At 41.4% G+C, this 61,176-nt stretch overlaps 3 protein-coding genes and 3 non-coding genes across 9 annotated transcripts; 4 read left to right on the top strand and 2 right to left on the bottom strand.

Annotated features, from left to right (window-relative positions):
- Positions 1-3,746: 3,746 nt before the first annotated feature.
- LOC116993686 (pantetheinase) lies at positions 3,747-17,978 on the bottom strand. 2 transcript variants are annotated; one of them, XR_004417339.2, is made up of 9 exons: positions 16,516-17,978; positions 14,573-14,814; positions 14,347-14,477; positions 12,433-12,625; positions 10,731-11,025; positions 8,778-9,151; positions 7,718-7,888; positions 7,161-7,346; positions 3,747-4,214 (listed from the first exon to the last, which is right to left on the bottom strand). XR_004417339.2 is itself a non-coding variant. In XM_033054547.2 (8 exons), exons 2-8 carry the CDS (start codon positions 14,783-14,785, stop codon positions 7,227-7,229), a joined length of 1,497 nt encoding a protein of 498 aa, XP_032910438.1. In that variant the 5' UTR covers positions 14,786-14,814; positions 16,516-17,978; the 3' UTR covers positions 7,119-7,226. The 2 variants fall into 2 exon arrangements, 1 of the variants encoding a protein (XP_032910438.1); XM_033054547.2 differs by lacking the exon at positions 3,747-4,214 and having other exon boundaries at positions 7,119-7,346.
- A 4,941-nt stretch (positions 17,979-22,919) lies between these two features.
- On the bottom strand, positions 22,920-40,228 carry SLC18B1 (solute carrier family 18 member B1). Of its 2 annotated transcripts, XM_033054550.2 has the most exons (14): positions 40,176-40,228; positions 39,658-39,797; positions 38,521-38,616; positions 36,790-36,863; positions 35,243-35,390; positions 32,272-32,428; positions 30,657-30,793; positions 29,110-29,211; positions 28,154-28,245; positions 26,953-27,048; positions 26,316-26,390; positions 24,843-24,936; positions 24,701-24,747; positions 22,924-23,915 (listed from the first exon to the last, which is right to left on the bottom strand). In XM_033054550.2, the coding sequence occupies exons 1-14, from the start codon at positions 40,210-40,212 to the stop codon at positions 23,843-23,845; spliced, it is 1,368 nt and encodes a 455-aa protein (XP_032910441.1). In that variant the 5' UTR covers positions 40,213-40,228; the 3' UTR covers positions 22,924-23,842. The 2 variants fall into 2 exon arrangements, with proteins under 2 accessions (XP_032910442.1, XP_032910441.1); XM_033054551.1 differs by lacking the exon at positions 24,701-24,747 and having other exon boundaries at positions 22,920-23,915.
- Positions 40,229-46,521: 6,293 nt separating this feature from the next.
- RPS12 (ribosomal protein S12) lies at positions 46,522-50,486 on the top strand. Of its 2 annotated transcripts, XM_033054552.2 has the most exons (6): positions 46,522-46,578; positions 46,718-46,769; positions 47,193-47,309; positions 49,006-49,108; positions 49,584-49,685; positions 50,397-50,486. In XM_033054552.2, exons 2-6 carry the CDS (start codon positions 46,756-46,758, stop codon positions 50,457-50,459), a joined length of 399 nt encoding a protein of 132 aa, XP_032910443.1. In that variant the 5' UTR covers positions 46,522-46,578; positions 46,718-46,755; the 3' UTR covers positions 50,460-50,486. The 2 variants fall into 2 exon arrangements, with proteins under 2 accessions (XP_032910443.1, XP_032910444.1); XM_033054553.2 differs by lacking the exon at positions 46,718-46,769 and having other exon boundaries at positions 46,532-46,578.
- On the top strand, positions 48,039-48,113 carry LOC116994842. The gene has a single exon (XR_004417593.1). It is a non-coding gene; the product is annotated as a small nucleolar RNA SNORD101 (small nucleolar RNA).
- LOC116994848 lies at positions 49,430-49,516 on the top strand. Its single transcript, XR_004417600.1, has one exon. It is a non-coding gene; the product is annotated as a small nucleolar RNA SNORD100 (small nucleolar RNA).
- On the top strand, positions 49,959-50,093 carry LOC116994847. Its single transcript, XR_004417599.1, has one exon. It is a non-coding gene; the product is annotated as a small nucleolar RNA SNORA33 (small nucleolar RNA).
- Positions 50,487-61,176: the final 10,690 nt, after the last annotated feature.

Raw genomic sequence — 61,176 nt, 5'->3', positions numbered from 1 at the left:
TCATTGAAAGCAGCATCTTTTTCTGGAAAGAAATTTTTTGCGTAGTGCTTTCTAAACAGAAAAATACTACTGTAGTTTCAGATGATCCCTAGAAAAACCTTAGTTAGGACCTGTGCTATAACAGTGAGGGCAAACAAACGTAACCTGACTTGTCAATTACCACTTAGCAAGAAATCAAAAAACCCTTCTTCCACCTCGCAGAATCTTCCTCTTCACTATGTAGTGTCACCCAAAAGAATGATTCTTCTCCATCAGCACCAAGGCCACCTCAGGAGAAGCCAACACTTCAAGTCTGTGATTCTAAAATGCCATTGTGCTCACAGATGGTCGCAACATCTGTGTCCAGGGCACAGAGCAGATAGCACCAAAAGCACAGGAGGCACAAGTTTTAGGAATACCCATCTCTGGAGCCTGAAATCACCCAAGAGGAAGGTGCAGGCAAGCAAACGCAGGGGACTTTAAAAAGAGGAAGTCTTGCACAAAAGCTGGGAATTCCCCAGGGTGGCTGAAAGCTGACACCCACATAACCACCCTGTCGGGAAAGACTCAGTATCAAAGCCAAGAGAGCCGCCAGCATTGAGCAATTCTGCCTCACAGCAACAGCAGGGAAGTCACTGAGAAGTCACCACTGTGCTGCAGCTGAAGAAACATGTTACTTACCAGATATACAAAAAAATCAGGCATAGTATTGCTGTAATAACACAGTTCAAGGCAAGCCTGGGTCCCAGAGGAAAAACAACTTTGGGAAATCTCAGCAGAGACCAGCATGGGCACATTCCTGCCCGAACTCAAGGGTGTGAGGTACAGGCATGGCTGGGGGAGGCAGGTGGCTGTGTATAATACCTGCGCCAGCCCAGCTCAGCACAGCACAGCTCGGAGTTGCAGTGACTTTGGGGGCTGCTGCACATCCTGAGGGAGAGCTGCCGGGCGGGCTGGTTGTCTGAGCAAAACCGTCAGTAAACCCACCACTCAATAACCAAGCTCCGAAGATCTCTGGTCCCCAAAGGTCTCTGTAGGAAGACTGTTGTGAATAGGAGATACAATTTCTAGATTTTGCCTGCTTTCTTATATCCACAGATCACTCCAGCAGAAATCTTGAAGCTAAAGCTGCACATGCACAAAAATAACTTGTATCTGGAACCCAAGTTTCTTACCTTCCTTGGGTCAGACTGACTCAGCAGTCAGGTAACAAATGGATTTTTTCTGCACTGCCCTCGAAGAAGTGTTTATTGTTATCGGTGGTTACACGCAGCCTTGTCTTTATACAGAGTGAGTTGGTATGTGGGTAATGGGTGGACTGGCATAGGATTACTTTCTGTATGCTTGACTCACTTCTCACAATAACATATTTCACAATGATAAGTGTTATGCAATCTCTGTAGCAAAAAGAACTCAGTGTCATTATGGCTTCCGCCACAATGACAGTTCTTCTGTAAGAAAATACTCAACATACAAATATACTTTAACCACACCACAATAGCCTTGAACCAAATCCTGGATTCAAGATACTCACCTCAGGGTTGGGATCCTACACTACATGCACAGACATTCCATTATCCAGAGGACTGGTATCAGCAGTGAACAAACCTGAAGAAGCCACCTCTCAGCTTTGAGACTGGCCACACACTCCTGCTGAATCCTTTCTGCAAGATGAGACCTTCCCAGGTGCCATAATGTCCCTTAAATCCAGATCCTTTCCTTGGGAGAGAGGTGTGGTATCACCCACGAGGTTCCCTGGGGACAAGTACAGTGTCTGCACTGAGTTTGTACCCATGGGAAGAAGACCACACTGGATAATACCTTGCTGGACTGAGATCAGTCTGTGGTCACACAGTAACTGACTCAAACAGTGAACAGTGTTTTAAGAGAGTATGGCTTTAGCAGCAATAATGTCGAGCTTCCATGAGTCAGAGTACATTGTCTGGGGCTTTTGATAAACATGTCATTATGTGAGACATGTCACTGTTATGTCACATGTGAAAATTTATTTACATTTTGAAACTAAAAAGGTCATATGGCACACAGCAGCGGTAATCAGTGCTGGAGTTTGGAGAGTATTTGCACTCCCAGTGTCTCACCAGCTCCAGGACAGAAGTACATGGGATTGAGGACCTTGAGAGCATTGTGGTGGGGTGCCAGGTCCTGCACTTGTGCCACAGCAATCCCAGGCAGTGCTACAGGCTGGGAGAGGAGTGGCTCGAGAGCTGTTTGGCAGAAATGGACTTGGGAGTGCTGGCTGACAGCTGGCTCAGTATGAGCCAACAGCGTGCCCAGGTGGCCAAGGTAGTGGCATCTGGGCCTGCATCAAGAACAATGTGGCCAGCAGGACCAGGGAAATGATCATCCACTGTACTCAGCACTGGTGAGGCTGCACCTTGAGTGCTGTGTTCTGTTCTGGAACTCTCACTTTAACAACAGCATTGAGGTGCTAGAGCCTGTCCTGAGAAGGGCAACAAGATCCTGAAAGGTCTACAAAACATATGCCATGAGGAATAGCTGAGGGAGCTGGGTTTTTTTAGTCTGGAGAAGAGGAAGCTCATGGAAAACCTCATCACTCTCTACAACTCCCTGAAAGGAGTTTTCAGTGAGGTGAGGGCTGGTCTCTCCTGCTGTGCCTGCAGTGATAGGACTAGAGGTAATGGCTTTACATTGGGACAGAGGAAATTCAGATAAGACATTTGAAAAATTTTTTCACTGTTCAGGTGATCAGGCATTGGAATAGGTTGTGCAGGGAGGTGGTGGAGCCCCAGAAATGTTTAAGAGGAGTTGGGATCTGGCACCGCATGATGGTTTAGGGATTACAGAGGCAATGCCGAGTTTACAGCTGAAGTGAATGATCTGAAAGGTCTTTTCCAGCCCAGAAGATTCTATGATTCTATGGTGAGACCAGGAATGGTAGCAGTGTGGGGAAAAGGAAGGAGAAATTACATGAGCAGAAGTGTCTGACTACTCTTAAGGATACAACCACAGAACATGCACATCTTTATACAATGATGTGCTGAGAGAAGGTCACTAAGGTCCAGCAGCATCAACCAAACACAGGTCACTGGGGAGAAGAGAAAGCAAAAATGTGAAGTGCCATCTCACCAGGACTAGTTGGTCTGAAATAGAATTCTAAATCCCCAAATTCCTGAAGAAAATTGATCTGCAGAGCAGCACCACCTAGCATTAACAAGAAGGAGCAAAGGGCAAGGCTTATTTCACATATATTTGTGTTATATGACTAGAAAAAACCAAAGAAGATGAGAGGGAGGAGCTGCTATGAGATACCAAGTCACTCAGTGACTTGTTTACAGGTTGCAGTAAAAATTCTGTCACTGAATAGCATCCATGGCAGTCAGGAGGTGTCACCAAGCTGTTTTTCAGAACTGACAACCAGAATAATTTGAGGTTTCAATTCCAAGTTTTGTTTCAACAGAGGTTTCATATGAATAATGATTCAAATCATGTTCTGACCAAAAAGTGGTCGCACATTTTGTTTCAGGAGGATCTCTTTGACTGGGGTCCTCCTTCAGCTTCCATGATGCACTGTGTTGCCATTTCCTACATTATATGCACCAATGGCATAAAGGATATAAAACCAAAGCAACAGAAATAGGTTAATAAAAAGTCTAATTGTGGTAAAAGAGCAGACTGGCATAGGTCAGCACTACTCATATTCCAGATGCAAAGAAATATTAAGCATGTGTATAGACCTGCCACAAATCATATCTTCACTGCTTTATTTACTGGTCCCATAATAATCTGCAATGAAAAAATATGCAATGCTGGTTTAATAAGAATGTATACTCTGGACTACAATTCAAGTTTTCTGAGGGTTAGAAAAATAAAAATCCAGCAAACAGAGAAAAACAACTGCTGTTTTGAACTGATAAAATTATAGTAATCTTATGACATAGAAACAGATTCTTCTCAATAAATTGTAGTAATAAGATAATATTGCCACATTATTACTAAACCAAACACATTGATGAGATTTTGCAACTGGAAATGAGAAACATAATTGGGATTGTTGTTGTAGATGATGCTGTGTCACATTTGGACATAAACACAATACCAGAGTGGAGCTTCAGTTAGAGAAATATCACGGGAAGGGATGTTGGTTGTGGGTCTTGTTTCAGATGATCCCTTTCATATCACCATCCAGAAAGTATCACAGTAATGACTGGTTTCATTGGTTCCTTCTTCCTTATCAAGCGTCCATCATTCAGGATCTGATTGAAAAATGTGAAACAAGGAGTTTAACAGAGGAGTACCCATATAAACACACTAAGAGCTTAGAAAAGTGTGACAAAACAGGAAGAAGGTATGTCAGACCATATCTCTCACTGAAACTAGTGATTTCATTAAAATGTATTTAATAGGTCTGACTAATCACCATGAGCAGGTTCACTTTGGCTGCTTTGAGTTTATTCCATTGCTATCCTGCAGAGGACTTAGCAGGACACAGCTCCAGGGTGTCTTAGAAACTTATTTGCTCTAGTATCTTCATATTCCTCAATTCCTATGTGTCAGTATGTGTAGCTTGCTTCTGTGTTTCTCTAGACCAAAGAAATTGCATTAGCATCTCACTATACTTAGATATCATGCCCCCAACATGCCAGCAACAGAAGGGTCCCTTGAGTTTATCCCAGCGTCTCTGCCAGTCACTCTGTTTCATGGGGCATCACTTTCCAACAGCTTTCCACCAGAAAATATGAATCTGGACAGAATTTTTCCTCTGGAATAAGGCATGTACCTCGTTTCCTGGCTGTCACTAGCCTGAAGCAAAAGAGCAGGCTATTCCACCAGGTGCAGTGGCATGGCTGCTCCTCTGCACACCTTTCTGTCCCCACAAACACGCTGAGTATTGAGAGCCTTCACTTTTAATCTTCAACTCATTTCAATTCCATTAGTTGCTATGAAATTCTCAATTTTTTGACTCTCTAGTATTTGCAATATTCTCATTTGAAGCAGGCTGTCTGAGCAGTGGGAAGCAGAACAGGCTGTCTGCTTTCAGCTACAGCAGACTGTCACTGCAGAGTTGGTTCAGAAAAGACAAACCTGTGGATGAATGCAGATACCACAGAGTTCTCTCACACAGTAGTTCTGCTTACTGACCCTTCAATCATTTGGAATACTGAATCTTGTCTGGTAATGTTCATCCCTATGTATTTCTCTACACACATTACTGGATCCAGCACTCTGATTCAGTAGCCCTAAATAGAAGCCTTTTAAAAGCTGCTTCAGTGACAGTTGAACTCATGTAGCTTGGAAGCCTTCCTCCTTTATGGGAGAGCAAATGGGAGACGGAACAAAGAGAACAGTTATTGAGATATTCTGGCCTTGCTTGGACACAGACCATAGAAAAAGCAACCAAAGTTTTGAGGGAAAGGCTGGGAAAGCACAACATATGCAGCTATCGAGTTTTTTGAAACTATGTGGTTTTGTAAGTTTGCCAAGTAATGCAAACAATAGGCTGATTCTGTAAATAGGGGGAAATTCTGGCTTGGGGGTGTGACTGCTTGAGAGCTGTAAATGCTTGTTTAGCAGCAATATATAACGCTGAACAATGAGAACAATAAACAACGTCAAGGACTTCGATAACTTCAGTGACTTCAGTAACATCAACTCTGACTTCACCTCTGACTTCTTTTTGTTTGGGTTTGGCTTCTTGCTCGGATTATTTTGGCACTCCTCCTTTGAAGTCCTGTCTCTCAGTCACATGGCACTCCTTCTCTGCCTCGCTTTTTTTACCAAGTGAAATATAGGCTGAGTCACATTAAGCACAATCAGACATCAGTGTGAAGGAGGAAGTAGCAAATGCTCCCTTGTTTAGCAACAGTGAGGACATCAGCCAGAAAGGTGACTGCCCTGCCAGGGCTGAGCAGAAATATTTACACGTGCAGGGTTAGGGGAATGCCTGGCAGAATTGCAGTCCCACTGCCGGGACAAGATACAGTGGAGTGTTCCCTGTTTGCCTCTGTACCAGCAAGCACCGCTCCCAATTTCCTGTGGAGCTGGGAGCTCGCCCAGGACCAAGGAACTGACACTGTTTGTTAAACAAACTGGAGAAAACTGCAGTGGTCTGGCCTATCCGTGGCTGTGGACAATGTCAGAGGAAACTCATCTCGCAGTCCGCCTACTGTGCACACCTCTCTCCTCCCATCCACTCTTCCCACCCCTGTACTGCGCCCGGCCCCACCTCTGCTGCTGCCCGATGCTGATACTTGCACAGACTACAATCCTATTTTTAAAACATTCCCTTTGTTACAAAAATCCAATGTGTTTTGCCTCCTACGAGTCTGTATTTTTTAATTATGTTGGTCAGATTAAATGTAAACAATGTTTGTGCTTCAAAACAAACCCCAGAACAAACAGCAGATTTAGGCACACATAGAAATCTTAGCTGGGAAGCACAAAGTAATCCAGTGCACTTGCCTAGGAGGTACAGTCTGCAGGGTCCACATGTGCAGACGTGCCAGCGTGTCCCAGCTGCTCCAGCTGTGCACTCCCCTTACCCAACACAGTCCTGACTCTCCTCGCACTGGCAGGAGCAACCACTCCATGGGAGCACAGACATGCTCCTGAGAAACTGCTCGTTTTGAGAATTTGTGATACAAACAGCTATCAACCATTCTGTGCAAGGGAGATTTTCCACATCTTAAAAATGTGGCTAGAAAAATTAAAGTAAATTCCACCCTCAAGAATTACCTACGATGGTATGACAACATTAGAATATGTTGAGCTGAATAACTGTTTTTTGAAGGTACAACGTTTAGAGGCTTGTTTTCCTTTTTAAAGGAAATTAGAATCTTCAAAGGTTCTGCTAATCTTGTGTTCAGAAAAGTGCCTGTTCAGAAATGGGGTGGGAATACTGTTGTGGAAGTGGCTCCTAATACTCCAACAAAAATTTCAAATAATTAAAAACTGGCTTTTATTGGGGCACAACCCACTGAATCCTACACCACTAAAGTCAGAGGAATTTAATTCCTATTGTTCCCAGTGTAAAGGCCCAGCCTATGTCAACCAAAGCAATCATATAAAAACACATACACAAGATTCCAGCAGATTTGTGCTTCAAAACTAAGTCAATAAATCTATGTGCAGTGACTATGCTGTTAGTTAAGGCAACTGGAGAAATAGAATGCCATTTTATTATGAATATTTGTATTAATTACCATTATTTGTAATTAATTAGTGTTACAGAAACAAGCAGATGAAAGCTTGAAGGATCTGCTGTGAAGTCATGGTGAAGCTTGATCTGTGTGTGGAGGGTCCTTTTCATACCACCTCCCAAAGAGTGTTACACTCAAAAGTGGCTTTGACGTTGGATTCTGACTTATCAGACGTCCATCAGGCAGCACCTGGTCATGAAAAAGTGAAATAAGCAGGAGCATCATCAAAGCAGCACTACTGTATGACGAACACAAAATAGTATATTCATTCATTGTGATCTAGTTGAGAGAGGTCCAGTCTGAATTGGAGGTAGCAGGAAGTCTGAGAAAAACTACATTTCTGTCTTGAGGGAGATCTTGTTCTAGAGGATTTGGGAGAACAGGGCAGAAGAGAATTGGCAAGGTGGACTTACTGTATGAAGACAACCAGGAAAATCAGGCAGAAATAAAGCTGCCTTGAACTCAAGGCATAGCACAGAGGATACTGATAACAACTAAGTGTCTCTTGTAGTGGCTTTCTGACCACTGATGTCTGACAAATCACAAGGGTGCCCCATTACCTTGAACTCCCCGGGGGCCAGCTGCACCCCGCTGTACAACACTTCTGGGAAGACGTAGCTGGTGCCAAATGTGCCACTGAGGGAGAACATCTCAAACTTGGTCTGAGCTGTCTCCACGGGCTGCCCACACGTGCTCAAGTTTGTGCTGGGGCACTTGAGCAGAGAGCAGATCTGTGGGGGGGAGGAGACAACACTGTATTTAGCAAGACAGTAACACTGATAGGAAAGTCTTGTGCCATCAAAACTAATGTGTGTCAGAGCAGGTGAGAATCACAGGTTCCTTTTCATAACCCTTGGCCAACTCCTTTTCAGTTGTAGCTTATTTTTTTACTGCTTGATCTGATTGGGAGTATTGCAGATCTGCATTGTCTTACTCTTACAATTTTATAAATAGATTGTTTCTGACATAAGTGCAGCCAAACTACCTTATTTCATGTTTGAAGCCCAATCCTGTTGCTTCCAATTCTTTCAATCACCAGTTGTCTTATTCAAAAGTTTCTTTCTCATATCTTAGTAAGATGAGTTTGTGAATGTAAATTTTAGGCAACTGAAACAAAGTGCTCCACATCGGTACATTGTACAAGTGCATATCCAGGTCCTCTTACTGCTAATTGTACATGTTGCTAACCTACCCGATGCATTTCTGTGTAATCTGCTCCAGGTGACTTTGCCTTGGCAGGGGAGTTTGACTATGTGATCTTCAGATATGCCTTTCAAACCCAATAATTCTGTGATTCTGTAATGTGGAAGAGATTCAGAACACTTACTGCAGATATTCACAGAAGAGAACCTAAATTTAGGCAATACTGCACACCACCAAAAATAGTGAGTGCACTCTGGGCATTTAAAGGAGGTTTAGAGACCTCTCTACTGCATTTGTTGGATTTGAAGGCAAATAGGCTTGCAAGTTTTAGCAACTCCTTTCCTTTGCTAGCAAATAGGGCACTAGAACTGCAGCATAGAAGAATGAATCATTGAATTCTCTTTTTCCGCCACAGAGCTGAAGGTTTCTCCCTGCAAATAAACTTCCTCAAGTAAGTAACTCTCTCCAAAGAATTACCTGAAGATAGTACTGTCCTTCAACAACATGAAGGCCATCAAAAGCACCCAGGACATAAACTTCATCATCTCTTTTTTCTGCCATATTGTATGTCAAGTGACAGCAGAGATCTTTTTGGCAAACAGTGAGAATGCCTCCAGGCTTAGTGAGCTCTGTGAAAGTAAAGGGATCTTCAAAGATGATTCCTGTGAATTCATGGTCATTCTGTGAGAATCTTCCAACACTCAAAGCATATGAGTTCCAGTTGACAGCAGGCGGGGTGGCAGGAGAAAGATGAGGGTGTGCATCTAGTTTAGCAATGAGGAGGTGACCATCTTCAGTTTTCATGTTGTAGGAGTATGCTCTGGCTCCAGCTGGTGCATAAATGCCACTCCCTGAGGAGAGTACAACAGTCAGTCCTTTTTTAAAAATCATGTTGTCCTTCTAAGTGTCTCTACTGATCGCTTCTCCACTATTCTACACAGATTAAAGTAATTTTAATCTCATCAAAGGTGTCCATTAGCAACTCAGTATACAAAGCTCATGCTCTGGCAAAGAATAGCATTTATTCCCTTAGATGAGGTCTACTCAGTGTAGCCAAAGGCAGAGGATGTTTGGTTTATTATGTTATGTTATGATTGTATTTATGGCCTCCTCAGTTGTCTTTTCTCTTGTAGGCAATAGAATTTATAATTATTTTTTTCTCAGCTGACTGATATGAAAGGACCATCTACTGACTGAGACGATCCAAAACACAACACAGGCAGGTATCACAGGCCTGTCCTGGTGAACAGGAGGCAGCAACTCTCCAGCCCTCTTCACACTGGCTGAGAACTCCTCCCCTCATGGGTGATTCACATCTGACCAGCACCAAGCAAAATATAGGGAAATCAAAGGTCTCTCATACCCAACACTGCAGAAGCCCATCAGGCATTTCAAACAAAAAGTCCCAAAACAGTACCGTGGTTGCACAGCTCAGTGAAGATACTGGTCTAAATGAAATATACAGTAATTTCACGAATATAAGGCGCACCCTTTTGACTAAAATTTAGATCAAAACCCAGAAGTGCGCCTTATATATGGACAAAGTTTGGAAATTTACCAACCCGGAAGTGCGAGCCATGGGAGCTGAGCTGCGCCAGCCGGCGCCAGGGGCAGGCAGGAGTGCTGGGTCCCGCGGCACTGGGGCTGCGTTTAAAGGCTACACGAATCTGTGAAAAATGTTTCCAAATTGAGCACCTGCCAGTAAAGCCCGCAATCGTGTGATTCTGTTACTAATTCGTTACTTTGTTGTGCGCAGATCCTCACTGCAAAAAAAAAGTGCGCCTTATAGTCTGGTGCGCCTTATATATAGACAAAGTTTGGAAATTTGCAGACACCCGGAAGTGCGCCTTATAATCCGGAGCGCCTTATAGTCTTGAAATTACTGTACTATTCCATAAGCTGAGCTAAAAAAAAAAAATCAATGCTACATTCTAAAATTAAGATGTGGACTTCTTAGCAGTGTTACTACAACAGGCCTGAACGTGTGTTTTTAATGGTTTTCCGCAACAGTGTTAAATACAGTCATACAAATAAGTCTCTAATTTGGCAGAATAAATGTAGCTACATATATGGTTTACAAGTGTATTTACAGTTCAGCATTCAATCATAGACTTAGAAGTGAAAAGGCAAAGAGCCTTAAAAACCTCAAAAATTTCTATTCAGGTATAAGGGCAGTAACCTACTACTTGTTTAGAGCCATTAACAAAAAAGATAATCCTAAGAAGCTAGGGCAAAGAAAACACTTTTGTTGAGTTTTGTTGTGTCTTGTATGAAACCAATAGGAAGAGGATCCATCAGCTTTAAAATTTGGCAACTGGACTCTTAATCTTACAGATAAATATATTACATTCCTCTGCAAAATCACTTTGTAGAGCAGGGAATAACAGATTTGTGGTTATAGAGATTTTTGCAGAGTGAAAATTAAATTACCTGTCATTTCCATGCTGGTGTTATGAGTGTTGGCTGCTAAGACATTAACACGCATGCCCATAGCCCAAGCAGAGTGAAACTGAACTGCAGTCAGAAAGGGCAGGACATTCATCCAAGCTGTCAGGAAGAGCACGGTGTCCACCTGCATCTTGTTCACCAGGACCACGGCAGGCTCATAGAAAAGGATGTCAAAGCAAGTGAAAATGCCAAACTTCCCAAAAGGAGTCTCAAAGGTGACAGCTTCTGGCTCTTTTGGGAAATTAAACTGACGACTCTCTCCTTCAAAGAGATTATACTGTAGGGGAAGGAAAATAGAGAAACCAGTTAGAGGCACTTACTAAACATATGTCTTAGAGTCATTCCCTAAAGCTGTACAGAATGACTAGAGAGAATTTTTGACCTGTGTTGGAAACCCTTACAGGTGGGAAATCAGGCTGATTTGATCATTGTATGATCACCGTACCCAGAATATATAACACATTTTACATATTGTCCTGGCATCTAGCTAGGAAAGCAGCCAGCTGCCTTCAGGTCTGTTGATGACATCTGCATAACAATAATCTCTTCACTCCCCCCACCTAGTTTATATTTCTAGTGACCCAAATGCAACCAGAAGAGAAACAGTAATGTAAGAGAAGCAGAGGGGATCTGGTGCCAAGAGACAAAATTGGTGACCTTGGTGTGGAGATTCCCAAAAACATTGTAAGTACAGAGCACCGGCCTGAAGCACAACACAGCATTTGGGACACTGCAGAGTAGAAAATAAAGGTTGCGCTGATGGGGGAAAGGCAGATGATCTCAGCCAACAGAAAACCTGAAGTTTGTGAAATTCTCAGCTTTCCAACATTTTCCTTCTTCCTTCACATTTATTTAGAGTCCTTTATTAATGTCCTGGTGGTCTGAAAGTAAATATGGACACCAAACCAGGAAAGAAGTTCAGCTTTATTTAACTTGTAATTCAGTACCTGGGCCATGGCAGGCTGGGGGACTTGCATTATCAGTGTCTCATTCACCCAGTTTGCTCACAAATAGGTATCTTGGCATTGACTCTAAATAATCAGATGAAATACTGAGCCCAAAGTGCATTATATAAACTGACGTCACTCTACCCACATTGGCATGATATCTGGCATGACTCATAAACAGCTTTGATGGAACTTGAAGGTAGGCACATAATACTGAAAGAGGAACTTCCCCTGGGTGCAAATGTTTAAATATCCTTATGTCTTTTTACACCTATCTTAGATCCATCATTTTGTCCAAATAATTCTCATTGTGCAAAAACTGTGCAAAAAAAGTTTCAGGAAAAAAATGGTCCTGCCTTTCTGAAATTAGACTGCTTATCTACAATGAAATAGAGATGAACATTGAAATCCTGGAACATGAAGTGGTAGACTGGTGAAAAGCTGGCACTGAAAACTGAAGCTGCTCAAGCAGCAGAATTTACAGTAGTAGTGAGCTAATGAACTGAGGAAGTCAACCAAAACCATATGCCACTAAATTCCACCAGAGCAATAATTTTTCATTCCAGTCTGTTTTGAGAAAAATTACAGTGAATGCAAATTTGGCATCAAGGCTTCATAGCAAGAGAGATATTATAAAGAAAAGCAAAACTCTGCCAGTGGACAATAACTGGTAGCTAATTCTGTTCCTGAATTGAGACATTTTGGAAGTAGTTCCTGTCTCTCCAAGGCCAACTTACCTTGTGGTAACGAGCCACCAGTTTCCCCTGTGTGTCAAAGACAACATCCGTATTGTACTGGTAGCGACCGTCCCCAGGACAGCTGGGATCACTGGAGTCACACGGCTTCTTGTCCCCAATATTTGCAACCACATAGATGGAGTTATTTCTGGCCATGCAGCTGAGTCGTTCCTGCACTGGTGCTGGACCAAATCTATTGCATTTTAGGGAAGGAGAAAAAAAAATAACAAACCCTTTGCTGTCAGTGGTGTCTACTTCCAGAGTGCCTGAGGTCACACCAGCAGCATCTCCAAACCTGCAGCCATGGCAGGGTAGGCAGATACGGAGTTGCTGCAGTGCTTCCTCAGATTGCTTCCTGCCCTTGGAGGCCCTGGAGATGTCCCACTGGCCTCTGCAGGGACATGACTGCCCATCCCCTTCAGCACCTGCAACATGCCCTGCAGTAAACAGATAATCCTTGGGCTGGGAAAGGGCAGGAGAGCAATCTCTGGGCAGAGGAAGACACTAGCTTGGTGTCACACAAGCACATATTTTAGCATCAGGCATACTGGCACCTGAGGACTGCAGCTCTGGACCCTTAACATGTTAAGCACAGTTGAGCTGTGGGATACTGCAGATGATATGGTCAAGGCAATTCAGCAATTAATTTCCTCCCGTAGACAGGAGCTCACAGACCTGTAACCATGGCATGAAGAGCAGTGGCCTATTAATTTCGACATATGATAGGGTCCATGTGCCAGAAACTGGCAGCACCTCTGAAGCACCCAGACCAGCCCATGAAGAGAGCAGTCATCCTCCTTTGTAGTGTGGCAATGCCTACAGCTTTGCAAGGTGTGCATGGGCCATACAAGGAGGACCTCCATGCAAGATACACATACAGCACTAGGAATAAGGCATGCCAGACACTGATGGCAAGTGTTATATTCCCAAAAGCCACTAGTGAAACCCCTGATTGGAACAGTGAGGAGGCACTCAGATCACCTCTGCTAAACCTGTGTGACACACTAGAATAAAGACCTACTTAGACACAGTGCCACCCCATACTCCACTTCTTCCACTACTTCAATGGAAGTCTGCATATTTTAGCTACTTGTATCTCAGCAAAAAGTTGCACCTCCTGTGCTACTCCCCATTGTGACTCTTCTTGGAAGCATTGACTTATTACATCCTCTCAATAACCTGCTTCTCATCAAGCAGGTGCAGAAAGCTGCAGTAAAAAGGGCAGATCGTGGCTGAACACTTACTGCTTGCTATAGGAGTCAGTGCTCAGCTATAGCTTAGTTTGTTGTTGCTGGAACATGCTGCTTGAATGACAGATCATGTTCTACATCACAGAGACTCTAGCAATTCAGACTTTATCTTACCTTAATTGCGGAAAACCAAGATTAAAAGTTCTTGGGTTATTATCATTTAAAAGTTTGGACTTTAACTACTGACCTCATAACCTCTTATTATTTGCTCAGAGACTACTACTTGGCTGTCCAGAAAAATGGTTTGTGTGCTTTTGTTTCAACATGTCATTTGTAAAAGTCGAACCAAAAAGCCAAAGAAATACCAGTGTTCATAATTTACAGTCAGTTCTATTCAAAATAGTGTGGAAAAACTGAAAGCAGAAGGAGAAGCAAAGTATTCTGGCATCAAAAAAAGACATTTCCTCAACTTTTAGTAACCCAAATTCTGTATGTTGTTTGAATTTCTCCTTAAAGTGTCTAATTAAAATAACACAACTTAATGTTTCCCTCATCAACTAGTCATGGACATGCAATATATTTAACCATTTAACTACCTTCATACTCAAGATTAATTAAAACTTATGTCAGAGACATTAGCAGTTCTTAGTCATTTAATGCGAGTTGCTCAAGACTCCATGAGATAAAAGGTTGAAATCACCTAAACCCCTGCAGAAGGGATCACCTTGAGGGGTCAGTGCAGGGAATCCAATTCACCACCGGGTCAGGGATATCCTCCAGGTATGGGTAGAGGGATTCTCTTGTGAATCGCCAGCCATAGATGCCGTCTTCAGGAGTCACAATGATGTGGGCACCCTGTCACAACAGGCTCTGTTTAAAGCTCACAGACAACCAGGAGGGCCAGCAGGAGCAGAAAACACTGATGGACAACCCTCACAGCACCCTCGTACCTGCCGGGCAGCTTCCTTGACGGCCCCTTCCAAGACATCCATGTTTTTGTTCATCAGGGCCAAAGCATCGCTGGGAGAAACGGGCTGGCCAGTGGGATCTGGCAGGATGACGGCGTGCTCGTAGACGGCTGCCAGGAAGGTGTCGGAGGCAAGAGCCTGAAGGGCTGTGAGTGCAAACACCACAGCAGGTAGGAGAGCCTGGGAAGGGAGCATGGCTGCAGCCTCCCACTGTCTAGAGTGTTCTGGATAAACAGTGCAGAGAAAAGAGAAGGGGGACAAAGTTTACTTTGAAAGTGGAATGAATGAAGTGCAGGTCTGTCAAAGCATTACCTTGGAACCAAGCGTGACGTATAAGAAAGTACTGCAGTACACATTAAGGATGTTGCAACAGAACAAACAAAAAATGCCTGGCAATGCCAAGACTAATGAGGGCATTAAAAAATAAGTAATTGAAAACATATCTAGAAAGAACAGTCCAATTACAGTTGTTACACTTTTCTTTGTCTCTGATTACAGCAAGACTTTTTCTATCTATGTGGGCTCAGCCCTGGTGGATCCACCCAGGTGGATATCGTCACCCATGGAGCAAGTCTTTGGTGAATTTTGAGCTGCAAAACTCAGGGCCTTCACATCTTTGCTCTAGTATCTTCATATTCCTCAATTCCTGTGCTATGTGTCAGTATGAGTAGCCTGTTTCTGTGTTTCTCTAGACCAAAGAAATTGCGTTAGCATCTCACTATACTTAGATATCATGCCAGCAACAGAAGGGTCCCTTGAGTTTATCCGAGTGTCTCTGCCAGTCACTCTGTTTCATGGGGCATCATTTTCCAATAGCCTACCACCAGACAATATGAATCTGGACAGAATTTTTCCTCTGGAATAAGGCATGTAAGTACCTCGTTTCCTGGCTCTCACTAGCCTGAAGCAAAAGAGCAGGCTATTCCACCAGGTGCAGTGGCATGGCTGCTCCTCTGCACACCTTTCTGTCCCCACAAACACGCTGAGCATTGAGAGCCTTCACTTTTAATCTTCAACTCATTTCAATTCCATTTGTTGCTATGACATTCTGCATTTTTTGACTCCCTAGTATTTGCAATATTCTCATTTGAAGTAGGCTGTCTGAGCAGTGGGAAGCAGAACAGGCTGTCTGCTTTCAGCTACAGCAGACTGTCACTGCAGAGTTGGTTCAGAAAAGACAAACCTGTGGATGAATGCAGATACCACAGAGTTCTCTCACACAGTAGTTCTGCTTACTGACCCTTCAATTATTTGGAATATTGAATTTTGTCTGGTAATGTTCATCCTTATGTATTTCTCTACACACATTACTAGATCCAGCACTCTCATTCAGTAGCCTTAAATACAAGACTTTTAAAAGTGGATGTAGAGATTTAAGTGATAGTTGAACTAAAGTAGCTTTAAAGCATTCCTCATTCTCTGCCTCGCTTTTTTTACCAAGTGAAATATAGGCTGAGTCACATTAAGCACAATCAGACATCAGTGTGAAGGAGGAAGTAGAAAATGCTCCCTTGTTTAGCAACAGTGAGGACATCAGCCAGAAAGGTGACTGCCCTGCCAGGGCTGAGCAGAAATATTTACAGGTGCAGGGCTAGGGGAATGCCTGGCAGAATTGCAGTCCCACTGCTGGGACAAGATACAGTGGAGTGTTCCCTGTTTGCCTCTGTACCAGCAAGCACCGCTCCCAATTTCCTGCGGAGCTGGGAGCTCACCCCGGAGCAAGGAACTGACACTGTTTGTTAAACAAACTGGAGAAAACTGCAGTGGTCCGGCCTATCCGTGGCTGTGGACAATGTCAGAGGAAACTCATCTCGCAGTCCGCCTACTGTGCACACCTCTCTCCTCCCATCCACTCTTCCCACCCCTGTACTGCGCCCGGCCCCATCTCTGCTGCTGCCTGATGCTGGGGCTGCCTGGGGACTTACTTTGTAAGCGGGACGCAGTTTGGTGCTAAATCAGCGGAGCTGTAGCGGGAGTCTGTCAGACTGAGGTCCGGCTTCCATTCGTGTGCCTAGCGAGAGCCCAGTGAGGAAGAGCACTGCGCGTTCCAAGGGTTAAGCTTGCCTGGAGAAGGCTGTGTCAGAGGTCACTCCGGCAGCCACGCAATCACTGCCCAGCACTGAGTACATGTGAGCAGCACACAGGAAGTCAGAAGGCGCTCACTGCTGGCAACAGCACACAGCTGTGTTTCTTATGCCATGACAGGACATGTTTACCCAGGGAGCAGATAGAAATTTAAAGACACAGTGCTTTTCCTCCCCCAAAGCAGAATGTTTCCCATTACTTCCACTATATGAGTAGTAGAGGGTTTCAGTTTGATACTTTCACGGACGACAATCCTATTTTTAAAACATTCCCTTTGTTACAAAAACCCAATGTGTTTTGCCTCCTACGAGTCTGTATTTTTTAATTATGTCGGTCAGATTAAATATAAACAATGTTTGTGCTTCAAAACAAACCCCCAGAACAAACAGCAGATTTAGGCACACATAGAAATCTCAGCTGGGAAGCACAAAGTAATCCAGTGCACTTGCCTAAGAGGTACAGTCTGCAGGGTCCACATGTGCAGACATGCCAGCGTGTCCCAGCTGCTCCAGCTGTGCACTCCCCTCACCCAACACCTGCCGGCACAGTCCCGACTCTCCTCGCAACCACTCCATGGGAGCACAGACATGCTCCTGAGAAACTGCTTGTTTTGAGCATTTGTGATACAAACAGCTATCAACCATTCTGTGCAAGGGAGATTTTCCACATCTTAAAAATGTGGCTAGAAAAATTAAAGTAAACTCCACCCTCAAGAAGTACCTATGATGGTATGACAACATTAGAATATGTTGAGCTGAATAACTGTTTTTTGAAGGTACAACGTTTTGAGGCTTGTTTTCTTTTTCAAAGGAACCACATGTACATATTCTTTAAATACCTTCAGGGATGGTAACTTCCCTGGGCAACCTGTTCCAATGCTTGATAATCCTTTCAATGATGATTATTTTTCCTAATAACCAATCTAAACCTCCCCTGGCACAACCTGAGGCCACTTCCTTATGTCCTGTTACTTGACAGAAATGATCCACCCAACCTCCACCTCACCACAACCTCCTTTCAGGTAGTTGCAGGGAGAAATAAAGTCCCCTCAGCAATAAATCCTGACAAACCTACAACCTGCAAAACCCCTAAAGCCACTTCTGCAAGATGTGTTGCAGATGTACAATCAGCACAGAGAAGCACACATACTTACCTTGTCCTGTCCTTGCCAAAGCTGCTGGGTGAGCTCACCTTCAAGGGTGTTACAGCATAGGGTCACCCCAAGGTCTACTCTTCCATCATTTATAAAACAGAAAAGGAGATTAATATGCCTAATGAAGTCAAAATGCATCATGAAGAAAACAAATGTTTTGGGGTGGGCCTAAAAAAAATGCCTTGTCTTAAATGTCCCCAATAAAATTTTAAAAAAGCAAACAGACTGTACAGAGAGTATTGCAGCCTTCCCACTGTTCAAATAAGAGCAGAAAACTCTTACCTGCAAAACTCTTACCTGTGTCCTTCAACAACACATAGCTCATCAAAGGCACCCAGGACATAAACTCCATCTTGCTGCTTCTCTATCATCAGATGACAACAGAGGTTCTGCAGGCAAATGTCTCAATTTCCCTCAGATTCAGTGAGTTCCATGAAGAAGAAGAGGTCACGGTAAACAGCCCCACTGAAAGAGAGTTTGTTTGATGGAAGCTGTTTGATCTGGCTGGCATACAATGTCCAGTTAACAGCAGCAGGATACCCAGGAGAGAGATGTGGGCATGACCATTATCCGTTTCAGTATTGTAGTCATATGCTCTTGGACTATCTGAAGCATAAATACCATTCCCTGCAAACACATAACACCAGAAGTTTTCTAATCTGAAAGCAAATATATGGGACAGGTAAGCAGTAGTTACTAATTACATATTTGCAAAATTTATTTCTAACATTTACCAGACTCTTTTGAAACTAAATTGAGCCTTCACAGAGTACAATCTTAACCTAATGTTTTTTTGCCATCAGTGGAAAATAGATCAAAGTCTGATGTTTCGTGCATTGTAAATTGCAAGATTAGTGTCCTGATTATATATGATTTAAGTGGCTGAAGTTATGCGTTCTTCCTTGAGTTTAACTGCATTAGAAATCAGCAATTCTGATTAAAATGGGTGGTAACATGGTCCAATCAAAAAGTTCTGTAAGGAAAAGATATTACCAAAATTCAAATCTTTATGCAAGTGCTTCACATAAAAGAGAAATCTTTAAAGCCCAGAGTAAAACCTATTAATAAAGAATATGAATTGTATGGCAGAGGGTCATCAACAACTGAGAACTAAAGGAATGGCTCACATCTCCTTTATTTGGATGGCAAAGTTTAGAGTTACATTTTAGCAGTAAGTTTCTCTCAATTCTGCAAATACATGCACATAAAATTTGTGCTTGACTTCTAGCATCTTCTCAGGAAGAACATAGAGTAGAAACAAAGCCTACAAAGAAAATGTGACACACGAGTTCTCCAGCCCAGAAAGCCTATTTGCAGAAATTCACAAGAACATTCTCAGAGTTAGGGTTCCATCTAGTGGAGAAAATGAAGTTTGGGTCTTTATATGGCCAAAACACCAATAAAACACCAGGATCAGAAGATGAAGAATAATACTCATTAACTCCCAGGACTGATTAACAACGACTAGAAGTTTTGTAGTCAGCTTAAGAATTTCCAAGTTCTTGCATAGCACATTTTTATTTCCTTTATATCAAGAACTTTACAAGTTCTCATGTCCTAGTCCTTATGACTTGAGTATGCATTCTTAAAGATGATGGGAATTTCTGCTCAGGTCAGCTGCACTATAGAGATACAAATGTTGCCCATGATTAGAGCATTCTCACATTACCTGTCATATCTAAAGTGGAGCTGTGTGTATTTGCTGAAAGGAAGTTGACCCCCATTCCCATGGCCCACACTGAGTGAAACCGGATGGCTGACAACCAGTGGAAGGTTGTTCACCCAAGCAGTTGGGAACAGAATGGTGTCAGCCCGAAATCTGCTTGCCAAGACCACAGCTGGGTCATGGTAGAGTATGTCTATGCAAGTGAAAATGCCAAAGCAGCCAAAGGATGTATTGGAAGTCACAAATCCTGGATCCTTAGGGTAGTTAAACTGTTTCTGTGTCACAAAAAGGTTGTACTGGTCATGGAAAAGAAAAAAAAAAGGAGAAAATAAAATATTAGAAAATAAACCATTAAATGAACATTGAATCATTCACATAAATACAAGTAATGGATAATATGTTTTGTGAATGTGCTATATGTTAATTTCAAATAGAACTCATACCACTGCAAGATAAGTCAGCCACAAATATCTGTTGCTTCTGATTTATACCAGTAAAAGGGATTTAGTCAAGAAGCTTATTTAGAATGTTAATGTTTAAATACCTTATGTGTCACTTCCTATAGAGATGCAGTAAAAATAGAGAGTTTATTGAGCTTTACTTTTTATTTAATTACTTGTTTTTAAATTCAGAGTAGTGGCAATAGTTTCCACCCACCCTCTGACAATTGGTTTATTATGACTCTATGTAGAAATACATTTAAGCCCAGGAAGCAGATTCTGTTTCACATCTTTAATCTCCTGAGAATCATGTACTTCCTGAACATTGTCAAATTCTCTCACCTTGTGATAACAAGCCACCAATTTACCTTCTGAGTCAAAGACTACATTGGTATTGTAGTGAGTGACCATCACCTGGGCACCTTGGGTCACTGGAATTACATGGTTTCTTGTCTCTCATATTTGCAACCACATAGATGGAGTTATTCCTTGCCAGACAGCTCAGTCTTTCAAGTATGGGTGAGGGAGCAAACCTAATCAGGAGGGAAGAAATAAAACATCAAAACCATTTAATTAAAAAAAATGTCCAATGCTAAGATCACTAGACTGATACATCTAAGTTAGTAATCTACAAGGAGACTGTTGTTTTCTGTTACTTGCCAGAAGACAGCAAATTTGTGCTTCAGAGCTTAGCAGCTGAAATGCTCCCATCACTTCACGTTAACTGAGGAATGCAGGGGCTTCCTTGCAGTGGAAGCAAACCTTCACACCTTCAAGTCTCTGTTCTGCTGCCAGCCTGTGGCACAGTGCTGAAGTTACAACCGCACATGGGCTAATCTCAGCTGTTCTGCTCCAGCCCTCCGTGTGGCTGGTGTGCTGAGGTAGCTTCTTATATGGTGCGTTTGGTTACCTGTCTGCTTAATGCAGCTTCAAAAAATGGTGCAATTTATTAAGCAAAATAACAGAATAAAAAGGCTACCATATCATGATTCAAAAATCTAAGTTTTATATTGTGCAGTATATTCTTTCAGTAGTAGCTGTTATTCACAAATATTCCTAATAATTCTGTATCTTAAACATTTTCTACAACATGCGTAGAATTCCTTACTGAAACATAGATTCTGTGTATTTGTTTTTCAATTAAATACATCTCAACTTTCCTGGTATACTAAATAAAATAGAAAAAATTACACTGAGAAAAAATGGCAGAGAAAAACGATGAAGAAAGTTGTCTGAAGCTATTTATGGCAACTACATGATGTCTTAACTTGGCTTCATTTCACAGAACTTGTTCCAAGACATTCAAAACTATCAACAACCACCCCTGGCTGTCTTTCCCTTCAGACTACTCCCCCATGGATAACAGGGATGATATATTCCAGGGTGAGCACACAAAATCCAGCTCACCTGTGGGTCTGGGATATCCTCAATATTAGGGTATATTGTTTCCCTTGTGAATACCCATCCACAAATGTCGCCTTCAGGAGTCACAATGATATGGGCACCCTGGTACCAACATACAAACACCATTAAGACAATAAAAAATGGTCAGTGTTTACTCAAACAAATTCTCTAATGACCTTATAATACCTGTCTAGCTGCTTCCTTGATGGTTGCTTCCAAAATTGCAGTATTTTTCTCCATCAGCATCATGGCCTCCTCAGGAGAAACTGGCACTTCAATGGCCTCTTGCAAGACCACATTGTGCTCATAGACAGCTGCTAAATCTGTGTCCAGGGCACAGGCACCCAGAGCAGAGGGCACCAAAAGCATAGCAGAACCACAGGTTTCAGGAAGCCCCATGTCTGGAGCCTGAAGCAAGACAAAGTCACAGGCAGGCAAAGGCAGTGGGCTTTAAAAAGAGAAAGTCCCATAAAACCTGGGAATTCATTCCTCAGGGTGGCTGAAAAGTGACACCCGGAGATGCAATGACCCTGCCTGGAACATCTCACAATATTAAAGGCAAGAGAGCTGCCAGCATTGAGCAATTCTGCCTTACACTGTGGCAAAGAAATCAGCACTGTGCTGCAGCCAAAGAAATGCATCACCTGCCAGACTTGTGAGACAGCCAGGCTGTAGTGACAGAGCTTAAGCCAAGCCTGAGTCCCAGCAGGAAAACAACTTTGGAAAATCCCAGCAGAGACCAGCACTGCCCAAACCTAAGGGTGCAGGCCTGCCTGTGGAAGGCAGACAGGTAGATGATCCTAAGCTCAGTGCTGCCACACTGGGCTCCTGCTCAGGGCTGCCCTGGTCCAGCCAATTGTAGTGTGGCTATACCTGGCACAGTCTGCCCATTACAGCTTCTACAGCTGTGTCAGTAGTGGCAGGTTGGTATTTAGACCTGCCACTGCATGAGATAAGTGCAGCACTAACAAGGGGGTGGCTTAGCTTCCCACAGAAGCCCTCACAGCTCTGTTAGAGGGGTTAGTTTAGCCTGTCTAGTTTCTACTGGTGGTCTGGTGAAGTTCACACATTGTAGGGCAGCTCAGTAATTTCAGTGACATTTGTGCTCTTTTTGGTCTTCTGGCCCCACTCAAGTCCTAACAGCACACATCAGGTAAGTGAACAAATTGCACAAAATGAGCCTCATATCTACAGATCTGTATCTTGCATCCAACTCTAGTCCTCTCAGCTTCTTCTCACCTGGCTCATCACCAGCACTAGCATGGTCAGCATTTCCTAGTAAGTTGAGGTGCACATTCCCAGTTTCAGTGAAGTCTAACATCTGATACAAAAAGGAAAGGAATCTATTATAAAGATGTTCCATGGGGAAGCCTGCCCTTTGGCACCCTGAAGTTTCACAGCTCACTTGGATACCTCAGCAGTTATTCTTTCTAGTCCGAAAGAGATCTGGCAGAGAAAGAAGTATTTCCTATGTAAAAGGTAGGAACTATTCACAAAAGTAACTGACTGGAAGTTGCTAGGACAGACCACTTTTCTAATTTATGGGAAAAAAGCCACCACAGAGAACCCCTTCTAAGAGCCAGCAATGGGCTCAATGATAAATTAAGACTTTTGCCACAACCAAGGTCAAGAAATCTGCGAGTTTGTCAGCACTGTCCTTGTCTCAGTTCCTCCTGAATATCTTTAGATGAGCAATTGGAAGAGGTGAGGAAATATGGTTTTTTTTTCCCCATAGTAGCCCTAGACTCCTGATATGTTTGCTGTTGCAGAAGCAATTAGTACAAATATTCCAGCTAGCATTTATTAGCAAAATAAATCCTCACAATTACCAAGCTGAGTCTTCATATATAATACAAACATGCATCTATCTTTTGTGTGTGTACATCAGTGTATACACCAGGTGCCAAGTTTCCCCCAGGAGTGAAGATCAGTTTTTTTCTGTGTAGATATAGCAAATTTTTATTATTTTTTGTGTCTCATTTTCAGGCATTCTCATGATAACACAAGTGCTGGTAGATAAGAAATATTTTAGACTCTTATTGGCTAAGAAAATTTACAAAACTTAGAAAAAAAGTTGCTTTATTGAAAACAGTATTGTGCTTAGTCCTTTATAATTTCAAATTCTGTTTTTACAAGATAAGGAACTTCCTTTAAAAAAGTACAGAAAATCATGGTACCAAAATATAGAATAATGCACGGCATACAGAAGTATGGAAACCAGACATTTGAAAATACATCATTTTCACATACAGTGTTGCACTGTACATGGAACACAATTAAAGAGGCTGACAGCTGAGGGTTACTCATCATTTAGGAGAACTTCCAAAAGAAAGGCAGTCAATGTTTAGTGTTTCAAAACAGTAATGCCTCTACAATTAAACCACAACTGGTTGTTCACTACGGGATCATGTCCCAGCTCCAGAATAATGAAGCACTCTTAAGGCCAGTCATCTCAATAGTAGGTTAAACCCCAATAGCAAACAGAGAACTGAAAGTATGTCTGACTATGTTTCATTGCCTATCAGACGAGTCCTTTCTTCATTATCTCCAGGAGGATTTTGCAGGCTGGAACTTGAACTGTTTGCATAAGGAAAAGAAGAGGAGAGATAAAGATTTTTATATTCCCTAGATGCTTGTATGCGATACCAACATAATAGGCAAAAAAGCACATTACATGCAAAGAGCTACATGGATCACTGGTTTTGGTTTCCTACTACTGCACAGAACATATACTGTTCATTCCCACGGTTATACAATGGTTCAGATTGAAAGGGCCCTTTAAAGGTCACCTACCCTGCCCTGAGTAGGAACATCTTAAACTACCAAGTTGCTCAGAGCCATGTCCACCTGAATGCTTCCAGGGATAAGGCATCCACTACCTCTCTAGGTAACCTGGTCCAGTGTTTCACTACCCTTATTGTAAAAATTTTTTCCTCATACCTAGTCTGAATCTACGTTCTTTTAGTTGTTGGTGAGGATACTAAACAGTACTGGTGCCAAGGCAGAACCCCTGAGGGACACCACTCATTACTAGTCTGTGTCTGGTCATTGAGCCATTGACCACTGCTGTCTGCTGTGACCATCCAACCAATTCCTGCTCACACACATCCTTCAGGAGGAATCATCTCTAGCGTTTGCTCATTAATGCCACAGTCCTGCTGCTTGTATAGAATAGACATTGCCCAGTTTAGCTGTCTGTTTAGGGATTCAGGAAACTATACAGACAAATTATTTACACAATGTTTTATTGCTTATCTTATCATTCGTTATTAGGTTGGTAGTGAAGAAAAAATGCAAGCACAGATTTCAAAGGTTGCTTTATATGATTGCAAGAAAAATAAAGAATATATATCTCAGCATACCTTTTCCTTGTTGCCTCAATGATATAAAATATTCCAGTTGCAAGACCCTTTGAGGAAACAGTGAGTTACAATTGTAGTAATTAAAACACCTTATGCAATAGCTCATAACTGAAATAGATATAAAAAATTTTTAATTACGTACACTTAACAGTGGCCATCCTCCTTGGATAGCCGCGGCCCACTCAAAACCCAGCTCTTCATTTAGAAATCCTCCAAGAATTGGACCTACAAATGCCCTGCATCAAATCAAAATCAGGTATTGGCATCCCAGGCACAAAGGATTACATACCAAATTCTCAGAAAACTGTTTTATTGGGTTTTGTGGCCTTACTTCATAGACTCTCACCTTTGACAACAAAGAGATTTTCTTCCACAGACCTAACTTTCCTAAAATCCACAGTAAGTATGAATTTGTTGTTTTCCAAGGCCTCAATAAATCTTATTACCTCCTTATCTGGAAATAGGATCCACATCAGAAAGCTGAAAGCAGTCTTTTTCAGTAGAGAGACCCCACTAACGACCATGCTCCAAGAAAACACCTACACTGATCAATTCTATCATAAGATAAATTCAAAGTCACATCCTTCAAAACACAAAGTTTCTAATCTTTAAGACAAAGGTCTGATGAATATAAGCAGGTGGGGAGGCACAATGGGACAGACACAGTGACTGCAAGGTTGAGATATGTGTAACTGCCCTGCACCTTCATGCCTATCTCAAACTGCAGGTCATAAAGATTACAGAGCAGCTGTCTCTTTATGAAAGGTCTTCCATTATATGGTGTCTCACGACAGAAAGGGACAAAACTATGCAAAACTAGAGAGACATCCTGGAAGCAAGTTATATTATAAAACCAGGCTTGATAGCAGCATAAACTTATACTACCTGTGTCTGTATTGAACCCTATACCAAATAAACAGGACTGCCAGACAGCTGGATCCTGGAAAAAAGATGGTGCAAATCTGTGCCACTGGAACACACCTGCAGCCACAGAGGACTACAAGGACAGATAAAAATTTCCTGTAAGTGGCTGCCAATAGGGACACTCTGTCACTTCCCACTGAGTGACAGCTCTGAAGGGTCACTCACCCAGTACCACCTCTCACTTATCTCTGGAATGATGACCTTGAGTTAAAGAATTGCTGTGACTTAAGAAGAAGATTCTACATTAAGCTACCCCAGACAAAAGGAGGCAATGTAGAAAATAGAAAAAGGAGAACAGAATTAGCCAGGAGCAGACATCTAGCTCACTCCATCTGGGTGGACCTAGCTTTGTAAAAAATTAAGGTCCACATCTCTCTGTATTAAGCATTAGATATGTTAGTGAAAAGAAAAAGGACCACACAAATACAAGCAAACACCCACTTTAATCACTGCAGTTTTTTGATATGCAGGGCAATATATTTCAAGAAAGACAAGTTCAGAGCATTGTCAAAACAAAAGTTTTACCTTTTGTTGAGTAAAAAGCTTTGTTTAGTGATGGTGCTTACCAGGCATTTGTCAAGCAAGAAACTTTTGAATCAACAGTGGCAGTCAACAGTGACAGCCAGATTTCCATGTGGCAACAGTGTGGAACAGTTGAACTCTCATAGCTTACAAAAAGAGGTACGCTTACCCAAGGGACCACATGGCATTGAAGAGCCCAGACACCAGTCCCAGAAGACTCAGACCTTCTTCAAATCCATTCTCACTGCAGAAAAATAGACCAGTCAGAGAAGTACAATACATACTGCATCTCAATCTGTAGCCTTTCACTGTAGACGTTTCCCCCTCCTTTTAGTTTGCACACCACATAAACAGCTAAAAAGCAAAAGTGTGCGGTAGAATGTCTGTTTACCCAGACATTCTTCTTTGCTGCCTCTCTGGAGGATTGCAGTGCTACTCCTCATCTCTGATTTCTCCCAAGTAAGATCACACCATCGCACCAATTCCCCATGTTTTATATGGCAAGTGTGAAACTGTGACAGGTGGTTTTTTAGAAGCAAAGACCTTGTTCCAAAAAGAACGTACGAGTAAATTAAGACTCTTCTAGGTCATTACTGAGGTACACATTTACAAAGTTATATGGGGAGGATAATGACTGGGCTGCTCAGTCAGAAAAAACTAAGATAATGGAGTAGTGCATTTAAGTGTTACTATCACCTCTGTCTCAAAAAAGGGCAAAAAAGCCATGATTCACATTCACCCCTGAAAAACAGTTGCAAGTTCCTAGTGTCAGTAACATGAAAGAAGGGCTGGACTGAGTTACTTACTATGCACATTGCAGGATCTCTGGAAACACTGGGATAGCACTCATGCCAAGGGAAAAGCCAATCACAACCAACACTAGCACAAACATCCACAGCTGACTGAAAGAGACATTTACAAGAAGTTAGCTGCTAAAGACTCTTTCCAGTAGGGACTCCATTTGACTTAAGGCTGTTATATCAGCTCTCTCTGACTGATCAGTAAACTACGTCTTTAGGCCAATACTAATACTTGAAAAATCCAGTTCTATGCTTTAGAAAAAAGACTTATTTGTAAAAGAATATGAAAAACTCGTGCTCAAATTATATATTTTCTTATCAAATGCAGTTCATTTTATGCGGTGCATATAGGGAACAGGTAGATAGATGAGGTTAACCGAGCAATGCCTATGTGCAAGCACCAGACTTGGTTTGTTGCAGAAGTGAAGGATTTTGAAGTTAAAATTTTGTAGCCTAATATATTACAACCAAATAGACTTAGATAAAGAATTTCAAAGACTAATTTATTTTCCTCCCCAGCTCAAATCCATTATCTAAAGTTGAAATCGCACCAGTTTCAAATCTATGATCTTTAAAAATTAGCAGCCTTGGAGGAGTTCTATGCATTAACAAGCCTATTACTTTAACAGAGTATCTAACCTAGGACAAAAGGATTGTGTAATTGTTTTGTAAATGTAGCAGAGTGTTCTGATGCGAGTTAACTTGAGAAATATGACATTACAGCATTCAGGTGCAATAGACATTGTTTTTACTTTGTTAGTGAAAACAAAGCTATAACATGTCACTTTTCTCAGTGGGCTATATACAAAGAGAAATACAATCAGTACTGCTGCACAGCCATGCAAATAAATCCAATAGTTTAAAAACACTGATGAAATAGAAAAATTTGGAAAATAAGACAAAATAAGAACTTTTTTTTTGTTGAACTGGAAATGCCACAAAACTGTGAGAGCAGGAAAATAAAAAGCACAGTAACAGTAAAAAGCAAAAGAAAAGGATGTATTTTATGAAGATGTAAAATCTCCATTTCAGATGCTTTCACTGCTTTACATTCACAATCTCATGCTACACATCTAAAAACACCACGTTTCATGGTCAAAGGTAGAAGTTAAAAACCAAACCTATTTCATGGTCAGAGCTGCTAATTATAGACTTGATAATGGTTGAAAACATCATATAACGGGACAGGCTCAGGTAGAGACAGTACCTTTCAATGTGCAGTACAGGAGCAGGTCCTAGCATGAAAAAGCACACTGCTGTCATTAAGTCTCCAAATATCAGCAGCCACTTCCTGATGTACTGTGCAAGAAAAGGAAAAGCTATGCAATTTAAAATTGGGAATTTATCATGTACATCAAGAAACAATAAATTCTTGTTTCCTCACCCCAGATGCAATCACTGGCAGCAGCAGCTTAGTACAGAGATTTCAGGATACTCAGCAATGGTCCTTCTAGCAAAGTATTTTAGGTCTTAATCTTCTTTAATATAAGAAACACCGCGTAGCATTTCACGATGATCTTTAAGTTCCTTCCAACCCAGGCCATTCTATGATTATACGTAATTCTCATGTACAAAGGGCATTACTAGTTTGTGTCAGGAAAAAAAGTGTCAGAAAACTGTCATTGTCCTTCAGGCACAGCATTCAAAGTGTAGGTTTCCTTGATCAATTAGCACTGACTGTTGAACAGGCAGTTTTAGGTGTACGTACCACTGTCAAAGTTTCTTTCTATGCTTTTGTTAAGAACTAAAGGACCAGGCTAAAAGATAGGCAGCCCACTGAGCTGATCTGATTTGGATATTATGCTTTTTAAGAGATAAAGTCAATACGGCTAACCAAAACTCTTTACTCCCCAAAAGCTAACAGAATTAAATGTAGTTAAAAGCATGGATAACTGGGACATATTTTCCCACTCTCTATTTCATTTTGCTTGGAGAAATATTGTGTTTAGTCCACTAGAAAAGCTCCGCACACTTCAGCTGCTTGTCTGATTTCCTTTATTGACTTGGACATTCTTAAATTACCCTGGACCTTGCAAAAGAGACCTTCCATATGGCAGCAATGGGTGCATGTACATGACCAAGCCTACCTCTCTTGTCCCTCACCTTTTGGCAAATGAATGGAGTGCTTTAGTAACCCTGAAAACACAGCAGGGCAGGACTCACCGGCAGTTTGTCGCTTAAGAGTCCAAGGAGGGGAGAAGACAGGGAGTACGAGAGTGCCAAACCAAGGAACACCAAGCCCACATAACCAGTTGGGAGTTTGAACTATGGAAAAGAAGACAAATAAAAGAAAAACCAAGATAAACCGTATATGCTATGTTCATTGAAAGATAATCCAAGGATTATACATTAAGTCAAAATACTGAAATGCGCAATTTTAAGTATTTTACTGATAACATACAGAGGTTTTTCAAGTATTTGAAATTATCCCCAGAGCTTCAGTTTCACTGCTTTCACAACACTTTTTAAGCTTGGAGTGGTGGAAACACATGACACAACTGTATTCTTACAAAGTCTAAATAATATCAGGAAGAAATATTATACTATGATCCCTACACCAGCACCCTGAACTCTAACATTACAATCTGACACACTTGAAACAGACACTTCAGACAGTGAAATTTCAATGGATTTAGTCTCTACCTCTCCAATCTTTAGTTTTATTTGCATTAGAAAAGCCTAAGTACTGTATTCATCCATTGTTAATCAGCACATCTTAAAAGTAAGTAATACCATAAAACTCAATTCCAACTTTTCAGCATAAGAATGATTTTTATGAGAAGGAATAAGAAGTTTTTTGCTAACACCCTGAAGCCCACATTTTCCTAATACAAACACATATTTCTGCATTGAAACAAAATATGTAAATTAATCAAAAGCATCTTAGTTTCTCAAATAAGTGCCTTAACTAAGCGTTAGAATGTATTCCAAGATGTTTCATGTGGTATAGATTACATAAATATTCACTATTTCCTTACCATGCAAATACATTATAATAGCTCTAATTTAGTGGTTAGAATACCTGCCAAGAGGGCCACAGCCCTTTCACAGCAAGTATCTGTCAGCACAGAGCACAGGGAAAGCAGGAGAGCCATAGAAGCACAGATTCTACAGTGGGATAATTTCAGACCCCTCCTTGGAGATGGACTGATGAAAGAGGTCAAGTCACCTTCACCCTGGTCAAGAGCTCAAAGTACAGACTGGGCAGACAAAAAGTAGCACAGCCACCTGTGAAACATTACCCCTTGGAAAAACAATTAATAAATAAAGCCCTCAAAGACCACTGCTTAATTTCACCTAGGAACATAATCTTAAAGGGGTTCACATCAAGAGATATAACACTGTCAGTGACTGCAGCAGCTTCCAAGAATTTGATTTCAGGAAGGAAGAAAAAGTCCCTTTTTTACAAAAGCAGTTTCTATGCCCTATTAAAAGACAGTACTTTGCAGTTGACAGACATTGAATTGGAGAAAGCGCATCTTAAAAGGCCTTACATTTCTTCATTCTCAAAATTATCAAGACCAGCAGGAAGAGGTGGTGCAATTGATATTATCAGTACCGTAGAAATCAGGTTATTTGGAATTCATACAACAGTTAACTAAAGCAGCATTAACTGGATGAAACTCAATTTTGTTAAGGATATTTACACTTATAACCAGTTACTTACTATTTACAAAGTCAATACTTCACTGAATGTTAGCAGGACTTACCTTCTTCAGGATAAACAGAGACATTGTGGGATCCAAAAAACCCAAGCATGCACTTAGAGAAAATATAGTGAGACAGAGTATTAAGACTTTTGGCAGAAGAATGAGTTTCCAAAAGGATTCCTTCCTAGGAGTCGAATCTGTTTCAATAGAAGAGGGTGTAAAAATGCATTATTTTCAGCAGCATAAGCTCATGACTGATCTTCTTGCTTTAGAAAAGAAATAGTATTTCCCTTTTTTTAGTCCTCTTACTCCTGTTGCACAACAGATGAAAGCTAATAGTTGATTATAACATGCTATACTATTTTTACAGTACAAAACAAAATTTGGTAAGTGAAGAAGGAAAGTATACAATTTAGATTCCTGTAAATCCCCAGCTTGAAAAGAACTAAAGCATGTATTACTCCAACTATGTGAAAAAAGTATTTGCTTCTCTGCTAGCAGTTATACAATTAAATCTTCATGGATATGTCTCAGCTTAATACATGAACCCATATATGAACAATTCATAGTTAATAAAAGAAACAGAGTAAGATAAAAAGATTGCTATTTATCAACTGAGATCTATCCAAGTGCTTTTAGAAACTAATTGTACTTCAACATGTTCAATTTGTACTCCAGAAAACTTCTTTCAGATGTTATGGTTATATGGGAATTTTAAGTCAGGCCTCTTCCAGATGGTGTTTCTCCTGTAATACCTGAATGTAGTCTCAAAGTATACAAAGGACTAAAAGTTCAAGCATTAGCATCCACCAGCTCAGAGCTAACATTTATGTAACATACTTCCAAATTGGCAGTGATATCATGATGATTTCAGAGCTTGGGGAGGTCAGGGGAGAAAGCCAGAAGTAGCAACACATGGTTAATCTTTGTAAGTTTCTTCTAAAGGCCAATACCCTTGAAGTTATTTTCTATGGTTTTCATATTAAAGGATAAAAAATTTAAAGACGCATTTCAAAGTTACTAGCTTTTTTTTTCTCTAGAAAAGAATAACAGAACTGTAACCTTACAATTACAGTCCTCTTTCATGAGGACTTACCTTTAAGCTAGTTTTCTGTCCAAGCAGGATCATCTAAAATTTAATAGATTTATACGACCTCCATCACTTCAATAAACCCCTCCTTTATTAACTTTAACATTCTTTCATGTTAATCAGATCCTGCATTGCTCAGTACAAATAAACACTTCTTTTTCTCCCTATAATTAGTTCCCCCTCCACTGTTAACTCCTCAAACATGTTGAGTTTTCCTGTTTTAGGTAAAATCTGTATCCAGCTTTTCTTCAAGTAGCTGCAATGACAAACCTATAGGAAGCAGACACAACTCGTCCTTTACAAGCCCTAAATCTAAGACAAAAGAAAACAGAATTATATTTTAGTTCACTTCCATAAAAAGTTCCTACTGTTTGCAGAAATGGGCATGAGGAGTTGTTCTAATTTCAGGCCATCTCATGAATTTAGGTTAGCATTAATCATGGGCCTGATTAAGATGATCAGCTAATTCAACTGGAGTTTTGCCCTCTGACTTGAACCAGACTTCAGAAGCTGATTCTTTTTTAAAGACACTTAAGTACATGAGAAGTTAAGGTGAGTGAAGGAAGCAGGTAGAAGGATGCTTACCATATTTTGGCAATATGCACATATTCACAGGCACCAAAGCCAACACTACGCATCCCAGTGTGATAAAAGGGATCTCATAACCAAATGATTGATACAAAAAGCCACCCAAAGGTGGGCCCAGCACCAGTCCAAGTCCTGAAAAAATTTCAAGGCTGCCCTAAAGGATGAAAAAGCAAGCAGAAACAAGATAAGGATGTTGAGAAAATACAATGCAACAATACAAAGCAAGCCACGGGTCTGAGGAGCAGCACAACATATCCAGGGTAGTGAAAAGAAAGACACTGCACTGCTAGGACAAGAGCTAGTAGTGACCTTCACAGGGTGGGATAGCACAAGGAATTCCACAGTTATGTGTGTGACAGCCATGACCTCTTTTGCTTCACTACAGGGAACCACCTGTACTGCAGCATTCACAACGCTGCTGTCACCGAACAGATCTCAGTCTTTAGGCAAGGTAAATGCTCCAGTGGCAGAAAGCATCCACAGGACAACTCAGGCTGAAGGGATCACCTCTCCCACCTGCCATTACACTCCAGCCTGAAGGAAGGGATCTAAACAAACCTACTCAGAGGGGACATTTTCTCATGGGATTAAGTACATATGCCAAGTTAAAGTTTTCTCTTGGACTCACTCCCCAGAGGTAGAAAAAAATAATGGAACTGCAATGGGGACAATTCAGATTGTTTTGAATATAATTTAATAATCTGGTATCTTTTATAAGATACTAATTTGTATAAGGACAGTAATACAGATACATCTTGTGCTACAACATCATAGTCACCACTGTCAATATCTGCCTCAACACTTGATTAATCAATGCTTAGACCACCATTAAGAGCTGGTGGTAATAACTGCTTACAGATAAAAGTTTTGATAACTTCCAGAACCCAGAAAGATACTCCAGGAAATCATCCTCATCTTTAATTTTACTGATACAAGTCAGAATAGTCAAATGTCCTGAAAAGGGCAGAGTCAGCAAAAGCCAAATTCTCTACACTAGATCAGTCTAGGGCTGCAACCTTTTTCTTTCCTAGCAAAGAAAATAACTAGTAACAACATACGACTAGTAAGTTACAAAATTTTCAGACAGATTTGAAACATTCTGAAAAACTATGACTATGTAGAATGGTCATTAACATCACTGCATCCAGATGATGGTTTCACTTTTGTTGGTCAACAACCATAAAAAGTATTTGATTTGTGAGACTTTGGTTCAAATAATTTATATGATCTAGAGCTGTACATCATTTAGCCCTTCTAAATTAATGATGTGGGGAGGCCATGGCGGGGAAGCTGAGACACTGCAGCAGTACAGATCAGAGTATAAACTTGACACTGTAAGAGAAGTGAGACTGCTTTATGTTCTGAAGTCCTTATCTCCTCCCACAGAGGGATCACATGACAGATGCTCAACATCCCACTTCAACAAGGCTAATGTGCCTATATTTAATAGCTTCCTCATATACCCTCTAGGGTACCCAGCAAGTAAAAGAAAGGCTGAAAACTTCCTAAATGGTACCAAAATGATAGGGAGAGGAAAGATGCTTTTCAGCATCTAGCACTATCAAGAAGAACAATAGAGGGCCAGGCTAAAAAAAACTCATCCACTCCTTCAGGCTTCAATTTTAAATTAGGATGCACCTTGTTCAAACAATCAGCTCTTTCTTCTGCCTCCTGCCTCAGAGCTCACAGTAAAAAGAACTCTCCATCACATCCACCATGAAGGACACTAAACCTACATTAATAAATATGAAGAAGTCTTATTTTCATGCAGAACAAGACACTGGAGTGTACAACATAGTAAAAAGACAAACATTTAGAAGTCACCTGTCTTTTTACAGCACCCTTTCTAGATTTTAAACAAAGGCAGGTACCAACCCACAGCTGTGGAGCATTTCTGATTCTGGTCTAGAGGTGACCTTCACCACCGTTTCAGCCATGCATCATGGTTACTTGTGCTACCGTAACAGAATTTCTTTTAATTCTGATTATGAAACGGGTAACTAAGTCCCTTTAAGTCAATGTTACTTTACTTAGCTATTCAAATTACATTTTAAAATTTGCAAATAGGAAACATTAACCTTATTGACTGAATAAATCCAAAACTTGATTGTAATATATAAATTGCTCTCCAATGAAAAGGTCAGCTAATCACTGCTGATACAACTTAGGAGGTTTTTTTAGTTAGAAAGACATATTCTTATAGATATATATTTATTTATAGAAGTACTTAGCTTAACAATATTAATAAAAGCAGCAAGTTTTCTGATTTTATTAAATGTTCTTAAGTAAGTTCTCAGCATTTGTTCAGTCATTAAAATTTAACCCAGTTATTTCTCACAGAATATATACGAACTGAAAACCAGAATGTGTTGAAAAACAGACAGAAAAAGCAGCATTTTATTAAACACAAAACTTTTAACACCTTAAAACCCCAACTGAAAAAGGGCAATATCTCTGCCTGAAATGAATTGTTGATAATCAGAAACACTGCCCTCCAAATTTCAAGAAATTCTAGCTCTCATCTTTCATACATAGTTTCTATCAAGAGATTAGAAAAATTAAGCCAAAACTATTAAAGTTTTGCAGCTTTCATTTAAATCAACACCACCTTTTGAATCAATTTACGATTTTTTAAATGAATTCACACAGATCCTTCCTATCCACGTTGAAGTAGTCACTAAAAGTTGTACTAATATTTTATTAGTATTTTGTCTTAATTTTCACAGAAGATATAATTACTGCCACTAATGGTCAGCTGTCTTCAAAGCACAAGCAGCTAATATATACTGCTTAATTTAAATCTAACCGAAGTTTTGCTAAAGTCTAAACTCATTCTAGGATTGTGATTCTAGATTACAAACAAACATTACATGATTATTTCAAATAAGCCTGCATAAGAGACAACAGATTTTCTACTCTTGATTTTAGGCTGCTGGTACTCAGCTGTAACACTGCTGTCTGAACTTACCAGGACAGTAGCTATATTAGTGGGAAATGCCTTTGCAAGGATTGAGAACGATGCTGTAATTGCTGCTGCAAAGCTTATTGCATCCATTGCTCTTACTAAAAAGCAGAAACTGATGAACATTGGGCCACTTGGCACCTTGTCGAGCATTCTGGAAAAGAAAAATCCCAACAGTAAATTGGACATCTCACAGGATGGAAGAAGCCATCTACTAAAGGCCCAAGAACACAATTTCTTGCTCATTAAAAGACACAGTTACAAGACCCTCAATGCTTTCTATTACCACCGTCCTGGTTTAAGGCAAATTTGGGAGGAAACCTCTAAAGGGGTTTTTAGAAAGTAGATTCAAGTGGCCCTTTTCCCTGCTGGTTTGGGAAAAGATTTCATTGGAGAAAAGTGGAAAAAAACTGTGTGTTTAACAAGCAGAAAAAAAAAAAGAATAATATTAAACAATAAAACTTCTCACTGTACTGAAGTGATGGCAATTCATAACTCCCTGTCGTGGGGTGTAGCTCGGCTCACTCAGTCTCTTATCAGTCACTCCTTTTCTGGAAAATGCTGCATCCTGAGCCCAGTGAGCCACAGGTGTGAACTCCTGGTGTTCTGAGTTTTCAGTCCAGAGCAAAGCCAATCAGTTCCAAGAAAAAGAAAATCACAGTCTGGGGAACTTTTTTGCTTTAGCTAGCTAAAAACTAATTAAGAGTAAAGGAGAGCTCTTTTGTGTTGTCCGTGCTGCAGACAACACAGTCTATGACAAGGAATGCGTGGGAGCAAGTGTGGTTGTCTGAAAACAAACTGCGCATTTTTGTTTTCCTCTCTTTGCTCTTGGAACCAGTCTTGAAGGTGCAGAACTTAATATCTGATATAAACCAAATAGATGACTGGGGATACAAGAATCATAAAGTCACTCTAGGACAACCACTTATCTTTGAACCACATCACTGAAATCATTCAAACTCTACCAAACTATTTCTGGCAGCTTTCTCCTTTTCCCCATTGCTTGGCAATGAAAAAAGCATGAAAACTGTAACCTGTGAAAAACTCCAATGCCACCATTGTTGTATCTCATAGCTTTTCCAAGCACCTGTGCAGGCAGTCTGATGCAATGTGTTAGAACCAACTAATAAGAGATTCCTTCACTGTTAATAAAGCATTTATTTTGTTAAAATTAGTGACTTAGCCTGTCCACCTGTCAGGTAAAGCTTCCCATCTAAGCCAAATATTTTTAAGAAAAGAATAATTAAAACATTATGCAGAAATAGTTTTCTTATTGTTGCCCTTTGACAGGCTTCTCACTGTCCATGAACTACTTAAGTAGACAGAACATACCTACTCTGCTTTCAAAATAGTAAACAGACTCTGAAACCTAGTGAAAGGGAGCAGTGTTCATTCTGCTTTACAAGAGGTAGATAAAGATGCAAGAAGTAAGAAGGCCTAACCACATAAAAGATGCCCAAGAGGTTCTACTTTTGTTTCGTGTCCATCTTTTCATATGGATGAAAATGATCAGAAGACAAATGCAACAAAACCAAGCAACAGAAATTACTTACCCAAACAGAATGGTCACACATCCTGAAACAAACATCCCTGCCACAAACATGAATTTTGCTCCAATTTGTGAAAGCTGTAAAATAAACACCATTTTTACATGTTGGTGCTTCAAGGAAAGATCAAAAATTTTCAACGTAAGTTGCTGTTAAGAAATCAAAAAATTATGGCAACTTTATAGCACCTGTAGCTAAAAGATTGGGAAACATTGCTTCTGCTGGTGTGCCTTCATTCAATAATGAACCTAAAAATGCTCTGAACAGTTAAGTGACTTAACCCAGTTTTAGAAAGGTAAGACAATGCTGCAGCTTCTGCAGAGCAGCAGGTTACAGCAGCATTCCTCATTACAAACAAGCAGAAAGTTTGTTCCCAAACCTCCCCTCCAGCACTATCACTGAGGCAAGGCCAGCAATACCCATCACGTATCTGGCTACTGACAGTCAATGCAAGCTGGTTTTCAAGCAAATTTATGACAACCCTTAACAATACAAAGCTTTGGCATGGGAAGCATGGCACTTGCAGGCCTCCCCACTCATCATCAGGGAAGGATCCCACCTTCCTTCATTTCAGACTCTCTCACAAGAATGAAGGAAGATGGGAAGCATGCCATAAAGCAAACTCAATCCTGCAACAAAGTACAACTGAGCTTCTAATTCCATGCTGCAATTCCCCTAAAGACAATAGGTATTTCAGTCTCCTTTTTTGTTCAGGCCTGAACAAAGTCCCTGCCTTTCAGCCATTATTACTAAAGCCCATGTTTTGCCGAGTTTCACTGAAACCCTCAGGATCTCTGATTGCTGCACTGTCCAGGTGTATTGATGCTCACTTCAGCTGTCTGCAGTGAGGATGGCAGACTCGCTCTCTCTCCTGTAAAGTACTTGGTGAGGCTTGTGCCATAGTTGAATGCCAATACAGGCACCAAGACCTGGACTTAATATTGGCCCCTATGCGACTCTTTATGAGCTACCTCAGCACCAGAGAAAAGCACTCATGACAGGGTTAGCAAAGAGGCTGCTCAGCCAAAGACAGAGACGATTTTGACTCTGCAGAAGCCCCAGCTTAGGGAATGATCCTGAGCAGCCCTAGCAAATAATGCATAGACAGCAGTGCTCCAACACATAAACAAACAAATATTTACATAATTTGTGATTCCTTCAATGTGAAAAAATCCTTAATCTGTGGGAAAGTTCAAGTTACAAGAACTGGGGACATTTCTCTCATATTACTATAGAATGAAGTTGAAGGAGAAACTGAGTTAAGCAGCAGAGTCATAACAGGAGCAAATGTTAAAAAAAACCAACCAAAAAAAAAAAAAACCAGAAAAGGAGATGCAGCTAACTAAAGAAAAAATGAAACAAAAACAAAACATCTTAAGAATGTCACCAAAACCAAACAGTATAGAAGTAACTGCAACAAATAAAATAAGGGAGTGGGAGAAAGAAGGTCCTAGAAAGCAGAATTGATCATCAGATTATTTGAAAGCAAAGAGAACAGTTACCCAGAGAAACAAAACAGTTACATTTCCGTTGCCCTATGCTACTCTCAGGAACATCACAAGAACACTAACAAGACTTAGATCACATTCAGACTGACTGGTCAGACTCCAGCTACTGCAGACAGAAAATTGCAGGAGCTCTACTGAAGAGACATCTCTTTTCTCAGGCTTGCAGAACTATCTTCATGTACCAACTTGTGTCATCAGAGAAAAAAGTTACAGCTTCAATTATACTTACATAATTTCCCAATATTAAAGAAGTCGAGAAATTGAACAAAGCAAAACATCCAAAAATCAGGCCAACAATTGTGTTACTGGCACCTTTTTTTTCTGCCTGAAAAAAAGATCACAACTATGTAAATACACAGTCAAACTCTTGAGGTGAATAACATTCATGCCTTGCACATTTAAATCTTTTTTATTCTCTATTAATGCAGTTGGAAAACAATTTCTTTTCTCAAAGGCATAAGGCAACAATACAATTTAAAGACATGTTGCACTTCTAATACATCATCAAGAGAAAAGCAATGTTAATTTGCCAGTGAATGGAAATTTGTGTTATTTTCTGAAAAGGCATCCAGACTATATAAAGGTGGCTTCAGTTGGTGTGCGAGGGCACTAACTACAAAACTTTGATCCCTGGACAGTGAGAGGGCAGTAAGCAGAGATATCTGTTATCTTCACTACGACACACGACCCCATAACAAGCACCAGACAATTTTTTACTTATTTAGCTGGCCAAAGACACTCACTTGGGCACAAGCAGTACACAGAAATATTGAGACAAAAATAGTATTTCTTTGTAAATACTTGATAACAATTTAGTCATGAGAGAAATACATTTCTGCTGCAAAGGCACCACGACTATCTTTTCCATCCTATATTTAAATACTGTATTCGATCAACATAAGCAGAGGGCTTTTTTTCCCCTTCCTAGGTCAGGAAGTTAGCAGAGTTAATGATGGCCCAGAATGAGTTAATAGAGGAAGCTATAAATGAAAAGTCATTGAGTGGCTATGGCACAGAAATGCAAGTCAGGACTTCGGCAGAGTTTAATCTCAGCTCTACAAAAATAGTAGGCAACACTGAGCAAAAAGTTATTTCACTTCTCCAAGAATCCACTTTGACTTCTATCTCATCTCATTAGTTTGCTCTGCAATCATAAGGAAGGTTAGTCCATGGACAAGATCCAGGTTACCATTTTATGCACTGTAGCTACACCAGCCTCATGCTGTCACTGAATTCCCATAACTGAAAGGTTGTAACTTGGAGCTTACAGCCAGCCATAAATATCCCATGGAGTTCAAGGTATTTCTAGAAGTTTCAACATGCAAAAAAGTAATGAAGAGAGTAGCTGACTAAGCTGTTTGTTTACCTCTGAAGGGAAAAAGGGTCCCAGGATTGAGTAACACATCATTGAACTGAAATTTATAGAAGCTGCTGAAATTAATGTAAAAAGTTGATCTCTGGTAAGCCGCCTTGATGCCTCACCAGCTGCTTCTGACACGCCATCATCTAAAAAAACAAAATATAAATATTAATAGAGTATTACAAGCTGACAGAGGGGAACAGCTTACCGACTAGGTTGGAAAATTAAAACCCACACAACACTTGTACCCTTCCGGGCTCTGAGAACGGAGTGGAGCCGTGCTGCCTTTCGCCCCGTGCAGGAGCGCAGACCTGGCCGCGGTGCAGGTGCCGGCAGCCGCCCGCAGCGCGCCCCGGAGGCGCTGGGGCTGCAGCCGGAGCTCCCCGCTGCACCTCAGCGGCACAGCCCCGCCGAGACACCCGGCCCGCTCCCTGCGCTCCCGCTCCCGGCCACAGCCCGCGGAAAACCTGCTGCCCCCGGCCCGGCCGTGCCGGCAGGGAAACGCGGGGCGCCGCGCCTCGCACCTGGGGGCTGCTCGCCGCCCGCCGCCCGGCTGCCCATGGGGCCGCAGCGGCGCCTCCCGCCGCCCGTGTGAGAGCGGCCGCGGGCTCAGCCAGCAGCACTGAGCATGCCCGGCCTGCGGGAGCGGCGCCGCGCCCCGGGCCCCGAGCCACCGCGACCGCCCGCGCGGGCCGCCAGAGTGCCGGGCTCGCCACAAGGCTGCCGGGCTGCGCTGCACACCCGGCCCGGGGCATGCACACCCGGCCCGGGGCATGCACACCCGGCCCGGGGCATGCACACCCGGCCCGGGGCATGCACACCCGGCCCGGGGCATGCACACCCGGCCCGGGGCATGCACACCCGGCCCGGGGCATGCACACCCGGCCCGGGGCATTCACGATAGGTTGATAAGATTGGTAGACCAAGCAAGAACGCCTGTTTTTACACAGCCTCCTGCAAGTTGCTGGATTCATGACGCAAGGGTTTAACGATAACGTTGTCACAAGAATTAATAGCTGTAAACTGGCCAGGAGTAAATTCAAGCTGGAGATGAGGAAGAGGTGGTGTGATCAGTGCATCTGGTGCAAGGTTCTATCCACAGGGTGGGAAAGAGGAAGATGAGGTGTGAGCTGAGGATAACTTCCAAACATAAGAGACAGACCACCTGGTGCTTGGAGAGAAAAAACAGTAATTGCATCGTAAAAGCACTATTTTAACTAAGCTATCAGTATTCCATCTAGTCACAAAATTAAGATGCTTAAAAGGACGTTTCAGAACGAATGTTGCCATGTACCTAACTTTAGAATCTCACACTCTACATAACAGGAAAAAGCAGAACCACATGATTAGGAAACTGAAAAGCTATTAAGCAGCCACAAAGAAAACCAGCAACATGTTCCTTTGCTGAAGCCTACTTTGAGAATATATTTTATGTGGCATGTATTATGGCTGTTGAAAAGTCCCTAAAAACTATCTTTAACTTTTCTGTCTGCCTCCAGAAAAAGACATACACATAAATCCTTTCCATAGATACTGCTTTTTGAGCAGACATCCCCCTCAGGAAAAAAAAAAAAAAAAAAAAAAAAAAAAAAAAAAGGAAGACAGGAAAAAAAAAGAGGAAGAGCACTTGCAAGTCATCACAAATTCACAAAAGGATAATAACAAAAGATGACAAAAGCATGGTATATTCAAAGTATGAAACTTACAGAGAAAGAATAACATTGTGGCAAGAAAATAAACCATTCATTTTTGTGATTAGAGATGCAGTCAACTATCTTCAGGAGATAAACAGTTCTTATTCCAACTACTTGCTCTTTCCAGTCTAGACTCTTAACTCCACAGCTTCCAACTACCTTCAAACCCCAATCCTTTCATTAGTAATTACATATGAGTAACTCAACAAAGCCTATAGAGTTAGATTTCCACAAAGTCAATGTGCACAGAAGGCTAAAGTGTGGGAAATAGAAGTGATACGTGACTCCAAGAATAAAACATGGCCATGAACATCCTTGCTTACTGCTCATTATTGCCAGAAGAAACTTGTTGATAGAACATGCTGGTTAATTCTTCACATATTCTGAGTAAGTTTTCATTGTGGTTGAACACCACACATTGTCTCATTCACTCCCTCCCAGTGGGATTGGGCAAAGAATCAGAAGAGCAAAAGTCAGAAAACCTGTGCATTGAGATAAAGACAGTTTAAGGTGAAGGAAGAGCCATGCATGCAAGCAAAGCAAGACAAGTTCACCAACTTCACCAGTTCCCATGGGCAGCAATCTCCAAGAAAGCAGGGCTCACATGTAACCATTACTTGGGAAGACAAATGCCATAACCCTAAATGTCCCCCACTTTCTTCTTCTTCCCCCAGCTCTACATATGGTGAGCAATGACATCAAACAGTATGGGATATCCCTGTGGGCAGTTGGGGTCAGCTGTCCCAGCTGAATCCCCTCCCAGCTCCTTGTGCATCCCCAGCTTCCTCACTGTTGCAGTGGGCTGAGAAACAGAAAAGGCCTTGGCTCTTTGCAGCCACTTCCAAGCAGAAACAAACATTCCTGTGTTATCAACACTGTTTACAGCACAAATCCAAAACACAGCCCCATAGCAGCTACTGTGGGGACAAATAACACTACTCAAGCCAAAACCAGTACAGCTACAAATACTTGCTAACCTTTGAACCAGGACCAGCCTATTACAACAGTTTATCAAGTCTAATAAAAATATATATTTTTTTTAAAAGCATACAAGTCTTTCTTGCTTATGTTACACCTGCAACAACTGTAATAACATGTATTTTTTCTTTCGGATGCCAAATTCAAGGCTTAGAGCACTAGTTCTCTACAAATGCTAGGCATAGAGTCAAATTCATTATTTATGTCCACAAGGTAAAAACATATGAAGGATAATTGCATTAAGAGTAGCTTCCTTCATGGATATCCAGGACATTATGAAATGCTCAGCACCTGTGAGCTTAGCATTTAAATTCCTTGTTATTGCTCTGTGTAGTTGTAAGGATCTTAGAAAGACTTGCATTGCAATCAAGAAAATCCTTAGTGTATATTTACATAATATTTTTTTTTTCCTTAGCAGCTGCACAATACTATTGGGAAATAGTTTAAAATTACTCTGTGACCACATGATAACCACATGTGTTTGCATCTTATGCAAAATCTGTGGAAGGCAACAGAAACCAGCAAACTCTTTTGTTCAGTTGTCATGAATCGAGGCTTTAGTTAATTTCAAATTGGTATTGAAATACCATAGCTTGTCCTCTCTCTGAAACTCCAGAACGATCTCTCCATAATTTCTCCAAGCACTTGAAATTTGACACAGGCATCTCTTGCAGGTAGGTGGCTGTTCTTTTCTACATATGGAGGCACTTGGAAATACACATCTCTCCCCTCTGGGCAGGTGAGCAGAACTTCTGTAGATGTAGAACAAGAAGGCTTCCAGCCTGATATTCCACAAGACTGAGAAATAATTTCTATCTTGCAAGGAAAATGAGATAACTCTATCCTATGGCATTTACTTATTGCACATGCCTGTGTTTTGTATTTTTAGAGACAGATGTGAGATAAATTTTTGCAAGGATTGTTCAGAACTGAAATTCAGATCTTATTGTTCAGAGTTTAGCAGTGTCATGGACCTCTCTGGGGAGTTTGTAATACTTGATACTTTCCTCTGCCTACGTGGCTGCCTCACCACACTCTACCACTGTCTAAACTGCTCATTACTCATTTATTGAGTCTCCACAGGTTACAGTATGGCACTTAAACTATTCCTGAAGTTTGACATTTTGAAGAAAATATGGCTTGTGTTTGCCAGGGTGAGTACCAGTGGAAGATAAATGTTGCTAGAGCAAGAGACAAGGAGAGATAATGGGGAAAAGGAGCAGGAAGTGGATGGCTGAGACAAGAGTGAACCATTATAGCCTCACTGCAGTACTGCTCTTCTAAAAAGGTCCCTAATTTCAGTTCCCATTTTGATCAGAGTGGAAAAAGAAAGGAAGGCTGCCAGCCTGGAAAGGGAAAGGGAGACAGTCAGGGAGAGTCAAGGAACTGGATGGCAAGCACAAAGGGTAGTAGTTATAACCAAAGGATTTTTAAATACATGCAGCAAGATGGTGAGTCCAAATGGATCACTCAGAACAACAGGCTGGAGAGAATCAAAATTCCTGAATATCACGTGACAGCAGCTTGTTTAAATCCAAGTTTATAGGTAGCATGTTATGGTGTTTGTAATATAACGAGATTTTGAGGGGACTGAGTTGCTCTGCTGGAGCTGGCTGCTCAGTGAAGCTGCAGGTCAGCGTCTGCACTGACACCACCTCAGCCTTTTAGAACCCAGGCAGGCTCTGCCCTGCATCTGGCAGCTCCTCATTTTCTAGCACTCTTGTTACACCACTCACCCAGCCTCAAGTGCACTAGAAGTACTTTTAGCACAGGACTGCAATCCCTGACATGTCATTCCCCATGGCTGTATGCCAGCAGTTGAACTGCAGGGTGCTCAATGAACATAACTCCAAGGGAAAATGCAGAACTTAAGAAACTGGTTACTGCTTCTAGGAATATGGACAAAAAGATGGAGCAGGTGGAGTAGGACCAACAGCATGCAGAATACCCACATGAACACTGAGCTTACACTGTGCAATAAAGCTGACCTTCCAACAAGATCACACACTTTCACTCATTATTAGACAAAAAAACCAGACTCCTACTAGGCTATACCAACATTTCCATACAGAATTCAGTGCCAATGAAAACCTCCTGTGTACAAATACATAACTTTAATCTCAGCCCAGCTTTGTTTTCTTGCAACTGTTCTAGGAAAAGTGCTTTTTACTGTTCTGCTGCTAGAATATTAGACTATACTTTGACTGTTATAATTTTTGCCATAATACAAAGCTTTGAGATGTGCATACCTCCACCTCCTGGGCTGGATGGATATAGCACTTCCTGGAGATACTGTGTGTCAGGCTGCGTACAGACTTCTTAACCTTTCAAGACCTTTAGGGGAGATAATGGTATATTGTTCCACTCAGTACAAAAACTACTCTATAGATTAGGTGCCTTTGGGGCTTTTTCAAAGGCACAAGAATATTAAATGCTGGGTGGATATAGGGAAAAAACATTCTCCCCCGAAGAGATGGGGAAAAAATGGCCAGTATTATTTGTGTGTGCTTGCACACTTTCTGAGGAGTACAAAGGAAATTACATGTTCCCACTTCTTGTGGAGGAAGGAGGGAAGAAGCCAGGACCACATGTCTCACAGGAGCTACTAAATTAGAATATCTGTGTTGGGATTGCAGTGGTTGCAACAAAGGGGTATTGCAACAGGAGTTGCAGTTCAGAGTTTCAAGCAATATATGGCAGCATTGGAGGTGCCAAATGCTGCCAATCTCAGAGGCTGCCCGTGTTAGCAGTGGGCAGTGTTGCTCCTACCTGCTTCGTCCTTGGTAGCTCAACTTGCAAGGAGAGGACAGCCCCCATACTGTGCTTCTCTCTCCATGACTTGCTCAGAGGTTGGCTTCTGCCCTCTCTAGATCTCTGTACTGTAAATGTACATGACTGCCTAAGAGTTGACAGGAGCTGTGTCTCACAGCTGGAGCCTGGAAGTGCTGCAGCTCCCAGCCCAGGCCTTTCCCCCATGCAGGTTCCCAATAGCTGTTGCTGCCTGAGCGGGGAATGTGGGGAGGCTCCGAGACAGCTGAGCAGGTTCCACTTTTCCCCTTTGTCCTCCTCTGCCCTGACCAGCTCCAGTGAGTTGTTTTGTGCACAGTGTCTCTTCCCTAGCTGTATTTAGCTTACATCCTGCTGCTTGGCAAGACCAGGAAGACCAAGGAAGAACATATGTTGGAAAAGGTGGCTGGCAATTGCTGCTGCAATGTGTTTGATTGCATTAGCCACAAACCATGGTTATCGGTATTTGTCATCTATTTCTCTTATATTTTGTCACTATATAATTTTTACAAAGATAGTGACGTATAGAGCACCCAACAGTCAAGTCACCCAGTCTGAAGCAGCTGGGATGGACAAAGCCCCGTGTCAGACTGGCAGCACCCGAGCCAGGAACACGTTGCAGTGGGGTGGCTGTGCTGCACTCACCATCAGCTGAATCACCTGTGCGTGTACGACGGGAACAGGGGTGAGCAGCCGCACTTACGAGGTGTCCAATCTACAGCTTGGTGTTGTGACCCGCTGGCACCGAGGGGATTTAGGGTGTTTTCCCCATGCTCCCCATCTCTCAGCCACCAGCGACAGAGGGACTGTGCCAGGGGAGGCCAGACCACTTTGGCAGCACCAGGTGCACTTCCCGCCCTAGGGAAGCAGCCCAGGTGACCCCTGGCTAGTGATCCACCCCTGGGTGACTCCTGTCCAGCTGTCACAGTTGGTTTCCCCCCAGACGCTGCTCCCCCAAACCAAATAGATACATTAAGCACTTAGAAGTGTTTTTTTTCCATTCGAAGAACAATGTTCCTTTTTATGGAACCTCTTGGGTGATAGTTTCCCATCGGAGTCTTAATTTGTATCATTCTTTCCCCAGAAAACAGCAAACCGACCTCCTTGAGGCTTTATTTAATCCTCGTTGAGGAAGGGCCTCTGCTGTGACTGCTGGGTCAGTCTGATAACAGCAGAGGTATCTCCTGTAGAATATTTGTTTGACAAAGTCAATTTGCAGTTATTGCTTAGAGCTATTCAGTTTCATCCTTTAATTTCTGTTTCAAACCACTTTACAGCTCTGGGTTTCAAACTTAACCAAATCTCCCCCTACTGTGGACACGCGGCGCACTAGCCGAATTTCAGGCACCGCGGCGGGCAGCCCCGGCGCGCGCACGCACACGCACGCAGGCCGGGGTCCTGTGGCGCTATAAGAGCGCGCGGCGGCGGGCACGCCCCCTCTCTGTGCAGCGGCGCACGGCGGTGCCGGGTGAGTGTCCGCGATGGCGCCGGGGCCCGGCCGGGCGGGATCCCCCCGGCCCTCGGGGCATCGCAGCGGGAGCGGGCCGGGCGGGGGCCCCGGGGCGGTCGGCGCCGCTCACCGGGGCGGCCTGTGTCTGTATTTGCAGTAGGAACCCAGGCGGGGACCGCACCCACCGAGAGCGCCATGGCCGAGGAAGGGTGAGCAGGGCCGGGGCCGTCGGGGGCGGCGGGCGGAGGGGCCGGATCGCTCCGTTGCGCGTCAGGCTTGGGAGCTCTGTCTGTGCCATGTGTGCGGGCCCTGGCGCGGTGCTGCTGCGTGCTTCCTGCAGGCCGCAGGCAGGGAGATGGGCGCGGGGTCCGCCTGGCAGGGCCGCTGTGTGCATGGCGTTCTCTCTTGCCTAAAGGAGCATGGAGGCAGCATGGCCCGGTGGCTCGCCAGGAGGATTTAATGCCTTAGCTTCTTTCAAGTTTGTCCTTCGTCAATTCTTCCTTTGGCTTAGTTTTTTTAACTTGCTTTTTTTCTGTATTTTTTTAATGGCCGGTTGCTTGTAGGTGAACGGGAAGCTTTTGCTTTTAATTGAGTTGTTGGCACGATCAGAACATTGTGTGTCTTCTCTTTAGCATTACTGCTGGAGGTGTAATGGATGTTAACACCGCTCTGCAAGAAGTGCTGAAGACCGCACTTATCCACGATGGCCTTGCTCGCGGTATCCGTGAAGCAGCCAAAGCCTTAGACAAGTAAGTGTGGTGTCACCAGTTTCTCTCCTGTGATTTGTAAAATTGGGTGAGACTTTGTGATGAGGTAAGCTGAACACCTGTAGTGGCCATTTTGTCTAGGTGTTCAGTTTAAAACTTAGTGGCAGAAAACTATAGTCTTGCCTAATTTCTGCCTTTTGTAACTTCTGGTTTGGGCCGTTAAAGTGGAGTCTTAAAATACAGAAACTAAACTCGATGATTCAAGAACAGCAGCACCTGTTTATTAGGCTCTGTCATTTTGAGGTCCCAGTCCCATCAAGTGTTTCTGTGGGTGTATGGGTCTTGTGAACAAAGTGGGATGCTGCTGCCTGTATGTAGCTATGAAAATCTGGGTCTCAGGAACCTTAAAACCTTGTGTTTTAAGAAGTAATAAAGTATTCTGAAAACTTTATAGGATTTTAATCGAGTTAATATGGATTTCAAGCTTTTCCTGGCGGAGTTAATTTCATTCTTTTCGTGAAAAAGACTTAAATTCATAGCTTTTTTTAGACTTTTTTGCTCTCTTTATTTGTGCGTTGCAACAGTAAATAAATTGTCAAGGTGCAATATCAAAATAATATTGATCTTATGTGCCAGTCATAGGATAATCGGTCATGGTCTTCTATAGGGCAAAGTATATATAGATATGCACACGCACGTGTGTGTTTGTGTTTATATGCAAATCCGTCTTTGCCTTGCCAGAAAAAATCAGTTTAAAAGCAAAGCTACAGTGTTTGGGTGATGACTTCACAGTTAGTCGGATACCCCTACACTCGTTCTGTGAGTGATAACTGCTGTCTGACAAACCTGTATGCAGAAACCTCTGGGACAAGGCACTAAACGAGGACAGAGAAATACAACTTGGGTGACTGACAGCCCGTTTGTATGAGTTCTTCTGAGTTCAGCAACAGCTTTACAAGCTGTGTGTTAAAAGGGTGATGTGTGTATGAGGTTTTTACATATTTGCATGTGCTGGTTCTTTCTTGGAAACGTTTTTGGCATTCTGGTGTCACTCCTGATGAAAAAGGTTTTTTTAGGAAAAACTGACTTTGTTTGCAGAGGTCACATTGCATTAGGTTAAACATAGAAGACCTACTCGGCTCTCTCTGTTGTCAGGTATCCCTTTGGTATCTTGACATTGTACCACAGTATACAAAGATCCTAATTAGAATTGGGGCCCTGTCATAACAGCTTCTCTTAATGTAAGTAGAAAAGATTGCTCTGAAGAACTTCTAACACCTTGACATGGAAATACAAGCTTTTAGTAATTACAGTTCAATGTTAAATTACTGTTATCTGTGGTAAATAGGGAAAGTGACTTGTAACTTGGGTTACTGTGTAACAGTGACAGTTCTATAGGTGACATGGTGTTTATCTAGTCATCAGACCTTTTTCCAATGGCTGAGAATTTACTTAGTGGGGTTTTTAGAAGCTTTCAAAACAGGAATAAAATCTGAGGATAAAGCTAACAATATATAACTAGCCTGGAATGTATATAGCAAAAACATTAAAAGTGACAAATCACATCAAAAGTATATTTAGTATTTCAAAAGCTTATGGTTTCTCATAACCAAGAGCTAAAAGTTGAAAAGTGATTCTCTAGAAATGCATATGTTGAATTCAATAATTTTTGGTTTTGATTATCAAGAAATTTCAGTTAGTGTCTGAAGTAACAGCTGTTATTTTAATTTGTTTTTAGACGCCAAGCCCATCTCTGTGTTCTGGCTTCAAACTGTGATGAGCCCACATATGTAAAACTAGTTGAAGCACTCTGTGCAGAACATCAGATCAACTTAATAAAGGTGAGTGTTAAGTTGAGACAAGAGTTTGGAACAGGTAACTGCTTGTTTCAGCATATAGAGTGCTGAACCTTTAGAACACTGCTGTAATTCTGTGTGTGGCCTACCTAGGCAGAACTTGCCTTAGCAGCAGATTGTTCTATCTACTTCTGTGTGATTGCCATTTTTCCACAGTACAGAACCTGTGGATGAAAATGGCAAGGGGTGTGGACTGGTTATTTTGCACAGTTGAAGTGAATTCTGGTGTCCTGTATAGTAAGAAATACAATTATTGCTGGGTGTGGAGGGCAGGGGGAGCATTCCTATGACTCCAGGGAGGCTCAGGCTGTACGATGATGATACTTTGGCTCCCTCTGCTGATGCCTGTGAGGAAAGCAGCCATCCGTTACCCAATGCTTCTGACAGTACAGCAGCTTCTGGGCTGGAGCCAGGTGTGCCAGACATGGCAAGTTCTAATGTGGTGTCATGCTCTGCACAGGTTGATGACAACAAGAAGCTGGGCGAATGGGTGGGTCTCTGCAAGATCGACAGAGAAGGAAAACCTCGCAAAGTGGTGGGCTGCAGTTGTGTGGTTGTCAAAGTAAGATTGCTAATTATTTATCTTATTTCTTAACTTCTGAAAATAACCAAAGGTTGCTTTAGATAAGGAACCGTTAAATACAGCTCCTAAATTTATTTTTTAAGCAGTTTATATTGTTGAGAGTGAACATGAGCTGCTTTCCTGTTTCATAGTCCCTGTCATGTTTATTTACTCACTTACAGATTGTGAGTTGATGGTTGTGTCCTTGAAGTATCTGTGCCTACCTGCCAGTCATTAAAAGGACAAGCCTACCTTGAAGCTTTGCTTCAGAAAAAGCCAGTTCAGTGTGTCCGCTCAACTTACAAATGTTTTGCGGAACTTATTTCACAATAAAACTGGCAAAGTAAAGCCACAGTACGAGCCTTGAAGACTTTGTGGTCTCTGAGGTCCCAAGAGATGGCTACATCTTCACAATCAAGACTAGTGCCTTCTGCATGCATTTTCATAGTTATGTTACTTTTTCACATAGTTTACTTGAGTTTCTTAAAGCAGAAAATATTTTGTTTGTATTGTCAATGGGTGTTACATTACTTTATTAGGGCAGTCTTATAAAACAACAAGGGAAAAGCCGGCAAATTACTTGAGCTTAGTTGTGTGGAATTTTGGGGATTCCTTGCGAAAAAGTGTCAGAATCTCACTTGTGCTTGTAAAAAACAGTTTGTAGAATTTAGGATGGTCTGTATGTTAATAATGGGTTATTTTGTGTTACAGGACTATGGCAAGGAATCTCAGGCCAAAGATGTCATCGAAGAGTACTTCAAGTGCAAGAAATGAATGACAAATAAATTTTGAACCAGTCTAGTGTATGTGTGATTAATGATTTGGTGTCTGTGGAACAGTTCTTTGAGCTGCAAAGGATAGCATCAGAAGATGCAAAAACTTGGCAAATGTTGGTGTAGTTTATTAGTATTTTCATTGTGTCAGTTTGCTAAAACGATCATGGGTATCTCTGCCATTATTGTTTTAGGGTAATTCTGTTTCCTGTTCCTACCCAAAAGGTTACTGGCTAGAACATGGCACAGATTCAAGATGCAATAATGCAGACAGTTAAATACTACCTTGGCTTGGTAGTGCTTTGGTCTGTATTTCTAGGATTCTGAGTAACTTTTTGATAGTGTTGCTGCCTCTGTGATAAAAATTTGGGTCCCTCTTCTGAGACAAACGAAAACTGTTTCCCAAGTCTTCTGAGGTGTTGCAGGATTTTAGTTTATCCAGGGAACTTAATGGACAAAACATGTGTTTTACTTGTTCCTCAGCCTCAAATTTTGGGTAATAGCATATTCTAACTAGTCATGCACATGATCTGATTCTGTAGTAGTTCTCAGTAGCCAAGTAGTTCTCACTTGCTCAGATGAGGCATTATTAAACTGCTAACTTTACTGCCCAGTGTTCTGGTTTCTATAGTAGTTAATTGTATGTTTTTGTCTGTTTCTGGAAGCAAGGAATTCAGACTGGAAGGTATGATCTGTTCTCTCTCTTACAAGTGTCTTAAATTTTCTGCAGAGTAGCTCTTGAGTGAATCATAAGGAATTGCACTATTATGCTGATTTGTAAAGTATGAATGTGACTATGTGGCTGAGGAGATAGGAATATTTATCTGTTTTCAGGCTCTTCAACTGCAAGTTTTCATTATGGTTTGTAACTCCTTTTGATAGCCCTAGTCATAAATGTAAGAGCAAAGGCAGGCGTGTTTTGCAGCTGGGCTCAGATGTGCTTTATTTACAGCTGTTTTGGCTCTTAGTTTTGGTCCTGTTCAGGCTTTGTAGTAGCTAGATCTGGGTGACTTGGGTTGTTAATGTTTCCAGGTGTACTCAAAGGCACCTGTTTAAGTCTGTGAGGTATGTATCCTTCAGCTAAACTTAAGGTCTGTTTTCTGAGAACATGCTTTAAGGTACTGGCTAATCCTGTGGAGGGTCTGGGGACAGGAAGCTGGGGCTATTTAGCCTGGAGGAGGCTTAGGGGAGAGAGAGACCATGCCACTCTGCAACCATCTGAAAGGAGGTTGTAATGAGGTGTGGGTGTCTCTTCTCCGAAGTAGCAAAGTAGCCTGGGTGTTAGGAAATCTGGTCAGGCATTGGAGCAGGCAGCCCAGGGAAGTGGTGGAATTGCAGTCCTGGAGGCAGTTAAAAGTCTTGTAGATGTGACCTTAAGAACATGGTTTAGTGGTGGACTTGGCAGTGTTTGCTTTGCAGTTGGACTCCATGATCTTTTCCAATGTAATTCTGTTATTTAATTCTGTGTGAAGCCTGCAATCAAGTTGAGAAGAGTCCAGTTCACACAAATTATTTAAGTTTACAAAATACTAATTTAACAGGTTTTAACTTGGTGTGAGAAAAAAAAAAAAAACCATCTAAATGTTTTTTTGTGCCTGATTTATATCAGTGCAATGGCAGCATTAGCAGTAGCTGAGTTATTACATTTTCTCTGAATTGCTATGGAGGGATTCAAGTAAGGGGAGCTGCAGTTTACATGCAAGTTTGTTTAAGAAGTGTTGCTGCAGTGGAATGACACTTTAATAAATGTTAGGAATCTTTTTTTTTTTTTTTTTTAGTGTCACCATTTTACATAGCAATGAATGCTAATACTAGGGAATGACATCTTTTCATGACAAGCTTTTTTCATTGGAGTTGAGTAAACTCTTCCTAAATGTTTTTTTGAAAAAAGGAATTGGGTTGGAATCTAAATTTTCTTATCAAAATACTTCAGTGTCAAATTAGGGCTTTTCCAGGAAATGAAACTTCACCTTGGAACCTATGCAGGGTAAGCACCGGAGAACTGATAAGGTTTGCTTTATGCATTTTACTTAATATTGTCCCTAGGGTTTGGTATATTTTCAAAAATTTCCTGAGAACCAACTTCCACCCAAGGCTTTTCATTCAATTCACTTTGATATTTAGTAAAAGTTTGTTCTAAACTGGCTGAGGCAGAGAAGTGATTGCTAGTCCTTCATACTGCATCACGTAGTAAATCCTCAGAGGCCTCTACTTTGTAGACTAGAGAGCAAATATATTCATGCTTTCTTGATCAAGAGTGTTCTTTAACTGTAGAAGATTTACTGATTTTGATATGTCCTGCAGGATTTCGGATAAGATTTTGGAGGAGTGGGCTTTAGGATTCTACTTGAGGTTACAACCCCCCTGCCCCAATGGGGTACATTTCTGGTCTCCAGAATGGATGTGCTTAGCACTAAATGTGGGAATGGAAATTAAAAGACTTCAGAGTTAGGATACCAGGTCTGACCCCAGCTTTTCCTCTGTTCATCATATTTAATGTCACTTGCATATTTTCCTTTTAAAACTGGGGTTACACAGAGTGGTGTGCCCAATGATGTATGTTTTGTGACTTATGGTTGGAAAAACATCAATTTTTTTTTTTCTGAAGTAAATTAGTGGACTCGTGTGGTTTTGTATGGAAGGGTAGGCATTTTCAGGCCTAAATTATGCTTCCATGAAGTAGAAAGTTAAGTGCTTTGAAGAAGTTCTGGTAAATCATTGTGAAGGTGTCAAGAACCAACTTCCAGACAGTATTAGAGAGTATCCTATGAGATAATTGAAACCAATTAAGCTCATTTTCTTTTAGAACCATCTGTGTGTCATTTGGCCACTACTGTTTTTCTGTCCGTTATGTGTTTTGCTGTAGATCACAAAAGCTTGAGTATCTGCACAGCAGCAGCACCACCACATTTTGCACAGCTCCTGCTTTGATGGAGTCATGGGCCTGACTGTGGTTCTTGTAAGAGAATTGGTTATACCTGACCCCTCCTCTTTCCCACGACAGTGCATATTTCACTGTTCCAGCCCCTTGGAATCTGGGATAATGGCACAGCTACTCTGCTACTTCTGGTTAAAAGGTGGTGTGCGACTTCTATTTTGTTGGCCTGAGAGCTCTCTCTAAGGTAATTTCGTTTTAGGACAACTTGCTCACAGCAGGGTCCCATTGTTAATGTGCTGATTGCTTTGCAGTAGCACATTGGGGCATTAGGGCTTGTCAGAAGCAAATCTGCTGCACAAGCTCTTTCGTGGGCTTCAAGCATTAGTTTGGGGAACATTATTTACTTTGCCTGCTTTACCAAGAGAAGAACGTATGTTCCTGTCCTATTTAACACATTAAGTACTTTATGAAGGGTGAAAACTAATGCCACAAATAGAAAAAATATATTTAATAAACAACAAAATATGCTGTAAAAAATTAGGCATAGGCCCCAATATTTTCAGTTTAATAATATTTCTGGTTTAGAATTGCCTCTACCTGTCTGATTTTGTTCCTTGTTTCGGAAAACCCGTCTATGCCAGCTGCAAGCCAGTGTTCCTCAATGTGTCTGTGTTCCTGAAGCTGGTGCAAGCATTGTCCCTGAAACCTGCTCCCTTTCCTGGAGACTTTGCAAAGGTCTCTCATCCAAGGATGTGAAGGAACTTTGAACATACATCTATTTGTCAGCCTCAACAATCTCTTGGAGATGTTTGGTATGTGAAGCCTTAGTAGGATTTGTAATTTGTGTTAGACTGTTACCTGGAAAATAGAAGCAATCTTCCCTAACAACGTTAGAGTGGTAACATAAAAGCAAACCTTTACTTGAAAGCTTTCAGGTACACAATATGGCAAAAACTGCACATGGTACAGTAATTCTACAACATTTATAAGGTTAATTGATTAGTATACTTATCACATATTGTCCAATTAAAAGGTTGGTTGGTTGGGTAATAATTCCCAGGGTCCTGCCCTGCTGGAAGCAGCCCAGAGGCTTCTTTGCCCCAATTCTGTTATCTCTAGTCCAGATTCTGGTTGGAAAACAGAACATCCTTGTAGTTGGTTCTCTTCTTGGGATAAGACAAAACAATGTTTTAGGTGTGTTTTTAGGAAGTTAGCTTATTCCTAAATGTAGGGAAAGAAGACAAGAGTATTACTATGAGCTACAGCCAAGCATCAGTGACCTACAAAGCTACAAATACATGAAAAGTATAAAAAACTAAAAATTTTGGGCATCAAGACCATTGAACCAGATAGATGTCAGGTGAGTACAGATGTGGTTTGTATTTTTCAGCCTTAAGGAAAGCAGAAGTAATGACAGATTTTTTTCAATGGTTTTAGACATTTAAGTAAATCCACATAAATGTTTTTAGCCATTGGTCAACAAGCAACTGTTTGTTTTGAGATTCTCTTTAATAAATTGAGCAGAGGGAGTGATTAGTATGTGTTGTATTGCAATGATCCCACATACATTTATACTTTCTTGGTACACTGGCATTATTTTTGTATGAAAGTTCACCACAAAAAGCCTTAAGTGCACATTAACTGCTTCATGCACCTGATATAATCTAAATTATTATACAGTCTTTTACAGAACTAAATCATTATACAAATATCTGAACTTTCAGCAATTTGTTACCATGCTTCCTCCTTTTCATCCTGGAAGTCTCCAAGTCATGTTATATTACATGAACTAATGGAAACTACTCTGAAAATCACTTTGTCTTAAGGAGCTTTCCCCCTCCTGTCCAATTCAAAAACAATTAGGGGAAACTTTTTATAGTTTATAAGTAAAAGTATTTAAAATATTTTCACTGAGACCTCTGAACAACGCAATTCACAAACACAATTTTTTTACAATTTGGATTGTGCCTGATGAGTTTGTTTAAAAAATTATTTTATTGACATCTAGTATTTCATACTGCTGCAAGATTAATAGGCAGAAAAGAGTTATATAAAAATATATCTACGTGGGAGGAAATGTTTAGGTACAAATCAACCTATCTTGTCTTGTAACTCAGTGTCAGGAATATGTTCATCTTTGCTGTAACCTGACTTAGGTCTAAGGTAAGGTAAGTTTTACACTTTGAAACAGTACAGTTGAGTTAGTATGTTGATATTCTAAAATATACTAATGTGTAAGCAGACAGATACTATTTTCCAAACATGATGAAAAAGGCATTTATGTCAGTGCCTGGCATGCCAGGTTCCTGCCCTATAAAATTTGCAATCAAATTGTGAAACTGAAAAAATTTATTTTATGTGGATATGCATAAAAATGTTTATTAAATTATTGGTTTTCATATTAAAAAACTGTACTTCCAGTGTGCTTTTTTTCCTTCTCACCTGAGTGGTTCTAAGACATTTTCTGTAATGAAAGAGTTCAAATCCCTGTTAAAATAAGCTTTGTATTTTGAGGACAGAAAAAAAGTAATGACCTCTTAGTAACCCTTTGTATTGATTGTATTGTTAGCAGCCAGTGTGTTGGATAACATAATACAGATGCTTAGGACAGGTTTAGGAAGGCAAATGGGGTAAAAAAACCAAAAGGTTTCTAGTTTTAAGATTGTGTTTAAGGGAATTGAGGTCATGTTTTGTAGAACCCCTCCACAAAAAAATGAAACACCCTTAGATATCCATATATATAAAAGTGTTCATATGTCAATAGAGCTATGGTATATATTCCTTTTCATCCATTTATTTGAATGGACAAAATTCAAGTAACACCCTTAAGCTTTGCTGTTTTCAGAGCAGCAAAATAGAATTTTTGTCAGCATGTGTACAAGAAGTGCCTTTACAAACACAGGACTTAGCGAGCTACTGTACTTGAAAAAAACATCTTAATTCAAATCCTGTTTCTGCAGAGGCTGACTTCCATCCCTCCAAATAAAAATCTCAGCTGGTTCGGGCTCTTGGGTGGTGGTTATCTACTGGTTGTTTTTCAGCATGGCAGCTTTCACAATTTCTTTTAAAATCTGTGAACAGCATCACCATTCTGTCTGACCCTCAAGCCCATATGTGTGTCCTTTTCAGATGAAAATGATTGGAAATATATGTGCCTTCTACTTGTAATTGTGTAAAAATGCCCCTAAAGCTATTGTTTGGACATGAATTTTGGGAGATTTTTCTTATATTAAGAAGAGAAGAAGACTGGTCAACATGGTTAGTAGCAGGTGAAGGGCAGAACAACACTTGCAAGAGGCTGAGTCAATGAGACAAGCTGGCAGTGAGCCTCGAGATGGCCCTCTCTCACCTTTGACTTCTTGCCAATAAAAATCCATAAAACAAGTGACAAAGTGTAGGGAGAGCAACTGTCAAGGGACGGAAGAGAGGAAGAACAAAGATGTGTGCATGCTGACACATGAGTGTGCCATTTTAAAGGGAGAGTACAAAGCTCAAGATAGTATTAGGTGGGAAAGAAAGACTGTGTGTGCCATCCTCTTCAACGTCTCCTGGCCATGTGTGTTGTATTTAAACACGGAGTCATGTGCTACTGTTTCTACAGCAGACCCTAAGAACGATCCAAGGTTCTACTCAGATGAAGGCTGCAGTGTATAAAATAAACCCCACCCCCCCACTCAAAACAAGCCTCAGCAAACCAAAATGAAGACTGTGGTTTTGTGGTTTAAAATAGCGATGAATATTTGTTTGTGCCACCAAAGTGCTGGATGCAGGTGCTAAGTCACATGGAAATGTTCATTGACCTTGTGTTTTCATTCCTTGGATGCACCAGCTTGATCATGCTTTATTCTTTAGGAATGAATAATGCTCACACATATGCACATTTTGCTTTCTTCCGGAGAAACAGAGTTTAGGAAAGTCTGACTGGGACTTCTGCACGGACGAGTGCCTGTATCTTATGAGCTGTAATTTCCCAAGGTGTAGAATGGGGACCTCAAACCCCAGTTCTGCTTGTCGCGGGTGTCCGTGCCGGGGCTGACAGTGGCCCATTCCCGGTGCTGCCCATTCCCGGTGCGGCACGCTCCCGGGTCGGGCACGCTCCCCGAGAGCCGGCGGCGCTTCCCCGGCGCGGCAGGAGGTGGCGGCCGAGCCCCGGCCGGGAGGGAGCCGGGGCAGCGGGAGCAGGTGCCGGGCGCCCTCATCCCGGCGGAGGAAGCAAACCTGGAATGTGAGTCTGTAATGCCTTCGGATGCTGTCGGCCTCTGTGCTCGCTTTCCAGCGTTGCAGCCTTGTAAAACCCAGCACGTCAGATGCTGGGGCTTTTACGGCGTGTAGAAATGTGTTTGCTAAACCCAAGGACTTTGTTGTACAGCTGCCACACCTTTAATCTGTTTTTGTGGGAGCTGTACCACACAGGGCAAGCACTCTTGTCTGCTTTCCTTCAGAGAGGTGCCTAATGAACAAGCTAACAGGGTTGGGGATGTGATCAAGGATCCAGTTGTTTGGAAGTTCACTTCATACACTGTATGTAAATAGTGCCATCCATCTGACTAAAGAACACCATTGTCAAATACATAAAGGAGCAGCACAGACTTGAGATAAGAGCCAAGATAGGTGAAGGCTTTTTTTCTTTCTTTTTTTTTTTTTTCCACTCCCTGACTCAAGTGTCTGATGTATTACAGTGTTCAAAGCATTTCAGTATGCTTATATTGTATTCACACATATGCAATGTATTTGAAACATTCCTACCAAGGAGATTGTGGTAAAAACTGTAATGTGCAGCTTGCTGGGTTTCATTGTAAAGTAATATAATCTCCACATGTGCGAAGGCCAATGCAATATTTTATTCTTTGCTTACCCCGAGGAATATGATATTAAATTTATCAGCTGAAGTATTTGAATGAGAACTCATAAATATTTTCTGAGGTGCATCAGTGGCATACATAGGGAGGGAGAAGACATGCAGCACTGGGTGAAAAGGAAGTTGTTCATACTTTCCATCCTCCACTGACACATAAGAGCTATGCCTTACCCTTCAGATGGGATACTGGTAAAGTTTCTTGGTGACTGAAAACAAGTCTTAAATTGTGGAGAATTTGTTAGTCGGTGATTTTTTCTGGTAATTATTAACTGTGTAGCACAGAGACTGCAGATGTTGTTCACTTTGGATACAGACCTTGGGGAGAGAGGAGAGGGCTCCCAAAAAGAGAGGTTCTGATGACATTTCAAACACACAGGAGGGCAGTTGGCATGCCTGCTTCACTTGATGCACTGTGATTGTAGGGATCCTGGATGGATAAGCTACTACCAAATCTAGGAGGAGTTTGCACACTGCCTTTGTGTAGCTGTAAATCTTCCAGGGCTTAAGCAAGCATATCTGCGTGGCATTATCCTGTGTTGCTGTGTGATCTAGCCTCTTGTTTGCAATTAATTTAAGCATCTCCAAAAAGATGCTTTAGAGTAGTCCAAACCATGCATAGTTAGCAGTTCTCTGTCAGCATTGACTCCATGTGTACCTGCAGCTAAAATTGCCCATATCAGAAATGGTACTGAGAACATGACCAAAGATGACATTTTACCAATGTAGAAAATCTTTCTGCCCCACACCTTGAATATTGCACACAACTGGTCTCTCAAGAAGAGCATATTTTTTCCTCCAAGCACAAAAAAAAAAAAAAGGAAAAGGACGTCTAAATTTTTTTGCAAAAAAAGTAATAGCACGCTTATGGTTTCACTTCAGTTTGAATAGAAAGCTGAAGAGGGATGAGGCTGATTTATGGCAGCAAGAAAGCATTGCAGAAGATGAGTGCTAAACTTGTTTACCAAATCCTATAGTACTGGATCAGAGAACATGTATTGAAAATGATCGGATGTAATTTAAAACAGGTTTTTAGAAGTGCCTTTCTTCAAAGCCTGTAATAAACTTCTAAAACTGGCTGCTGCAAGAAAGTGTGAAGTCAGAACACATCAAGAGTTTCAAAATAGATTAGACAAATTAATGAATAAAAGGTGCAAACCAGATCCTATTGGGAAGGCAGTGATATTCCCTCTAACATCTGAAATCTAACAGCAGGATGCAGAAGGAGCATGAGGATTAGATTTCAGATAGTGGCTTGTTTCATGTGCTCTCCTTAAGCCACCTCAGCAGCAGCCACTGTGGAGACAGAAGCCTGGGTGATGGACATTGGTCTCACCACATGGGGCATTTCTGATAGAAAAAGATTAGATGGGCATGCCCTCAGGAGTGCTAAAAGAGCTCAAATTGCTGCCTAAAGCCTCTTGTTTCAAGGTCACACACTTAAAAAGGTACAAAAGAAATCAGCGCTTGCAGAGACAGCAAGTCAAGAGAAGGTAGCTGCTACAATCCTTTGGAAGTCAGGAAGCAAGATTTTTTAGGTTAGCAACCAGCACAAAGGTGAAGACTAGCAGTCTGAGGATGGCTCAGAAGTGAAAGAAGTAAATAACCTTTTTTTAGTTATCATTTTAGTTGAGACTGACAATAATGAATATACCTATCCAGTCACCTTTCTAGCTTTACTTGTGGGAAATTGTATTAAAATGTCCTTGAGGTCCTTTCTTTCTGAGCTTGCATTGGTTTTGCCGTGGATGTGCCTTTTGTGCCAATATCATCCTGGGAATTACATTGCTCTTGGATATACTTATCTAATGCTGGCTGAAGTTGGCCCAGGGCTGAAGCTGGGATGTGCTCTGTATTGCCCTCCAAGTACGTCACCTTTGTGAACCAGGATGGGATATTTGCAAAAGGAGTTGAAACTTGTATTTGTCCAGCCCATAATAGTCACCCAGCTCTGCCCTCATTAGATACATTCTCTCTCCATAATATTTAATCCATCAGAAAAAACGAGCTGGCACCTTTTTTAGGTATAAATGCAAAGAAGCTCTTGGCACTTCAGAAGGCATTTCTCCCTTTGATCTAAAAAAACCTGTGTGCACTGACTTCTCTGGCACACTGCAATGCTCACCAGTTCTCTTAAGTTTTCCTGAGAGGAACAGAATTTCGAAGGTGGTGAAAGGGTGAACGGGGCAAGAATTTATTTGTTTTTTTTCTTTTAGCTGTTGTTGGCCTGAGATCTGAGGAATGAAGCTAAATTTGTAAGGACCATATTTTAAAATATTTGCCAGTTGTTCTGGATAATAAAATAGGGATTTTTGTCCAGAGGAGAAGAAATGAAAATAAATAAACATGGATGTTTTTCACCTAATTTATGACTTGCAAATAGGGTTCTTCCTCAACCTGCATGATTAAATCTCTCCAGTCAAAAGGGAACATTTTGATTACATCTTCTATCAATAAAAAGTCATGAAAACGTTCTCTTTTTTTTATAATAGAAAAGAAATCCAACAACATCAGGTGGCTGCAGTTTAGATTGTTTTGCCATTTCTACTAGGAAATCTGACCATATTACAGGCAATATATAAATTATAGTTCCTCACCTTTAACATTGCTGTCAAATTTAGTTTAATGGACATTGCCTTTGTTCATACCAACTTTATATATAGTAGATATGGAAAGGTTTTTGTACAGGTATGATATTACTTGCTCTTAGGGTGCTGGTTATGGCACAGCTTTGGTTTCTAACCTTATATATGTGTCAAGACGGATTAGAAAGATTTGTTTAAAATGTTGCATTTGATTAACATTTTTGAAGCCCACTCTTCTTTTAGAAATACTTTGTGGCATAAATGCTTTTGGAGGATAGTTGATTCCCAAAGGAAAAGGTGCAGCAGTTCTGTGTTAAGATCACTGTTCAAACTTATTATCCCAGCCTCAGAAACGTGTTTTCACTAACCTAAGAGTGTGATAAGCTGAAGGAGAAGGTGC

This window comes from Catharus ustulatus, chromosome 3, assembly GCF_009819885.2.
Source record: "Catharus ustulatus isolate bCatUst1 chromosome 3, bCatUst1.pri.v2, whole genome shotgun sequence".
Lineage (NCBI taxonomy): Eukaryota > Metazoa > Chordata > Aves > Passeriformes > Turdidae > Catharus > Catharus ustulatus.
This window is presented reverse-complemented; position numbering and strand designations above follow the sequence as displayed.

Excerpts from the sequence above, each read along its gene's own strand:
- SLC18B1 (XM_033054550.2), bottom strand. The coding sequence starts at position 40,212 with ATGGGCAGCCGGGCGGCGGGCGGCGAGCAGCCCCCAG. Across the intron at positions 29,212-30,656 it reads CTCTGTTTATCCTGAAGAAG|TTCAAACTCCCAACTGGTTA; the intron begins GTAAGTCCTGCT and ends TCTTTTCCATAG. Across the intron at positions 23,916-24,700 it reads ATTGAGGCAACAAGGAAAAG|TTCAAGTTCCAGCCTGCAAA; the intron begins GTATGCTGAGAT and ends TTATGCAAACAG.
- RPS12 (XM_033054552.2), top strand. Across the intron at positions 47,310-49,005 it reads GCAGCCAAAGCCTTAGACAA|ACGCCAAGCCCATCTCTGTG; the intron begins GTAAGTGTGGTG and ends ATTTGTTTTTAG. Across the intron at positions 49,686-50,396 it reads GCAGTTGTGTGGTTGTCAAA|GACTATGGCAAGGAATCTCA; the intron begins GTAAGATTGCTA and ends TTTGTGTTACAG.
- LOC116993686 (XM_033054547.2), bottom strand. The coding sequence starts at position 14,785 with ATGCTCCCTTCCCAGGCTCTCCTACCTGCTGTGGTGTTTGCACTCACA. Across the intron at positions 14,478-14,572 it reads TCAAGGAAGCTGCCCGGCAG|GGTGCCCACATCATTGTGAC; the intron begins GTACGAGGGTGC and ends CTGTTGTGACAG. Across the intron at positions 7,889-8,777 it reads AAGGACAGTACTATCTTCAG|ATCTGCTCTCTGCTCAAGTG; the intron begins GTAATTCTTTGG and ends TCCCCCCCACAG.